The following is a 71,138-nucleotide window of genomic DNA, read 5'->3' on the forward strand; positions in this document are numbered from 1 at the left end:
TGAGAGTTCCCATTGGAGGAGCAGGTATTTGGATTTGCATCTGTCTTTGTGTATTTGCATGTGTCTTTGTAGTACTTGTGTCTCTCTGTAGAGGCCCGTCGGGGCAGACTGCTGAGCGGGCAGTGGCGGCCTGAGTAGGGGGCGGTGCTAGGCTGAGGAGGGGCCTATAATATCGGCCGCCCAGTCAGGCAGCGGCACGGGAGCCAGCAAACAGGGGAGATTGCGTGGGAGAGTTCCCATTGGAGGAGCAGGTATTTGTATTTGCATCTCTGTCTTTGTAGTGCTTGTATCTCTCTGTAGAGGCCCGTCGGGGCAGACGGCTTAGTGGGCAGCGGCGCCCTGAGTAGGGGGCGGAGCTAGGCTTAGGAGGGGCTTATAAAAGCGGCCGCCCAGGCAGGCAGCGGCACAGGAGCCAGCAAACAGTGCTGCGAACAGGGGAGTTTGCGTGGAAGAGTTCCCATAGAAGGAGCAGGTATTTGGATTTGCATCTGTCTTGGTGTATTTGCATCTGTCTTTGTAGTGCTTGTATGTCTTTGTAGAAGCCAGTCGGGGCAGACTGCGGAGCAGGCAGCGGCGCCCTGAGTAGGGGCGGAGCAAGGCTGAGGAGGGACCTATCAAAGCGGCCGCCCAGCCAGGCAGCGGCACAGGAGCCAGCAAACAGTGCTGCGAACAGGGGAGTTTGCGTGGGAGAGTTCCCATTGGAGGAGCAGGTATTTGGATTTGCATCTGTCTTCGTGTATTTGCATCTGTCTTTGTAGTGCTTGTATCATAGAACCATAGAATCTCAGGGTTGGAAGGGACCTCAGGAGGTCATCTAGTCCAACCCCCTGCTCAAAGCAGGACCAAACCCAACTAAATCATCCCAGCCAGGGCTTTGTCAAGCCTGACCTTAAAAACCTCTAAGGAAGGAGATTCCACTACCTCCCTAGGTAACCCATTCCAGTTCTTCACCACCCCACTAGTGAAAAAGTTTTTCCTAATATCCAACCTAAACCTCCCCCTCTGCAACTTGAGACCATTACTCCTTGTTCTGTCATCTTCTACCACTGAGAACAGTCTAGATCCATCCTCTTTGGAACCCCCTTTCAGGTAGTTGAAAGCAGCTATCAAATCCCCCCTCATTCTTCTCTTCTGCAGACTAAACAATCCCAGTTCCCTCAGCCTCTCCTCATAAGTCATGTGCTCCAGCCCCCTAATCATTTTTGTTGCCCTCCGCTGGACTCTCTCCAATTTATCCACATCCTTCTTGTAGTGTGGGGCCCAAAACTGGACACAGTACTCCAAATGAGGCCTCACCAGTGCTGAGTAGAGGGGGATGATCACACCCCTTGATCTGCTGGAAATGACCCTACTTATACAACCCAAAATGCCATTAGCCTTCTTGGCAACAAGGGCACATTGTTGACTCAACAGTATCTCTCTGTAGAGGCCCGTCTGGGAAGACTGCTGAGCGGGCAGCGGCACCCTGAGTAGGGGGCGGAGCTAGGCTGAGGAGGGGCCTATCAAAGCGGCCGCCCAGCCAGGCAGCGGCACAGCTGCGAGCAGCGGCACAGCAGCAAGCAAACAGGGCGGCGAACAGGGAAGTTTGCGTGGGAGAGTTCCCATTGGAGGAGCAGGTATTTGGATTTGCATCTGTCTTTGTGCATTTGCATCTGTCTTTGTAGTGCTTGTATCTCTCTGTAGAGGCCCGTCGGGGCAGACTACAGAGCGGGCAGCGGCGCCATGAGTAGGGAACGGAGCTAGGCTGAGGAGGGGCCTATAATATCGGCCGCCCAGCCAGACAGCGGCACAGGAGCCAGCAACCAGGGGAGTTTGCGTGGGAGAGTTCCCATTGGAGGATCAGGTATTTGTATTTGCATCTCTGTCTTTGTAGTGCTTGTATCTCTCTGTAGAGGCCCGTCGGGGCAGACTGCTGAGCGGGCAGCGGCGCCCTGAGTAGGGGGCGGAGCTTGGCTGAGGAGAGGCCTATAAAAGCGGCCGCCCAGCCAGTCAGCGGCACTGGAGCCAGCGAACAGGGCGGCCAACAGGAGAGTTTGCGTGGGAGAGTTCCTATTGCAGGAGCAGGTATTTGGATTTGTATCTGTCTTTGTGTATTTGCATCTGTGTTTGTAGTGCTTGTATCTCCCTGTAGAGGCCCGTCGGGGCAGACTGCTGAGCGGGCTGCGGCGCCCTGAGTAGGGGGCGGAGCTAGGCTGAGGAGGGGCCTATAAAGGCGGCCGCCCAGCCAGGCAGAGGCACAGGAGCCAGCAAACAGGGGACTTTGCGTGGGAGTGTTCCCATTGGAGGAGCAGGAATTTGGATTTGCATCTCTGTCTTTGTAGTGTTTGTATCTCTCTGTAGAGGCCCGTCAGGGCAGACTGCTGAGCGGGCAGCGGCGCCCTGAGTATGGGGCGGAGCTAGGCTGAGGAGGGGCCTATAAAAGCGGCCACCCAGCAAGACAGTGTCACAGCTGCGAGCATCGGCACAGGAGCCAGCAAACAGGGGAATTTGCGTGGGAGAGTTCCCATTGGAGGAGCAGTTATTTCGATTTGCATCTGTCTTTGTGGATTTGCATCTGTCTTTGTAGTGCTTGTATTTCTGTGTAGAGGCCCGTCTGGGCAGACTGCTGAGCGGGCAGCGGTGTCCTGAGTAGGGGGCGGAGCTTGGCTGAGGAGAGGCCTTTAAAAGCGGCTGCCCAGCCAGGCAGCGACACAGGAGCCAGAAAACTGGGCGGCGAACAGGGGAGTTTGCGTGGGAGAGTTCCCATTGGACGAGCAGGTATTTGGATTTGCATCTGTCTTTGTGGATTTGCATCTGTTTTTGTAGTGCTTGTATCTCTCTGTAGAGGCCCGTCGGGGCATACTGCTGAGCGGGCTGCGGCGCCCTGAGTATGGGGCGGAGCTAGGCTGAGGAGGGGCCTATAAAAGCGGCCGCCCAGCCAGGCAGCGGCACAGGAGGCAGCAAACAGGGCAGTTTGCGTACAGAGTGGCCATTGTAGGAGCAGGTATTTGGAAATGCATCTGTCTTTGTGTATTTGCATCTGTCTTTGTAGTGCTTGTATCTCTCTGTAGAGGCCCGTTGGGGCAGACTGCTGAGCGGGCAGCGGCGCCCTGAGTAGGGGGCGGAGCTAGGCTGAGGAGGGGCCTATAAAAGCGGCCGCCCAGCCAGACAGCGGCATGGGAGCCAGCAAACAGGGCGGCAAACAGGGGAGTTTGCATGGGAGAGTTCCCATTGGAGGAGCAGGTATTTGGATTTGCATCTGTCTTTGTGTATTTGCATCTGTCTTTGTAGTGCTTGTATCTCTTCGTAGAGGCCCGTCGGGGCAGACTGCTGAGCGGGCAGCGATGCCCTGAGTAGGGGGCGGAGCTAGGCTGAGGAGGGGCCTATAAAAGTGGCCGCCCAGCCAGGCAGCAGCACAGGAGCCGGCGAACAGGTGAGTTTGCGTGGGAGAGTTCCCATTGGAGTAGCAGGTATTTGGATTTGCATCTGTCTTTGTGTATTTGCATCTGTCTTTGTGAGTGCTTGTATCTCTCTGTAGAGGCCCGTCGGGGCAGACTGCTGAGAAGGCAGCGGCGCCCTGAGTAGGGGCGGAGCTAGTCTGAGGAGGGGCCTATAAAAGCGGCCCCCCAGCCAGGCAGCGGCACAGGAGCCAGCAAACAGGGCGGCGAACAGGGGAGTTTTCGTGGGAGAGTTCCCATTGGAGGAGCAGGTATTTGGTTTTGCATCTGTCTTTGTAGATTTGCATCTTTCTTTGTAGTGCTTGTATCTCTCTTTAGAGGACCCTCGGGGCAGACTGCTGAGCGGGCAGCGGCGCCATGATTATGGGGCGGAGCTAGGCTGAGGAGGGGCCTATAAAAGCGGGCCGCCCAGCCAGGCAGCGGTACAGCTCTGAACAGGCGGGCGAACAGGGGAGTTTGCGTGGGAGAGTTCCCATTGGAGGAGCAGGTATTTGGATTTGCATCTCTCTTTGTGTATTTGCATGTGTCTTTGTAGTGCTTGTATCTCTCTGTAGAGGCCCGTCGGGGCAGACTGCTGAGCGGGCAGCGGCGCCTTGAGTAGGCGACATAGCTAGTCTGAGGAGGGGCCTAGAAAAAGCGGCCGCCCAGACAGGCAGCGGCACAGGAGGCGGCAAACATTGGAGTTTGCGTGGGAGAGTTCCCATTGGAGGAGCAGGTATTGGATTTGCATCTGTCTTTCTGTATTTGCATCGGTCTTTGTAGTGCTTGTATCTCTCTGTAGAGGCCCGTCGGGTCAGACTGCTGAGCGGGAAGCGGCGCCCTGAGTAGGGGGCGGAGCTAGGCTGAGGACGGGCCTATAAAATCGGCCGCCCAGCCAGGCAGCGGCACAGGAGCCAGCGAGCAGCGGCACAGGAGCCACCAAACAGGGCGGCGAAGTTTGCGTGGGAGAATTCCCATTGGAGGAGCAGGTATTTGGATTTGCATCTGTCTTTGTGGATTTGCATGTGTCTTTGTAGTCATTGTATCTCTCTGTAGAGGACCCTCTGGGCAGACTGCTGAGCGGGCAGCGGCGCCCTGAGTAGGGGGCGGAGCTAAGCTGAGGAGGGCCTATAAAAGCGGCCGCCCAGCAAGGCAGCGGCACAGGAGCCAGCGGACAGGGGAGTTGGCGTGGGAGAGTTCTTATTGGTGGAGAACATAAGAACATAAGAAAGGCCGTACCGGGTCAGACCAAAGGTCCATCTAGCCCAGTATCTGTTTACCGACAGTGGCCAATGCCAGGTGCCCCTGAGGGAGTGAACCTAACAGGCAATGATCAAGTGATCTCTCTCCTGCCATCCATCTCCATCCTCTGACGAACAGAGGCTAGGGACACCATTCTTACCCATCCTGGCTAATAGCCATTTATGGACTTAGCCACCATGAATGTATCCAGTCCCCTTTAAAAATTGTTATAGTCCTAGCCTTCACAACCTCCTCAGCTAAGGAGTTCCACAAGTTGACTGTGTGCTGTGTGAAGAAGAACTTCCTTTTATTAGTTTTAAACCTGCTGCCTATTAATTTCATTTGGTGACCCCTAGTTCTTGTATTATGGGAATAAGTAAATAACTTTTCCTTATCCACTTTCTCAACATCACTCATGATTTTATATACCTCTATCATGTCCCCCCTTAGTCTCCTCTTTTCCAAACTGAAGAGTCCTAGCCTCTTTAATCTTTCCTCATATGGGACCCTCTCTAAACCCCTAATCATTTTAGTTGCTCTTTTCTGAACCTTTTCTAGTGCTAGAATATCTTTTTTGAGGTGAGGAGACCACATCTGTACACAGTATTCGAGATGTGGGCGTACCATGGATTTATATAAGGGCAATAATATATTCTCTGTCTTATTCTCTATCCCCTTTTTAATGATTCCTAACATCCTGTTTGCTTTTTTGACTGCCTCTGCACACTGCGTGGACATCTTCAGAGAACTATCCACGATAACTCCAAGATCTTTTTCCTGACTCGTTGTAGCTAAATTAGCCCCATCATGTTGTATGTATAGTTGGGGTTATTTTTTCCAATGTGCATTACTTTACATTTATCCACATTAAATTTCATTTGCCATTTTGTTGCCCAATCACTTAGTTTTGTGAGATCTTTTTGAAGTTCTTCACAATCTGCTTTGGTCTTAACTATCTTGAGTAGTTTAGTGTCATCTGCAAACTTTGCCACCTCACTGTTTACCCCTTTCTCCAGATCATTTATGAATAAATTGAATAGGATTGGTCCTAGGACTGACCCTTGGGGAACACCACTAGTTACCCCTCTCCAGTCTGAGAATTTACCATTAATTCCTACCCTTTGTTCCCTGTCCTTTAACCAGTTCTCAATCCATGAAAGGACCTTTCCTTTTATCCCATGACAGCTTAATTTACGTAAGAGCCTTTGGTGAGGGACCTTGTCAAAGGCTTAATGGAAATCTAAGTACACTATGTCCACCGGATCCCCCTTGTCCACATGTTTGTTGACCCCTTCAAAGAACTCTAATAGATTAGTAAGACACAATTTCCCTTTACAGAAACCATGTTGACTATTGCTCAAGAGTTTATGTTTTTCTATGTGTCTGACAATTTTATTTTTTACTATTGTTTCAACTAATTTGCCCGGTACCGAAGTTAGACTTACCAGTCTGTAATTTCCGGGATCACCTCTAGAGCCCTTTTTAAATATTGGTGTTCCATTAGCTAACTTCCAGTCATTGGGTACCGAAGCCGATTTAAAGGACAGGTTACAAACCTTGGTTAATAGTTCCGCAACTTCACATTTGAGTTCTTTCAGAACTCTTGGGTGAATGCCATCTGGTCCCGGTGACTTGTTAATGTTGAGTTTATCAATTAATTCCAAAACCTCCTCTAGTGATACTTCAATCTGTGACAGTTCCTCAGATTTGTCACCTACAAAAGCCAGCTCAGGTTTGGGAATCTCCCTAACATCCTCAGCCATGAAGACTGAAGCAAAGAATCCATTTAGTTTCTCCGCAATGACTTTATCATCTTTAAGCGCTCCTTTTGTATTTCGATCATCAAGGGGCCCCACTGGTTGTTTAGCAGGCTTCCTGCTTCTGATGTACTTAAAAACATTTTGTTATTACCTTTGGAGTTTTTGGCTAGCCGTTCTTCAAACTCCTCTTTGGCTTTTCTTATTACACTCTTGCACTTAAGTTGGCAGTGTTTGTGCTCCTTTCTATTTGCCTCACTGGGGTTTGTCTTCCACTTTTTAAAGGAAGTCTTTTTATCTCTCACTGCTTCTTTTACATGGTTGTTAAGCCACGGTGGCTCTTTTTTAGTTCTTTTACTGTTTTTCTTAATTTGGGGTATAAATTGAAGTTGGGCCTCTATTATGGTGTCTTTAAAAAGGGCCCACGCAACTTGCAGGGATTTCACTTTAGTCACTGTACCTTTTAACTTTTGTCTAACTAACCCCCTCATTTTTGTATAGCTCCCCCTTTTGAAATTAAAGGCCACAGTGTTGGGCAGCTGAGATGTTCTTCCCACCACAGGGATGTTGAATGCTATTGTATTATGGTCACTATTTCCAAGCGGTCCTGCTATAGTTACCTCTTGGACCAGCCCCTGCGCTTCACTGAGGATTAAATCTAGAGTCGCCTCTCCCCATGTGGGTTCCCATACCAGCTGCTCCATGAAGCAGTCATTTAAAGTATCGAGAAATTTTATCTCCGCATTTCGTCCTGAAGTGAAATGTTTCCAGTCAATATGGGGATAATTGAAATCCCCCACTATTATTGGGTTCTTAATTTTGATAGCCTCTCTAATTTCCCTTAGCATCTCATCATCACTATTACTGTCCTGGTCAGGTGGTCGATAATAGATCCCTACTGTTATATTTTTACTAGAGCATGACATTTCTATCCATAGAGACTCTATGGAACCTGTGGATTCCCTTAAGATTTTTACGTCATTTGAATCTACACTTTCTTTAACATATAGTGCCACTCCTTCCCCTGGTGGAGCAGGTATTTGGATTTGAATCTGTCTTTGAGTATTTGCATCTGTCTTTGTAGTGCTTGTATCTCTCTGTAGAGTCCCGTCGGGGCAGACTGCTGGGCTGGCAGCAGCGCACTGAGTAGGGGGCGGAGCTAGGCTGAAGAGGGGCCTATAAAAGCGGCCGCCCAGCCAGGCAGCGGCACAGGAGCCAGCAAACAGGGCGGCGAACAGGGGAGTTTGCGTGGGAGAGTTCCCTTTGGAGGAGCAGGTATTTGGATTTGCATCTGTCTTTGTGTATTTGCATCTGTCTTTGTAGTGCTTGTATCTCTCTGTAGAGGCCCGTCGGGGCAGACTGCTGAGCGGGCAGCGGCGCCCTGAGTAGGGGGCGGAGCTAGGCTGAGGAGGGGCCTATAAAAGCGGGCGCCCAGCCAGGCAGGGGCACAACTGCGAGCAGCGGCACAGGAGCCAGCGAACAGGGGAGTTTCCGTGGGGGAGTTCCCACTGCAGGAGCAGGTATTTGGATTTGCATCTGTCTTTGTGTATTTGCATCTGTTTTTGTAGTGTTTGTATCTCTCTGTAGAGGCCCGTCGGGGCAGACTGCTGAGCGAGCAGCGGTGGCCTGAGTAGGGGGCGGAATTAGGCTGAGGAGGGGCCTATAATATCGGCCGCCCAGCCAGGCAGCGGCACGGGAGCCAGCAAACAGGGGAGATTGCGTGGGAGAGTTCCCATTGGAGGAGCAGATATTTGGATTTGCATCTGTCTTTGTGTATTTGCATTTTAGTAGTGCCTGTATCTCTCTGTAGAGGCCCGTCGGGGCAGACTGCTGAGGGGGCAGCGGCGCCCTGAATAGTGGCAGAGCTAGGCTGAGGAGGGGCCTATAAAAGCGGCCGCCCAAGCAGGTAGCGGCACAGGAGCCAGCGAACAGGGGAATTTGCGTGGGAGAGTTCCCATTGGAGGAGCAGGTATTTGGATTTGCATCTGTCTCTGTGTATTTGCATCTTAGTATGCTTGTATCTCTCTGTAGAGGCCCGTCGGGGCAGACTGCTGAGCGGGCAGCGGCGCCCTGAGTAGGGGGCGGACCTAGGCTGAGGAGGGGCCTATAAAAGCGGCCGCCCAGCCAGGCAGTGGCACAGGAGCCAGCGAGAAGCGGCACAGGAGCTAGCGAAGAGGGGTGTTTGCGTCGGAGAGTTCCCATTGGAGGAGCACCTATTTGGATTTGCATCTGTCTTTGTAGTGCTTGTGTCTCTCTGTAGAGGCCGGTCGGGGCAGACTGTTGAGCGGGAAGCGGCGCCCTGAGTAGGGGGCGTAGCTAGGCTGAGGAGGGGCCTGTAAAAGCTGCTGCCCAGCCAGGCAGCGGCACAGGAGCCAGCAAACAGGGCGGCGAACAGGGGAGTTTGCGTGGGAGAATTCCCAGTGGAGGAGCAGGTATTTGGATTTTCATCTCTCTTTGTGGATTTCTTCTGTCTTTGTAGTGCTTGTACATCTCTGTAGAGCCCGTCGGGGCAGACTGCTGAGCGGGCAGCGGCGCCCTGAGTAGGGGGCGGAGCTAGGCTGAGGAAGGGCCTATAAAAGCGGCCGCCCAGCCAGGGAGCGGCACAGGAGCCAGCGAACACGGGAGTTTGTGTGGGAGTGTTCCCATTGAAGGAGCAGGTATTTGGATTTGCACCTCTCTTTGTGGATTTCCATCTGTCTTTGTAGTGCTTGTACATCTCTGTAGGGGCACGCCGGGGCAGACTGCTGAGCGGGCAGCGGCGCCCTGAGTAGGGGGCGGAGCTAGCTGAGGAGGGGCCTATAAAAGCGGCCACCCAGCCAGGCAGCGGCACAGGAGCCAGCGAACAGGGGAGTTTGCATGGGAGAGTTCTCATTTGAGGAGCAGATATTTGGATTTGCATCTGTCTTTGTAGTGCTTTTATGACTCTGTAGAGGCACGTCGGGGCAGACTGCTGAGCGGGCAGCGGCGCCCTGAGTAGGGGGCGGAGCTAGGCTGTCGAGGGGCCTATCAAAGCGGCCGCCCAGCCAGGCAGCGGCACAGGAGCCAGCGAGCAGCTGCACAGGAGCCAGCGAACAGGGGAGTTTGCGTGGGAGAGTTCCCATTGGAGGAGCAGGTATTTGGATTTGCATCTTTCTTTGTAGTGCTTGTATCTCTCTGTAGAGGCCCGTCGGGGCAGACTGCTGAGTGGGCAGCGGCGCCCTGAGTAGGGGGCGGAGCTAGACTGAGGAGGGGCCTATAAAAGCGGCGGCCCAACCAGGCAGCGGCACAGAAGCCAGCAAAGAGGGCGGCGAACAGGGGAGTTTGCGTGGGAGAGTTCCCATTTTAGGAGCAGGTATGTGGATTTGCATCTGTCTTTGTTTATTTGCATGTGTCTTTGTAGTGCTTTTATCTCTCTGTAGAGGCCCGTCGGGTCAGACTGCTGAGCGGGTAGCGGCGCCATGAGTAGGGGGCGGAGCTAGGCTGAGGAGGGGCCTATAAAAGCGGCCGTCCAGGAAGGGAGCGGCACAGGATCCAGCGAGCAGGGGAGTTTGCCTGGGAGAGTTCCCATTGGAGGAGCATCGGTTTTTCTGTATTTGCGTCTGTGTTTGTAGTGCTTGTATCTCTCTGTAGAGGTCCGTCGGCGCAGAGTGCTGAGCGGGCAGCGGGGCCCTGAGTAGGCAGCGGAGCTAGGCTGATGTGGGGCCTATAAAAGCGGCCGCCCTGCCAGGCAGAGGCACAGAAGCCAGCAAAGAGGGCGGCGAACAGGGGAGTTTGCGTGGGAGAGTTCCCATTGGAGGAGCAGGTATTTGTATTTGCATCTGTCTTTGTTTATTTGCATGTGTCTTTGTAGTGCTTTTATCTCTCTGTAGAGGCCCGTCGGGGCAGACTGCTGAGCGGGCAGCGGCGCTCAGAGTAGGGGGCGGAGCTAGGCTGAGGAGGGGCCTATAAAAGCGGCAGCCCAGCCAGGCAGCGGCTCAGGAGCCAGAGAACAGGGCGGCGAACAGGGGAGTTTGCATGGGAGAGTTCCCATTGGAGGAGCAGGTATTTGGATTTGAATCTGTCTTTGTAGATTTGCATCTGTCTTTGTAGTGCTTGTATCTCTCTGTAGAGGCCCGTCGGGGCAGACTGCTGAGCGGGCAGCGGCGCCCTGAGTAGGGGGCGGAGCTAGGCTGAGGAGAGGCCTATAAAAGCGACCGCCCAGCCAGGCAGTGGCACAGGAGCCAGCGAACAGGTGAGTTTGCATGGGAGAATTCCCATTGGAGGAGCAGTTATTTGGATTTGCATGTGTCTTTGTGGATTTGCATATATCTTTGTAGTGCTTGTATCTCGCTGTAGAGGCCCGTCGGGGCAGACTTCTGAGCGGGCAGCGGCGCCCTGAGTTGGGGGCGGAGCTAGGCTGAGGAGGGGCTTATAAAAGCAGCCGCCCAGCAAGGCAGTGGCACAGGAGCCAGCGAACAGGGGAGTTTGCGTGGGAGAGTTCCCATTGGAGGAGCAGATATGTGGATTTGCATCTGTTTTTGTAGTGTTTGTATCTCTCTGTAGAGGCCCGTCGGGCCGACTGACTGCTGGGGGCAGCGGTGCCCTGAACAGTGGCGGAGCTAGGCTGAGGAGTGGCCTATAAAAGCGGCTACCCAGCCAGGCAGCGGCACAGGAGCCAGCAAACAGGGCAGTTTGCGTGGGAGAGTTCCCATTGGAGGAGCAGGTATTTGGATTTGCATCTGTCTTAGTGTATTTGCATCTGTCGTTGTAGTGCTTGTATCTCTCTGTAGAGGCCCGTCGGGGCAGACTGCTGAGCAGGCAGCGGCGCCCTGAGTAGGGGGCGGAGCTAGGCTGAGGAGGGGCCTATAAAAGCGGCTGCCCAGCCGGGGAGCGGCACAGGAGCCAGCGAGTAGCGGCTCAGGAGCCAGCGAACAGGGGAGTTTGCGTGGCAGAGTTCCCATTGGAGGAGCAGGTATTTGGATATGCATCTGTCTTTGTAGTGCTTCTATCTCTCTGTAGAGGCCCTTTGGGGCAGACTGCTGAGCGGGCAGCGGCGCCCTGAGTAGGGGGCGGAGCTAGGCTGAGGAGGGGCCTATAAAAGCGGCCACCCAGCCAGGCAGCGGCACAGGAGCCAGCGAGCAGCGGCACAGGAGCTAGTGAACAGGGCGGCGAAGATGGGAGTTTGCGTGGGAGAGTTCCCATTGGAAGAGCAGGTATTTGGATTTGCATCTGTCTTTATGGATTTGCATCTGTCTTTACAGACAGATACATGCACTACAGAGGCAGGTCGGGGCAGACTGCTGAACGGGCAGCGGCGCCCTGAGTAGGGGGCGGAGCAAGGCTGAGGAGGGGCCTATAAAAGCGGCCGCCCAGCCAGGCAGCGGCACAGGAGCCAGCAAACAGGGCGGCGAACAGGGGAGTTTGCGTGGGAGAGTTCCCATTGGAGGAGCAGGTATTTGGATTTTCATCTGTCTTTATGGATTTGCATCTGTCTTTGTAGTGCTTGTATCTGTCTGTAGAGGCCGGTCGGGGCAGACTGCTGAGCGGGCAGCAACGCCCTGAGTAGAGGGCGGAGCTAGGCTGAGGAGGGGCATATAGAAGCGGCCGCCCAGCCAGGTAGCGGCACAGCTACGAGCAGCGAACAGGGCGGCCAACAGGGGAGTTTGCGTGGGAGAGTTCCCATTGGAGGAGCATCTATTTGGATTGCATCTGTCTTTGTGTATTTGTATCTGTCTTTGTAGTGCTTGTATCTCTCTGTAGAGGCCAGTCGGGGCAGACTGCTGAGCGGGCAGCGGTGCCCTGAGTAGGGTTTTGGAGCTAGGCTGAGGAGGGGCCTATAAAAGCGGCCGCCCAGCTAGGCTGTGGCACCTTAGCCAGCAAACAGGGGAGTTTGCGTGGGAGAGTTCCTATTGGAGGAGCAGGTATTTGGATTGCATCTGTCTTTGTGTATTTGCATCTGTCTTTGTAGTGCTTGTATCTCTCTGTAGAGGCCCGTTCGGGGCAGACTGCTGAGCGGGAAGCGGCGCCCTGAATAGGGGGCGGAGCTAGGCTGAGGAGAGGCCTATAAAAGCGGCCGCCCAGCCAGTCAGCGGCACAGGAGCCAGCGAGCAGCGGCACAGGAGCCAGCAAACAGGGGAGTTTGCGTGGGAGAGTTCCCATTGGAGGAGCATGTATTTGGATTTGCATCTCTCTTCGTAGATTTGCATCTGTCTTTGTAGTGCTTGTATCTCTCTGTAGAGGCCCGTCGGGGCAGACTGCTGAGCGGGAGGCGGCGCCCTGAGTAGTGGTCGGAGCTAGGCTGAGGAGGGGCCTATAAAAGCGGCAGCCCAGCCAGGCTGCGGCACAGGAGCCAGCGAACAGGGGTGTTTGCGTGGGAGAGTTCCCATTGGACGAGCAGGTATTTGGATTTGCATCTGTCTTTGTGGATTTGATTTTTTTTGTAGTGCTTGTATCTCTCTGTAGAGGCCCGTCGGGGCAGACTACTGAGCGGGCAGCGGCGCCCTGAGTAGGGGGCGGAGATAGGCTGAGGAGGGGCCTATAAAAGCGGCCGCCCAGCCAGGCAGCGGCACAGGAGGGAGCGAGCAGCAGCTGCACAGGAGCCAACGAACAGGGGAGTTTGCGTGGGAGAGTTCCCATTGGAGGAGCAGGTATTTGGATTTGCATCTCTCTTTGTGGATTTGCATCTGTCTTTGTAGTGCTTGTATCTCTCTGCAGAGGCCCGTCGGGGCAGACTGCTGAGCAGGAAGCAGCGCCCTGTGTAGGGGGCGGAGCTAGGCTGAGGAGGGGCCTATAAAAGCTGCCGCCCAGCCAGTCAGCGGCACAGGAGCTAGAGAACAGGGCGGCGAACAGGGCAGTTTGCGTGGGAGAGTTCCCATTGGAGGAGCAGGTATTTGGATTTGCATCTGTCTTTGTGGATTTGCATCTGTCTATATAGTGCTTGTATCTCTCTGTAGAGGCCCGTCGGGGCAGACTGCTGAGCGTGCAGCGGCTCCCTGAGAAGGGGGCGGAGCTAGGCTGAGGAGGGGATTATAAAAGCGGCCGCCCAGCAAGGCATAGGCACAGCTGGGAGCAGCGAACAGGGCGGTGAACAGGGGAGTTTGCATGGGAGAGTTCCCATTGGATGAGCAGGTATTTGGATTTGCATCTGTCTTTGTGTATTTGCATATGTATTTGTAGTGCTTGTATGTCTCTGTAGAGGGCCCGTCGGGGCAGACTGCTGAGCGGGCAGCGGCGTCCTGAGTAGGGGGCGGAGCTAGGCTGTGGGGGGGCTTATAAAAGCGGATACCCAGTCAGGCAGCGGCACAGGAGCCAGCAAACAGGGCGGCGAAAAGGGGAGTTTGCGTGGGAGTGTTCCCATTGTTGGAGCAGGTATTTGGATTTGCATCTGTCTTTGAAGTGCTTGTATCTCTCTGTAGAGACCCGTCGGGACAGACTGCTGAGCGGGCAGAGGTACCCTGAGTAGGGGGTGGAGCTAGGCTGAGGAGGGGCCTATAAAAGCGGCCCCCAAGCCAGGCAGCGGCACAGGAGCCTTCAACCATGCCTGCGAACAGGGTATTTTGTGTGAGGGAGTTCCCATTGGAGGAGCATGTATTTGGATTTGCATCTTTCTTTGTGGATTTCCAACTGTCTTTGTAGTGCTTTGTATCTCTATGTAGAGGCCCGTCGGGGCAAACTGCTGAGCGGCAGCGGCGCCCTGAGTAGGGGGCGGAGCTAGGCTGAGGAGGGGCCTATAAAAGCGGCCGCCCAGCCAGGCAGCAGCACAGGAGCCAGCAAACAGGGCGGCGAACAGGGGAGTTTGCGTGGGAGAGTTCCCATTGGAGGAGCAGATATTTGGATTAGCATCTGTCTTTGTGGATTTGCATCTGTCTTTGTATTGCTTGTATCTCTCTGTAGAGGCCCGTCGGGGCTGACTGCTGAGCGTGCAGAGGCTCCCTGAGTAGGGGCGGGGCTAGGCTTAGGAGGGGAATAAAAAAGCGGCCGTCCAACCAGGCAGCGGCACGGGAACCAGCAAACAGGGCGGCGAACAGGGAAGTTTGCGTCGGAGAGTTCCCTTTGGAGGAGCAGGTATTTGGATTTGCATGTGTTTTTGCATCTGTCTTTGTAGTTCTTGTATCTCTCTGTAGAGGCCCGTCGGGGCAGACTGCTGAGCGGGCAGCGGCGCCCTGAGTAGGGGGCGGAGCTAGGCTGAGGAGAGGCCTATAAAAGCGACCGCCCAGCCAGGCAGTGGCACAGGAGCCAGCGAACAGGTGAGTTTGCATGGGAGAATTCCCATTGGAGGAGCAGTTATTTGGATTTGCATGTGTCTTTGTGGATTTGCATATGTCTTTGTAGTGCTTCTATCTCGCTGTAGAGGCCCGTCGGGGCAGACATCTGAGCGGGCAGCGGCGCCCTGAGTTGGGGGCGGAGCTACGCTGAGGAGCGGCCTATAAAAAGCAGCCGCCCAGCCAGGCAGTGGCACAGGAGCCAGCGAACAGGGGAGTTTGCGTGGGAGAGTTCCCATTGGAGGAGCAGATATGTGGCTTTGCATCTGTTTTTGTAGTGTTTGTATTTCTCTGTAGAGGCCCGTCGGGGCAGACTGCTGAGGGGGCAGCGGTGCCCTGAACAGTGGCGGAGCTAGGCTGAGGAGTGGCCTATAAAAGCGGCTACCCAGCCAGGCAGCGGCACAGGAGCCAGCGAACAGGGGAGTTTGCGTGGGAGAGTTCCCATTGGAGGAGCAGGAATTTGGATTTGCATCTGTCTTTGTGTATTTGCATCTGTCTTTGTAGTGCTTGTATCTCTCTGTAGAGGGCCGTCGGGGCAGACTGCTGAGCGAGCAGCGGCGCCCTGAGTAGGCGGCGGAGCTAGGCTGAGGAGGGGCCTATAAAAGTGGCGGCCTGGCCAGGCAGTGGCACTGGAGCCAGCGAGCAGCGGCACAGGAGCCAGCGAACAGGGGAGTTTGCTTGGGAGATTTCCCATTGGAGGAGCAGTTATTTGGATTTGCATCTGTCTTTGTGGATTTGCATCTGTCTTTGTAGTGCTTGTATCTCTCTGTAGAGGCCCGTCCGGGCAGGCTGCTGAGCGGGCAGCGGGGCCCTGAGTAGGGGGCGGAGCTAGGCTGAGGAGGGGCCTATAAAAGCGGCCGACCAGCCAGGCTGCGGCACAGGAGCCAGCAAACAGGGCAGTTTGCGTACAGAGTGCCCATTGGAGGAGCAGGTATTTGGATTTGCATATGTCTTTGTGTATTTGCACCTGTCTTTCTAGTGCTTGTATCTCTCTGAAGAGGCCCGTTGGGGCAGACTGCTTAGCGGGCAGCGGCGCACTGAGTAGGAGGCGGAGCTAGGCTGAGGAGAGGCCTATAAAAGCGGCCGCCCAGCCAGGCAGCGGCACAGGAGCCAACAAACAGGGCAGTTGTCATGGGAGAGTTCCCATTGGAGGAGCAGGTATTTGGATTTGCATCAGTCTTTGTGTATTTGCATCTGTCTTATAGTGCTTATATCTCCTGTAGAGGCCCGTCGGGGCAGACTGCTGAGCGGGTTGCGGCGCCCTGAGTATGGGGCAGAGCTAGGCTGAGGAGGGGCCTATAAAAGCGGCCGCCCAGCCAGGCTGCGGCACAGGAGCCAGCAAACAGCGGCACAGGAGCCAGCGAACAGGGGAGTTTGCGTGGGAGAGTTCCCTTTGGAGGAGCAGGTATTTGGATTTGCATCTGTCTTTGTGTATTTGCATCTGTCTTTGTAGTGCTTGTATCTCTCTGTAGAGGCCCGTCGAAGCAGACTCCTGAGCGGGCAGCGGCGCCCTGATTAGGGGGCGGAGCTAGGCTGAGGAGGGGCCTATCAAAGCGGCCGCCTGGCCAGGCAGCGGCACAGGAGCCAGCAAACAGGGCGGCGAACAGGGGAGTTTGCTTGGCAGTGTTCCAATTGGAGGAGCAGGTATTTGGATTTGCAATCTGTCTTTGTGTATTTGCATCTGTCTTTGTAGGTCTTGTATCTCTCTGTAGAGGCCCCTTGGGGCAGACTGCTGAGCGGGCAGCCGCGCCCTGAGTAGGGGGCGGAGCTAGGCTGGGGAGGGGCCTATAAAAGCTGTCGCCCAGCCAGGCTGCGGCACAGGAGCCAGCGAAAAGGGCGGCGAACAGGGGAGATTGGGTGGCCGAGTTCCCATTGGAGGAGCAGGTATTTGGATTTGCATCTGTCTTTGTGTATTTGCATCTGTCTTATAGTGCTTATATCTTCCTGTAGAGGCCCGTCGGGGCAGACTGCTGAGCGGATTGCGGCGCCCTGATTAGGGGGCGGAGCGAGGCTGAGGAGGGGCCTATAAAAGCGGCCGCCGAGGAAGGCAGCCGCACAGGAGCCAGCAAACAGGGCATTTTGCGTACAGAGTACCCATTGGAGGAGCAAGTATTTGGATTTGCATCTGTCTTTGTGTATTTGCATCTGTCTTTCTAGTGCTTGTATTTCTCTGTACAGGCCCGTTGGGGCAGACTGCTCAGCGGGCAGCGGTGCCCTGAGTAGGGGGCGGAGCTAGGCTGAGGAGGGGCCTATAAAAGCGTCCGCCCAGCCAGGCAGCGGCACAGGAGCCAGCAAACAGGGCGGCAAACAGGGGAGTTTGCATCGGAGAGATCCTATTGGAGGTGCAGGTATATGGATTTGCATCTGTCTTTGCGGATTTGCATCTGTCTTTGTAGTGCTTGTATCTCTCTGTATAGGCCCTTTGGGGCAGACTGCTGAGCGGGAAGCGGCGCCCTGAGTAGGGGCGGAGCTAGGCTGAGGAGGGGCCTATAAAAGCGGCCGCCCAGCCAGGCAGCGGCACAGGAGCCAGCAAACAGGGTGGTGAACAGCGGAGTTTTGCGTGGGAGAGTTCCCATTGGAGGAGCAGGTATTTGGATTTGCATCTGTCTTAGTGTATTTGCATCTGTCGTTGTAGTGCTTGTATCTCTCTGTAGAGGCCCGTCGGGGCAGACTGCTGAGCGGGCAGCGGCGAACTGAGGAGGGGGCGGAGCTAGGCTGAGGAGCTCAATATAAAAGCGGATGCCCAGACAGGCAGGGCCACAGCTGCGACCAGCGTCACAGGAGCCAACAAACAGGCGAGCTTGTGTGGGAGAGTTCCCACTGGAGGAGCAGGTATTTGGATTTGTATCTGGCTTTGTGGATTTGCATTTGTCTTTGTAGTGCTTGTATCTCTCTGTAGAGGCCCGTCGGCGCAGATTGCTGAGCGGGCAGCGGCGCCCTGAGTAGAGGGCGGAATTAGGCTGAGGAGGGGCCTATAAAAGCGGCTGCCCAGCCAGGCAGCGGCACAGGAGCTGGCGAACAGGGGAGTTTGCGTGGGAGAGTTCCCATTGGAGGAGCAGGTATTTGGAAATGCATCTTTCTTTGTGCATTTGCATCTGTCTTTGTAGTGATTGTATCTCTCACTAGAGGCCCGTCGGGGCAGACTGCTGAGCGGGCAGCAGCGCCCTCAGTAGGGGGCGGAGCTAGGCTGAGGAGGGGCCTATAAAAGCGGCCGCCCAGCCAGGCAGCAGCACAGGAGACAGCGGGCAGCGGCACAGGAGCTAGCGAACAGGGGAGTTTCCATGGGAGAGTTCCCATTGGAGGAGCAGGTATTTGGATTTGCATCTGTTTTTATAGTGCTTGTATCTCTCTGTAGAGGCCCGTCGTTGCAGACTGCTGAGCGGGCAGCGTCGCCCTGAGTAGGGGGCGGAGCTAGGCTGAGGAGGGGCCTATCAAAACGGCCTCCCGGCCAGGCAGCGGCACAGGAGCCAGCAAACAGGGCGGCGAACAGGGGAGTTTGCGTTGGAGTGTTCCCATTGCAGGAGCAGGTATTTGGATTTGCATCTGTTTTTATAGTGCTTGTATCTCTCTGTAGAGGCCCGTCGTTGCAGACTGCTGAGCGGGCAGCGTCGCCCTGAGTAGGGGGAGCTAGGCTGAGGAGAGGCCTATAAAAGCGGCCGCCCAGCCAGGCAGTGGCACAGGAGCCAGCGAGCAGCGGCACAAGAGCCAACGAACAGGGAAGTTTGCGTGGGAGAGTTCCCATTGGAGGAGCAGGTATTTGGATTTGCATCTGTCTTTGTGGATTTGCATCTGTCTTTGTAGTGCTTGTATCTCTCTGTAGAGGCCCGTCGGGGCAGGATGCTGAGCGGGCACCGGCGCCCTGAGTAGGGGGCGGAGCTAGGCTGAGGAGGGGCCTATAAAAGCGGCCGCCCAGCCAGGCAGCGGCACAGGAGCCAGCAAACAGGGCAGATTTCGTACAGAGTGCCCATTGGAGGAGCAGGTATTTGGATTTGCATCTTTCTTTGTGTATTTGCATCTGTCTTTCTAGTGCTTGTATCTCTCTGTAGAGGCCCGTTGGGGCAGAATGCTGAGCGGGCAGTAGCGCCCTGAGTAGGGGGCGGAGCTAGGCTGAGGAGGGGCCTATAAAAGCGGCCGCCCAGCCAGGCAGCGGCACAGGAGCCAGCAAACAGGGCAGTTTGCGTGGCAGAGTTCCCATTGGAGGAGCAGGTATTTGGATTTGCATCTGTCTTTGTGTATTTGCATCTCTCTTTGTAGTGCTCGTATCTCTCTGTAGAGGCTCGTTGGGGCAGACTGCTGAGCGGGCAGCCGCGCCCTGAGTAGGGGACGGAGCTAGGCTGAGGAGGGGCCTATAAAAGCGGCTGCCCAGCCAGGCAGCGGTACAGGAGCCAGCAAAGAGGGCGGCGAACAGGGGAGTTTGCGTGGGAGAGTTCCCACTGGAGGAGCAGGTATTTGGATTTGCATCTGTCTTTGTGGATTTGCATCTGTCTTTGTAGTGCTTGTATCTTTCTGTAGAGGCCCGTCGGGGCAGACTGCTGAGCGGGCAGCGGCGCCCTGATTAGGGGGCGGAGCTAGGGTGAGGAGGGGCCTATAAAAGCGGCCGCCCAGCCAGGCAGCGGCACAGCTGTGAGCAGCGGCACAGGAGCCAGCGAACAGGGGAGTTTGCGTGGAAGAGTTCCCATTGGAGGAGCAGTTATTTGGATTTGCATCTGTCTTTGTGTATTTGCCTCTTAGTATGCTTGTATCTCTCTGTAGAGGCCCGTCGGGACAGACTGCTGAGCGGGCAGCGGCGCCCTGTGTAGGGGGCGGAGCTAGGCTGAGGAGGGGCCTGAAAAAGTGGCTGCGCAGCCAGGGTGTGGCACAGCTGCGAGCAAATGCACAGGAGCCAGCGAACAGGGGAGTTTGCGTGGGAGAGTTCCCATTGGAGGAGCAGGTATTTGGATTTGCATTGTTCAGGCATGCAGGTGTGAAATCAGGAAGGCCAAATCACACTTGGAGTTGCAGCTAGCCGGAGATGTTAGGAGTAACAAGAAGGGTTTCTTTAGGTATGTTAGCAACAGGAAGAAAGTCAAGGAAAGTGTGGGCCCCTTGCTGAATGAGGGAGGGAACCTAGTGACAGAGGATGTGGAGAAAGCTAGTGTACTCAATGTTTTTTTGCCTCTGTCTTCACAGACAAGGTCAGCTCCCAGACAGCTGCACTCTGCAGCACGGTATGGGGAGGAGGTGACCAGCTCTCTGTGGAGAAAGAAGTAGTTCGGGGCTATTTAGGAAAGCTAGACGAGCACAAGTCCATGGGGCCGGATGCGCTGCATCCGAGGGTGCTAAAGGAGTTGGCCGATGAGATTGCAGAGCCATTGGCCATTATCTTTGAAAAATCATGGCGATCGGGGGAGGTCCCGGATGACTGGAAAAAAGCTAATGTAGTGCCCATCTTTAAAAAAGGGAAGAAGGAAGATCCAGGGAACTACAGGCCAGTCAGTCTCACCTCAGTCCCTGGAAAAATCATGGAACAGGTCCTCAAGGAATCAATTCTGAACCACTTAAAGGAGGGGAAAGTGATCAGGAACAGTCAGCATGGATTCACCAAGGGCAAGTCATGCCTGACTAACCTAATTGCCTTCTATGACGAGATAACCGGCTCTGTGGATGAGGGGAAAGCAGTGGATGTACTATTTCTGGATTTTAGCAAAGCTTTTGATACAGTCTCCCACAGTATTCTTGCCAGCAAGTTAAAGAAGTCTGGGCTGGATGAATGGACGGTAAGGTGGATAGAAAACTGGCTAGATGGTCGGGCTCAACGGGTAGTGATCAATGGTTCCATGTCTAGATGGCAGCCGGTATCAAGTGGAGTGCCCCAAGGGTCGGTGCTGGGGCCGGTTTTGTTCAATATCTTCATTAACGATCTGGAGGATGGTGTGGACTGCACCCTTAGCAAGTTTGCAGATGACACTAAACTGGGAGGAGTGGTTGATACGCTGGAGGGTAGGGATAGGATACAGAGGGACCTAGACAAGTTAGAGGATTGGGCCAAAAGAAATATGATGAGGTTCAACAAGGACAAGTGCAGAGTCCTGCACTTAGGACGGAAGAATCCCATGCACTGCTACAGACTAGGGACCGAATGGCTGGGTAGCAGTTCTGCAGAAAAGGACCTAGGGGTTACGGTGGACGAAAAGCTGAATATGAGTCAACAGTGTGCCCTTGTTGCCAAGAAGGCTAATGGCATTTTGGGTTGTATAAGTAGGGGCATTTCCAGCAGATCAAGGGATGTGATCATCCCCCTCTACTCAGCACTGGTGAGGCCTCATTTGGAGTACTGTGTCCAGTTTTGGGCCCCACACTACAAGAAGGATGTGGATAAATTGGAGAGAGTCCAGCGGAGGGCAACAAAAATGATTAGGGGGCTGGAGCACATGACTTATGAGGAGAGGCTGAGGGAACTGGGATTGTTTAGTCTGCAGAAGAGAAGAATGAGGGGGGATTTGATAGCTGCTTTCAACTACCTGAAAGGGGGTTCCAAAGAGGATGGATCTAGACTGTTCTCAGTGGTAGAAGATGACAGAACAAGGAGTAATGGTCTCAAGTTGCAGAGGGGGAGGTTTAGGTTGGATATTAGGAAAAACTTTTTCACTAGTAGGATGGTGAAGAACTGGAATGGGTTACCTAGGGAGGTAGTGGAATCTCCTTCCTTAGAGGTTTTTAAGGTCAGGCTTGACAAAGCCCTGGCTGGGATGATTTAGTTGGGTTTGGTCCTGCTTTGAGCAGGCGGTTGGACTAGATGACCTCCTGAGGTCCCTTCCAACCCTGAGATTCTATGATTCTATGATCTGTCTTTGTAGTGCTTGTATCTCTCTGTAGAGGCCCGTCGGGCAGACTGCTGAGCGGGCAGAGGCTCCCTGAGTAGGGGGCGTATCTGGGCTGAGGAGGGGCCTATAAAAGCGGCCGCCCAGCCAGGCAGCGGCACAGGAGCCAGCAAACAGGGTAGCGAACAGGGGAGTTTGCGTGGGAGAGTTCCCATTGGAGGAGCAGGTATGTGGATTTGCATCTGTCTCTGTGGATTTGCATCTGTCTTTGTAGTGATTGTATCTCTCTGTAGAGGCCCGTCGGGGCAGACTGCTGATCGGGCAGCGGCGCCCTGAGTAGGGGGCGGAGCTAGGCTGAGGAGGGGCCTATAAAAGCGGCCGCCCAGCCAGGCAGCGGCACAGGAGCCAGCAAACAGGGTGGTGAAGAGGGGAGTTTGCGTGGGAGAGTTCCCATTGGAGGAGGAGGTATTTGGATTTGCATCTGTCTTAGTGTATTTGCATCTGTCGTTGTAGTGCTTGTATCTCTCTGTAGAGGCCCGTCGGGGCAGACTGCTGAGCGGCCAGAGGCGCCCTGAGTAGGGGGCGGAGCTAGGCTGTCGAGGGGCCTATCAAAGCGGCCGCCCAGCCAGGCAGCGGCACAGGAGCCAGCAAACAGGGCGGCGAACAGGAAGTTTGCGTGGGAGAGTTCCCATTGCAGGAGCAGGTATTTGGATTTGCATCTTTCTTTGTGCATTTGCATCTGTCTTTGTAGTGATTGTATCTCTCTCTAGAGGCCCGTCGGGGCAGACTGCTGAGCGGGCAGCAGCGCCCTCAGTAGGGGGCGGAGCTAGGCTGAGGAGGGGCCTATAAAAGCTGCCGCCCAGCCAGGCAGCAGCACAGGAGCTAGCGAACAGGGGAGTTTCCGTGGGAGAGTTCCCATTGGAGGAGCAGGTATAAGGGCCAGCTGTGGCCTGACTGGGGCATGGCCCAGCTGTGGCTGCTTCCCCAATCAGCCTAGCCTAAGGCTCCCCGCCCCAGCAAGGACATTCAATGGAGCTGCACCAGCAGGGACTTGGTTTAACCCTTGGGACATAGTGCTGGCCGCTTCCTGGAGTGGTGTGGGAGCAGTGGCGTGGGGGTGGCAATCCTGCGGGCTGGATCTAAAACCCTGAGCGGCCAGATTAGACCCATGGTGGAGCAGGGTTAGGGTTAGGAACCCTAACCCTAGGGCTGGAAGCCCTATCCATAGGAATCCTAACCCTAGGGCAGGAAGCCCTACCTATAGGAACCCAAACCCTAGCTCCAAGTGCCCTACCCATAGGAACCCTAACCCTAGCTCCAGGTGCACTACATATAGGAACCCTAACCCTAGGGCGGGAAGCCCTACCCATAGAAACCCTAACCCTAGCTCCAAGTGCCCTACCCATTGGAAACCTAACCCTAGGGCGGGAAGCCCTACCCATAGGAACCCTAACCCTAGCTCCAAGTGACCTACACATAGGAACCCTAACCCTAGGGCGGGAAGCCCTACCCATAGGAACCCTAACCCTAGCTCCAAGTGCCCTACCCCTAGGAACCCTAACCCTAGGGCGGGAAGCCCTACCCATAGGAACACTAACCCTAGCTCCAGTTGCCCTACACATAGGAACCCTAACCGTAGGGCGGGAAGCCCTACCCATAGGAACCCTAACCTTAGCTCCAAGTGCCCTACCGATAGGAACCCTAACCCTAGGGCGGGAAGCCCTACCCATAGGAACCCTAACCCTCGCTCCAAGTGCCTTACCCATAGGAACCCTAACCCTCGCTCCAAGTGCCCTACCCATAAGAACCCTAACCCTAGCTCCAAGTGCCCTACCCATAGGAACCCTAACCCTAGCTCCAAGTGCCCTACCCATAGGAACCCTAACCCTAGATCCAAGTGCCCTACACATAGGAACCCTAACCCTAGGGCGGGAAGCCCTACCCATAGGAACCCTAACCCTAGGGCGGGAAGCCCTACCCATAGGAACCCTAACCCTAGCTCCAAGTACCCTACCCATAGGAACCCTAACCCTAGCTCCAAGTGCCCTACACATAGGAACCCTAAACCTAGGGCGGGAAGCCCTACCCATAGGAACCCTAACCCTAGCTCCAAGTGCCCTACACATAGGAACCCTATCCCTAGGGCGGGAAGCCCTACCCATAGGAACCCTAACCCTAGGGCGGGAAGCCCTACCCATAGGATCTCTAACCCTAGCTCCAAGTGCCCTACTCATAGGAACCCAAACCCTAGGGCGGGAAGCCCTACCCATAGAAACCCTAACCCTAACTCCCAGTGCCCTACCCATAGGAACCCTAACCCTAGGGCGGGAAGCCCTACCTATAGGAACCCAAACCCTAGCTCCAAGTGCCCTACCCATAGGAACCCTAACCCTAGCTCCAGGTTCACTACACATAGGAACCCTAACCCTAGGGCGGGAAGCCCTACCCATAGGAACCCTAACCCTAGGGCGGGAAGCCCTACCCATAGGAACCCTAACCCTAGCTCCAAGTGCCCTACACATAGGAACCCTAACCCTAGGGCGGGAAGCCCTACCCATAGGAACCCTAACCCTAGCTCCAAGTGCCCTACCCATAGGAACCCTAACCCTAGCTCCAAGTGCCCTACCCATAGGAACCCTAACCCTAGCTCCAAGTGCCCTACCCATAGGAACCCTAACCCTAGCTCCAAGTGCCGTACCCATAGGAACCCTAACCCTAGCTCCAAGTGCCTTACCCATAGAAACCCTAACCCTAGCTCCAGGTGCCCTACACATAGGAACCCTAACCCTAGGGCTGGAAGCCCTATCCATAGGAACCCTAACCCTAGCTCCAAGTGCCCTACACATAGGAACCATAACCCTAGGGCGGGAAGTCTTACCCATAGGAACCCTAACCCTAGGGCGGGAAGCTCTACCCATAGGAATCCTAAACCTAGGGCGGGAAGCCCTACCCATAGGAACCCTAATCCTAGCTCCAAGTGCCCTACACATAGGAACCCTAACCCTAGGGCTGGAAGCCCTATCCATAGGAACCCTAGCCCTAGCTCCAAGTGCCCTACACATAGGAAACCTAACCCTAGGGCGGGAAGCCCTACCCATAGGAACCCTAACCCTAGCTCCAAGTGCCCTACCCATAGGAACCCTAACCCTAGGACGGGAAGCCCTACCCATAGGAACCCTAACCCTAGGGCGGGAAGCCCGACCCATAGGAACCGTAACCCTAGCTCCAAGTGCCCTACCCATAGGAACCCTAACCCTAGCTCCAAGTGCCGTACCCATAGGAACCCTAACCCTAGCTCCAAGTGCCCTACCCATAAGAACCCTAACCCTAGGGCGGAAAGCCCTACACATAGGAAGCCAAACTCTAGGTCCAAGTGCCCTACCCATAGGAACCCTAACCCTAGCTCCAAGTGCCCTACCCATAGGAACCCTAACCCTAGCTCCAAGTGCCCTTCCCATAGGAACCCTAACCCTAGCTCCAAGTGCCCTACCCATAGGAACCCTAACCCTAGTTCCAAGTGCCCTACCCATAGGAACCCTAACCCTAGCTCCAAGTGCCCTACCCATAGGAACCCTAACCCTAGGGCGGGAAGCCCTACCCATAGGAACCCTAACCCTAGCTCCAAGTGCCCTACACATAGGAACCCTAACCCTAGGGCGGGAAGCCCTACCCATTGGAACCCTGACCCTAGCTCCAAGTGCCCTACACATAGGAACCCTAACCCTAGGGCGGGAAGCCCTACCCATAGGAACCCTAACCCTAGGGCGGGAAGCCCTACCCATAGGATCCCTAACCCTAGCTCCAAGTGCCCTACCCATAGGAACCCTAACCCTAGGGCGGGAAGCCCTACCCATAGGAACCCTAACCCTAGCTCCAGGTGCCCTACCCATAGGAACCCTAACCCTAGGGCGGGAAGCCCTACCCATAGGAACCCTAACCCTAGCTCCAAGTGCCCTACCCATAGGAACCCTAACCCTAGCTCCAAGTGCCCTACCCATAGGAACCCTAACCCTAGTTCCAAGCGCCCTACCCATAGGAACCCTAACCCTAGCTCCAAGTGCCCTACCCATAGGAACCCTAACCCTAGGGCGGGAAGCCCTACCCATAGGAACCCTAACCCTAGCTCCAAGTGCCCTACAGATAGGAACCCTAACCCTAGGGCGGGAAGCCCTACCCATTGGAACCCTAACCCTAGCTCCAAGTGCCCTACCCATAGGAACCCTAACCCTAGGGCGGGAAGCCCTACCCATAGGAACCCTAACCCTAGGGCGGGAAGCCCTACCCGTAGGATCCCTAACCCTAGCTCCAAGTGTCCTACTCATAGGAACCCTAAACCTAGGGCGGGAAGCCCTACCCATAGGAACCCTAACCCTAGCTCCAGATGCACTACACATAGGAACCCTAACCCTAGGGTGGGAAGCCCTACCCATAGGAACCCTAACCCTAGGGCGGGAAGCCCTACCCATAGGAACCCTAACCCTAGGGTGGGAAGCCCTACCCATAGGAACCCTAACCCTAGCTCCAAGTGCCCTACACATAGGAACCCTAACCCTAGGGCGGGAAGCCCTACCCTTAGGAACCCTAACCCTAGCTCCAAGTGCCCTACACATAGAAACCCTAACCCTAGCTCCAAGTGACCTACCCATAGGAACCCTAACCCTAGGGCGGGAAGCCCTACCCATAGGAACCCTAACCCTAGCTCCAAGTGCCCTACCCATAGGAACCCTAACCCTAGGGCGGGAAGCCCTACCCATAGGAACCCTAACCCTAGCTCCAAGTGCCCTACACATAGGAACCCTAACCCTAGGGCGGGAAGCCCTACCCATAGGAACCCTAAACCTAGCTCCAAGTGCCCTACCTATAGGAACCCTAACCCTAGCTCCAAGTGCCCTACCCATAGGAACCCTAACCCTAGCTCCAAGTGCCCTACCCATAGGAACCCTAACCCTAGCTCCAAGTGCCCTACCCATAGGAACCCTAACCCTAGCTCCAAGTGCCCTACACATAGGAACCCTAACCCTAGGGCTGGAAGCCCTACCCATAGGAACCCTAACCCTAGCTCCAAGTGCCCTACCCATAGGAACCCTAACCCTAGCTCCAGGTGCCCTACACAAGGGAACCCTAACCCTAGGGCGGGAAGCCCTACCCATAGGAACCCTAACCCTAGGGCGGGAAGCCCTACCCATAGGAACCCTAACCCTAGCTCCAAGTGCCCTACACATAGGAACCCTAACCCTAGGGCGGGAAGCCCTACCCATAGGAACCCTAACCCTAGCCCCAAGTACCCTAAACATAGGAACCCTAACGCTAGGGCGGGAAGCCCTACCCATAGGAACCCTAACCCTAGGGCGGGAAGCCCTACCCATAGGAACCCTAACCCTAGCTCCAAGTGCCCTACCCATAGTAACCCTAACCCTAGCTCCAACTGCCCTACACATAGGAACCCTAACCCTAGGGCGGGAAGCCCTACCCATAGGAACCCTAACCCTAGGGCGGGAAGCCCTACCCATAGGAACCCTAACCCTAGCTCCAAGTGCCCTACCCATAGGAACCCTAACCATAGCTCCAAGTGCCCTACCCATAGGAACCCTAACCCTAGGGCGGGAAGCCCTACCCATAGGAACCCTAACCCTAGCTCCAAGTGCCCTACCCATAGGAACCCTAACCCTAGGGCGGGAAGCCCTACCCATAGGAACCCTAACCCTAGCTCCAAGTGCCCTACACATAGGAACCCTAACCCTATGGCGGGAAGCCCTACCCATAGGAACCCTAACCCTAGCTCCAAGTGCCCTACCCATAGGAACCCTAACCCTAGGGCGGGAAGCCCTACCCATAGGAACCCTAACCCTAGCTCCAAGTGCGATACAGATAGGAACCCTAACCCTAGCTCCAAGTGCCCTACCCATAGGAACCCTAACCCTAGCTCCAAGTGCCCTACCCATAGGAACCCTAACCCTAGGGCGGGAAGCCCTACCCATAGGAACCCTAACCCTAGCTCCAAGTGCGCTACAGATAGGAACCCTAACCCTAGCTCCAGGTGCCCTACCCATAGGAACCCTAACCCTAGGCAGGGAAGCCCTACCCATAGGAACCCTAACCCTAGCTCCAAGTGCCCTACACATAGGAACCCTAACCCTAGCTCCAAGTGCCGTACACATAGAAACCCTAACCCTAGGGCGGGAAGCCCTACCCATAGGAACCCTAACCCTAGCTCCAAGTGCCCTACTTATAGGAACCCTAACCCTAGGGCGGGAAGCCCTACCCATAGGAACCCTAAACCTAGCTCCAAGTGCCCTACACATAGGAACCCTAACCGTAGGGCGAGAAGCCCTACCCATAGGAACCCTAACCCTAGCTCCAAGTGCCCTACCCATAGGAACCCTAACCCTAGCTCCAAGTGCCCTACACATAGGAACCCTAACCCTAGCTCCAAGTGCCGTAAACATAGGAACCCTAACCCTAGGGCGGGAAGCCCTACCCATAGGAACCCTAACCCTAGCTCCAAGTGCCCTACTTATAGGAACCCTAACCCTAGGGCGGGAAGCCCTACCCATAGGAACCCTAACCCTAACTCCAAGTGCCCTACCCATAGGAACCCTAACCCTAGGGCGGGAAGCCCTACCCATCGGAACCCTAACCCTAGCTCCAAGTGCCCTACCCATAGGAACCCTAACCCAAGGACGGGAAGCCGTACATATAGGAACCCTAACCCTAGCTCCAAGTGCCCTACCCATAGGAACCCTAACCCTAGCTCCACGTGCCCTACCCATAGGAACCCTAACCCTAGGGCGGGAAGCCCTACCCATCGGAACCCTAACCCTAGCTCCAAGTGCCCTAACCATAGGAACCCTAACCCAAGGACGGGAACCCGTACATATAGGAACCCTAACCCTAGCTCCAAGTGCCCTACCCATAGGAACCCTAACCCTAGCTCCAAGTGCCCTACCGATAGGAACCATAACCCTAGCTCCAAGTGCCCTACACATAGGAACTCTAATCCTAGGGCGGGAAGCCCTACCCATAGGAACCCTAACCCTAGCTCCAAGTGCCCTACCAATAGGAACCCTAACCCTAGCTCCAAGTGCCCTACACATAGGAACCCTAATCCTAGGGCGGGAAGCCCTATCCATAGGAACCCTAACCCTAGGGCGGGAAGCCCTACCTATAGGAACCCTAACCCTAGCTCCAAGTGCCCTACTTATAGGAACCCTAACCCTAGGGCGGGAAGCCCTACCCATAGGAACCCTAACCCTAGCTCCAAGTGCCCTACACATAGGAACCCTAACCGTAGGGCGAGAAGCCCTACCCATAGGAACCCTAACCCTAGCTCCAAGTGCCCTACCCATAGGAACCCTAACCCTAGCTCCAATGCCCTACACATAGGAACCCTAACCCTAGGGCGGGAAGCCCTACCCATAGGAACCCTAACCCTAGCTCCAAGTGCCCTACTTATAGGAACCCTAACCCTTGGGCGGGAAGCCCTACCCATAGGTACCCTAACCCTAACTCCAAGTGCCCTACCCATAGGAACCCTAACCCTAGGGCGGGAAGCCCTACCCATCGGAACCCTAACCCTAGCTCCAAGTGCCCTACCCATAGGAACCCTAACCCAAGGACGGGAAGCCGTACATATAGGAACCCTAACCCTAGGGCGGGAAGCCCTACCCATAGGAACCCTAACCCTAGCTCCAAGTGCCCTACACATAGGAACCCTAACCCTAGGGCGGGAATCCCTACCCATAGGAACCCTAACCCTAGCTCCAAGTGCCCTACCCATAGGAACCCTAACCCTAGGGCGGGAAGCCCTACCCATCGGAACCCTAACCCTAGCTCCAAGTGCCCTAACCATAGGAACCCTAACCCAAGGACGGGAACCCGTACATATAGGAACCCTAACCCTAGGGAGGGAAGCCCTACCCATAGGAACCCTAACCCTAGCTCCAAGTGCCCTACCGATAGGAACCCTAACCCTAGCTCCAAGTGCCCTACACATAGGAACTCTAATCCTAGGGCGGGAAGCCCTACCCATAGGAACCCTAACCCTAGGGCGGGAAGCCCTACCCATAGGAACCCTAACCCTAGCTCCAAGTGCCCTACCAATAGGAACCCTAACCCTATCTCCAAGTGCCCTACACATAGGAACCCTAATCCTAGGGCGGGAAGCCCTATCCATAGGAACCCTAACCCTAGGGCGGGAAGCCCTACCTATAGGAACCCTAACCCTAGCTCCAAGTGCCCTACACATAGGTACCCTAACCCTAGCTCCAAGTGCCGTACACATAGAAACCCTAACCCTAGGGCGGGAAGCCCTACCCATAGGAACCCTAACCCTAGCTCCAAGTGCCCTACTTATAGGAACCCTAACCCTAGGGCGGGAAGCCCTACCCATAGGAACCCTAACCCTAGCTCCAAGTGCCCTACACATAGGAACCCTAACCGTAGGGCGAGAAGCCCTACCCATAGGAACCCTAACCCTAGCTCCAAGTGCCCTACTTATAGGAACCCTAACCCTAGGGCGGGAAGCCCTACCCATAGGAACCCTAACCCTAGCTCCAAGTGCCCTACACATAGGAACCCTAACCGTAGGGCGGGAAGCCCTACCCATAGGAACCCTAACCCTAGGTCGGGAAGCCCTACCCGCAACACCGCGGTCCTGCTCTCCGGCAGGAGCCCTGCAGGCCCGCGGTCCCACTCTCCCGCCCAAGCGCAGCAACCCCGCAGCCGCACTCTCTTCACTCACAGCCCCGCAACCCTGCAGCCCCACTCGCTGGACCGGAGCCCCGCAAAATCGCGATCCCGCCGGCAACCCCACACCCCCGCTCTTCTGGCAGGAGCCCGCAACCATGGAGCCACGGTCCCCCGGCAGGAGCCCTGAGACTCCTGCTACCCAGCCAAGAGCCCAGCAACCCGGTGTCCCGCTCCCCCACCCAAGTGCAGAAGCCCCGCAGCCCCACTCTCTTGGCCTGGAGCCTGCAACCCTGTGTGATGGAGTAGGGGCTGTCTGTGTGGGGTTGGGAGAGCCGGGGAGGACTTTAGGTGAGGGACAGGTATTCAGCCTGTAACCTGAGCTAGGCAGGGGGGAGGGGAGGTCAACACCTTTGCCAGGGGAGCTAGACAAAGAAAAAGAGCCGAGTGGAGAGGGGGAGTCAGTTTCGGATTGGGGCTGGATGGTGGGAGTTCAGGGAATCCTAGACTGGGATCCAAGCACCGTGAACCCCAGAAAGGCAAGATTGAGAGGTCCTGGCTCTGAACACTAGCTCTGCTGTAGCCTGTGCTCCTGTTTTTCAATAAACCTTCTGTTTTACAGGCTGGCTGAGAGTCCCTGTGAGTCCGAGGAAGAGGGGTGCAGGGCCGGACTCCCCCACACTCCGTGACAGTCTCCAACACCTTCAGTTGGCACCTTTGCAGAGGAGGGGCCCAGGCCATCAGTTGCAAGGAGACAGAGTGTCAGGCATTTAGGTGCACTGGTCTCTTGCTTTGCTAGATACTTAAGAACTGCATAGGGGACACTGAGGCACCAACACAGCATTCACAGACCCCCAGTAAGAACAGTCCCCCTTCGTCACATCTCTCCCCCCTTCGAGACCGAACTGAGTGGGGTCACTTCAGCCAGTGACCTGGGGAAGTTCGAACCCACCTACATTCCCATGGATGCCCCAGGATCCCCCCAGTTATGGGGGAAGAGTTACCCCAGGCCATTCCAGTTTCCTGCCCCCCTTTAGGTCGGGGGGACTCAAGGGCACTCGCAGTTGGCAGGTGGAAAGGCTTATGCAGCCCAGGGCTTTTTGTCACTCCAATACCCCTGGGGTTCAAGCTGGGCTGGGGTCTTCTCAACGCGTTCCAGTCTGGGGGGGCTGTGATTTGGGCTCTCTTGGTTCAGAGCCCTTTCGTAAAGCAGAGTTGCACTGTTAAGCCCTTTGTTAGAGCTCCTTCCGTGAAAATAGCAAAACATGACCCTTTTCGCTGCGAGCGAGGAACGTCTAATGGAATCGTCCTCCTTCTGCAATTCTGATACACTGCTGAGTAATTGGCAGTTCTACGTTGTGAAAACAGTGAAACATGAGAAATTCACTGCAGATTATTGGGAAGCACGAATTCCTCCTGCTCCCATCCTAAAATTGCTATTCGGATGCACAGCTAGCAACTTGACCGAGCTACGCTGTGAAAACAGCTATACCTGAGCAATTCATTCGAAATCACTCGTAGGCATGAATTTCTTCTGGAAACACGCTAAAAATGCTATTCGGTTCCACTGCTGGCTATTTGGAAGAGCTCCGTTTGTGAAAATTCCTAAAAAGGAGACGTTCAGTGCAAACCACTGCTAGGCAACACTTTCTCCTAGACCCATCTTACAAATGCTATTCCGATGCATTGCTGGCAATTTGGCAGAGATCCGTTTGGGAAAACAGCGAAATGTGAGAAATTCATTGCGGATTATTAGTAGTCATGAATTTCTCCTGGTACCATCCTAAAATTGATATCAAACTGCACTGCTGTCAATTTGACAGAGGTACGATTTCAAAGAAGGTTTCAAAGCAGCTAAACATGAGAAAGGATTCCACATCATTGGTAAGCACGACTTCCTCCTGTTCCCATCCTAAATTTGCTATTCGGATGCACAGCAACAACATGACCGAGATACGCTGTGAAAACAGCTACACATGAGCAATTCATTCCAAATCACTCGTAGGCACGAATTGCTCCTGGAACCACCCTACAAATGTTATTCGATTACACTCCTGCCCATTTGGCAGAGATCCGTTTGTGAAAATAGCTAAACCTCAGAAATTCAGTCAAAATGTAAGCTAGGCACATGAAAAGAGCTAATGAAGAATTATTAAACCCACATCAGTGCTAGACACGACTTTCCCCTTGAACCAACCTCCAATTGCTATTCGAAAGCACTGGTGGCTATTTGGCAGAGTTCCTTTCGTGAAAATTGCTAAAAAGGAGACGTTCAGTGCAAAGCACTGCTAGGCAAACACTTTCTCCTGGAACCATTTTACAAATGCTATTCGGTTGCATTGCTGGCCATAAGACTAATCTGCGTGTGTGAAAATGGAAAATATGAGAAATTCGAATCATAGTGCAGCTACAGACAAGAGCAATGTCTAGCTACAAGGGGATCCAGTCCATTTGAAATGTACGCTGTTTCAGAAAAGGAAAATAGGAGAATATGAGAAATTATGAGAAATTCGTTCAGGATCACTGCTAGGCACCGATTTATCTGAGAATCGTCTTTCACAAGCCAATAGCATCCCCTGCTGGACATTTGGTAAAGATTCCTTTCGTGAACCTTGCTAAACATGAGCCAGTCATTGCAGCTCACTGATAGGTACGAATTTCTCTTTGAAATAGCCACAAAATAGCATTCGGTTGCACTGTTAAGCCCTTTGTTAGAGCTCCTTCCGTGAATATAGCAAAACATGACCCTTTCGAGCCTTATCTCTGCGAGCGAGGAAAGTCTAATGGAATCGTCCTCCTTCTGCAATTCTGATGCACTGCTGAGTATTTGGCAGTGCTACATAACTAATAGATTTTTCTCTCCTAATAATCGTCTGCCTTTTTGAGTTCCCACTTCCTAGCAGAAAATTACGGCTTTCAGGTACTCTCTATACTTGAATTCTTTAAAAATAACCTAATCTGCTAATGTTTACTCTTCAGGGACGTAATCTCAGTCGAGTCAGAAGTCTTTGATATAGGTGAGCAAATCTGCTGTGGAAATAAACTGGTAGTCGGCCATTGATTTTAAAGACGCTCGAATCATAGTGCAGCTACAGACAAGAGCAATGTCTAGCTACAAGGGGACCCAGTCCATTTGAAATGTACGCTGTTTCAGAAAAGGAACTAGAAATGGGTTCAAAGCCTACAGCTACCCACAGCTCACAGGTATTTGACTCATGGGGTTGGTTTTGGGCCGCTCTAGAGACAGCGATTAGCCAACTATCTAAAGTTTAGGGTGTTCAGATGCACGGATCTATCTATCTATCTATCTATCTATCTATCTATCTATCTATCACGAACACTAATAAGCATCTTTAATTTTTCTTGTTTAAGCAATGCCATTGGAACTGCGGCAGTTTTACTGACAACATTACTGAAAAGTTCTACAGTTACCTTATCTATCTACAGATCTAGCTATCCATAAACACTAATGAGCATCTTTAATTTTTCTGGCTTAAGAATTTCCATTTGAACTCCTCCTGGTCTACTTACAACTTTTCTCCACATTGATCTATCTAGCGATCTAGCTAGCTGTCTAGCGACCTAGACAGCTATCTAATCACTAAAACTAATGAGCTTTTATTTTTCTTGTTTACGCATTTCCAGCGGAACTTCCCCTGTTTCACTGACAAGTATCAGAGGGGTAGCTGTGTAAGTCTTAGGTTATATTTAATAATGTCTTATGTATTCAGGTGCCTGTCTGATCCGATAGCTAGCTAGCTAGATTGCTAGATCGAGTAACTGAATAACGCTTGAGTAAAGCTATCAGGGAAACAGGGACTCTTACAAAGAGAAAAAGTAAAGCTTCTTATCACTGTTCGTGATTAGTTAGCTCCATCGATCGAGCTAGAGCGAGAGACAGACAGTGTAACTGTATAAATCTTGAGAAATGCTGTCAGTGAAACAGGGGAAGTTCCATTTGTAATTGTAAACGGTACACAAGAAAAATAAAAGGTGCTCATTAGTGTTTGTGATTAGATAGATAATTAGATCGCTAGACAGCTAGCTAGATCGCTACGTTGTTAAAAGTGAATAAAGTTGTAAGTAGAACAGAGGGAGCTCAAATGGAAACGCTTAAACAAGAAAAATTAAAGATGCTTATTAGTGTTCGTGATTAGATAGATAGATAGCTATTGCATCTGCACACACTAAACTTTAGGTAGTTGCAGAGGAGCTCTGTCTCCAGAACGGCAAAAACCAAAACCCTGCGCCAATACCTGTGGCTGATGGTATCTGCAGGCTTTGAAACCATTTCTAGGTCCTTTTCTGAAAGAGCGTACATTTCAAATGGTCCCCCGCGTACCTGGACATTGCTCTAGTCTGCAGCTGCCCTATGTTTCGAGCGTGGGTGTCTTTCAAATCACTGGCCGACTAACTCTTCATTTCTACAGCAGATTTGCTCAAAGACTCCTGTCCCGACTGAGATTCCATACCTCAAGTTGTTTTTAAAGAATTCGAGAAACAGAAAGAATGTAATAAGCCGTATTTTGAAACTAGGAAGGGTGAACTCAAAAAGACAGACGACTTTTCCAATAAAGGCATTAAAAAGTCAGGCACGAGAATGAGCCTAGGAAACTTCATTCCAGAGACTAATTCTTTCCAAAGCTCCAAGGGCCTGTATAGAGAGGCTAATATTACAAGCAGCAGCTTAGCCATAGCTAGATTAAAATGGCTCTATAGCTGTGTAGGCATACACATAGATTGCTGTTACAGCTCAAACTCAGACACCTAGGTAGTGGAGACTAAGTGAAATCCTGACTGTAAACCCAGTAAACTATACAATTTGGAACTGTATGAAGTAAAATTGGAATGCATGTTCCTCTAAACCTGGGCTAGACAACCTATGGCACGTGTGCCGAAGGCTGCACAGAAGCTGATTTTCAGTGGCACTCACACTGCCCGGTCCTCGCCACCAATTCGAGGCAGAGGATTATGGGGAGGGTGGCGCTGTCCATTTTAATTTCAATATAGATGAAGCGTCTTCATCATTTAAGAAACCTTATTTACTATACATACAAACAAAGTTTAGTGTCAGAGGGGTAGCCGTGTTAGTCTGGTTCTGTAAAAGCAGCAAAGAATCCTGTGGCACCTTATAGACTAACAGACGTTTTGCAGCATGAGCTTTCGTGGGTGAACACCCACTTCTTCGGATGCAATTAGTTTAGTTATACATTTTAGACATAAAGAAAGAGACCTTCTGAAAACCTTGATATGTATTTCGGTTACGCGAAACCTCAAAAATGAGTGACTAAATGAAGACTGGGCACAGCTCTTCTGAAACGGTGCCGAGCCCTGCTGTAGCCAGTCTTATTGCACGACAGAGAGAGTTTTTCCTAGAAACCAGCAGAGGGTGCTGTTGCCTTGTCAAGGCTCTTTCCTTGAGGCTTTTGAAAAAGCTCCGGTGAAGTAGTTTATTTTTCAAGAGCGCTATGCTAAATGGACTAGAAAAATGCCACGAAATGAGCTGCCCGGGGAGCGGGCGCGTACGGACGGTCGCGCGCCGGCCGGAGGAGCGTGGATCCCGCTCCCTCGGTGGGTCCGCGGGGTCCAGAACATAGAAAAGACTTTACAAAAGAGGTGATCCATTCTAATTCTCTCCGAAGTAACAGAGCAGGCTATAAACACTACTATAGCGACTCATTGAAATAGTCACTGCCAGACATGGACTTCTTGTCCTCAGGCGCTCTCTGAACTCTTCCCGGCTACGTTCTCAGCCATACTCTATTTTGGTGACAAAACCCTCTTAGTTGTCTCTCTTCAGAACCACAACTATTTCATGCATCTCCACAATAAATGTCGCAGAGACCCTCTTCTCGGGCTGTCCCACATTAGTAAGACTTCACCATAGGCGACAGGTACAGTATTGTCTCGCTCTCCGGGACCAAGCTCCGCAACCCCTTTCTCCCTCTCCTCCGGCTGTAGCTCCACATCCCCGCGGCCCTCTCCCCCGGCCAGAACCTCGCAACTTCAGAGCTCCCAGCCGGAGCCCCACAACCCCGCGGTCCCGCTACCCCCCCCAAGTACAGAAACCCCGCAGCCACACTCTCTTGTCCCGGAGCCCCGCAACCCTCCACCCCCAGTCGCCGGACCGGAGCCGGCAACCCTGCAGCCCCGTTCTCTCGGTCAGAGGCTCGCAACTCCGCACTCTGGCCGGAACCCCGTAACCCGGCAGCCCCGCTCTCCCAGCAGGAGGCCCGCAACCTAGCAGACCCGTGCTCCCGGCCGGAGCCCCCAACCCCTTGGTTCCGCATCCCCGGCCGGACCTCCGCATCCCCGCGATCCCGTTGTCCCGGCCAAGCGCGGCAAGTCCTGCGGCTCCGTTTCCGCGACCGGAGCACGGCCACCCCTTCGTCCCGCTCCCACCGGCCAGAGCTCCGCGTCCCCGCCAGAACCTCGCAACCCCAGAGCTCCCGGTCAGAGGCTCACAACCCCGCAGCCCCCCTCTCTGGCCGGAACCCCGTAACCCCGCAGCCCCGCTCTCCCGACCAGAGCCCCGCAACACCGCGTCCCGCTACCCAGGCTGGAGCCCCGCCACCCAGCAGACCCGTTCTCCCGGCCGGATCTCCGCAACCCCTTGGTCCCGCATCTCCGGCCGGACCTCCGCATCCCCGCGATCCCGCTGTCCCGGCCGAGCGCGGCAAGTCCCGCGGCTCCATTTCCCCGACCGGAGCACGGCAACCCCGCAGCCCCGCTCTCCCGGCCAGAGCCCTGCCACCCCATAGTCCCGCTCACCCGGCTGGAGTCCGCAACTCCCCAGACCTACTCTCACCGCCGGAGCCCCGGGCACCGACACGCTGGACAGAGCCCCGCCAACCCGGACAGAGCCCGGCTAACGCAGACCGAGCCCCGCAACACTGAGTCCTGCTCTCCCGGCAGGAGCCCTGCAACCCCGCGGTCCCACTCCCCAGACCAAGTGCAGCAACCACTCTCTCCACTCAGAGCCCCACAACCCTGCAGCCCCACTCGCCGGACCGGAGCCCCACAAAACCGCGATCCCCCGGCAACCCCGCACCCCCGCTCTTCTGGCAGGAGCCCGCAACCATGGAGCCCCGCTCTCCTGGCAGCAGCCCCGCAACTCCTTGGTCCCGCTCCCCCGGCCGGAGCTCCGCATGCCAGCGATCCGGCTGTCCCAGCTGAGCGCAGCAAGTCCCGTGGATCCGCTCCCACGGCCAGAACCCCGCAAGCCCGCGGTCCCGCTCCCCCGCCAGAACCACGCAACTCCGCAGGCCCACTCTCCTCGCTGGAGCCCCAGGGCCCCGACACCCCAGCCAGATCCCGTCACCCTGTGGTCCCGCTCTCCCGAGAGGAGCCCCACAACTCCGGCGCCCCGGTGCCCGGACACCCCGGAGAGAGCCCCGCTACCCCGGACAGAGCCCCCCCAACCCCGCGGTCCTGCTCTCCCGGTATCACCCCTGCTAGGGCTCCGCAACCCTTGTGACAAAGGTGGACTGTTCCTACTGGGGTCTGTGAATGCTGTGTTGGTGCCTCAGTGTCCCCTATGCAGTTCTTAAGTATCTAGCAAAGCAAGAGGCCACTGCACCTAAATGCCCGACACTCTGTCTCCTAGCAACTGCTGGCCTGGGCCCCTCCTCTGCAAAGGTGCCAACTGAAGGTGTTGGAGACAAAGAGATCAGGTGACCTCCTGGCCGGGGAAAGGGGCTGAGCAGAGAGGAGGGACTGGAGGGAGTTGGGGAGACTGGAGCTGGCTCGGGGAGGAAGGGGAGGACAGACAGGGCTCTGATCTCGCAATGGGGCTGTGGGGCTCCTGGGGCCCCAAGATGGGCCTAACAGCGGGGATCTGGTTCTCTGTGCCTGCAAGACCTGTGTTGCACTGTGTTCCTGGCATCTGAATAAACCACCTGCTTTACTGGCTGTGCCCGTGTCCCAGTACCCAGTGACCTTCCTCACATCTACGTCCAGGGGAACAAGGCACTCTATCCAGAGGGGCAGCCCCGTGCCCATCCTGTAAACCCAAACTTCGGAGCCTGGAGCATCCAGCCCCCCAAGAGGAACTGACCTGGGGCCCTCCTCCCTCCTTCCCAGGTGGAACGCTGCCAGCCCCCCTTTCCTGGGAATGTTGCCCCTCATCTGACTGGGTCTTTACCCAGTCAAACCTCTGCGGGTTGGGTCTGCTCGGTCTGCCTCTGAGAGTCCTGGTGAATCGCAGGAAGCTGGGGGTGCAGGACGCTGACTCCCCCACACTCCGTGACAGCTGGTGGCAGGGGCGGAATGTACTGCACCCCGTGGACGGCGCTTCCTGCAGTAAGTGACTAGGGAGCAGTAAAACGAAGGGGCGATTTCAGGAGGCAATTAACCCCGGGAGCGTGTGACCAGCGCAAAGGACTTTGCAGTAACAGGGTCCCCGGGGGGATTGCAGGAGCAGTCTCAGGGGCGGAGGAATCTGCAGCACGACCCTGGCCGAGAGGGAGTGACCTGAAGAAGGGCTGGTGCACGAGGGGTCTCCCTGGAACCGGTGGGAAGCTGAGAGCACACGCCGGCGAGTGGCCAGCAGGAAGATATATGCTAAGCACCTTAAGAAAGACCTGGTGGAGCTGTGCAGGCAGAGGGGGCTGCGCATTGGGAGGTCCACCAAAGACCAGCTAATTGCCCAGCTGGAGGAGAAGGATCGCTTGGGTGAACCGAGCCCTGTCCCAGAGGGAAGCCGCCCAACAGATACAGTGTGGGCCGCGGGGCCTGACATGGCTGGGAGGGGCCAGACTGCTGCCGAGGACACCCCGAGACCCTGCCCACCTATACCTATGGGAGGGGTTGGGGGAAGCCCAGTGAATACTGAGGGCACCCTGAGTCCGGCGGCCAGCAGGGGATCGTCCCGGCAGAGCTCCCCGTCCCTGGAACAGATGCGGTTGGAATATGACAGAGGAGTTGAGGAGGCAAGAACTGAAGGAGCGGGAGAACCAGCATAAACACGAGGAGAACCAGCGCCAGCATGAGCTGGAACTGGCCCGGCTGAGGAGCAGCGGGGCCCCGGCTACGGTGAGCGAGGTGGGACCCAAGCCTACAAAAATCTTTGCTAAAGGCTTCCTGGCCCGGCGTAAGGAGCGGAAGGACATAGATACCTTCCTGACGGCCTTTGAGAATACCTGCGAGCTGCACAGGGTTGACCCTGCAGACAGGATCCCGTTTCTAACCCCCTTATTGGACTCCACAGCCGTGGAGGTGTACAGCCGAATGAAAGGGGCGGAGTCAGGGGACTATGAACTGTTCAAACAGGCCCTGCTCCACGAGTTTGGGCTGACTCCTGCGATGTACAGGAAGAGGTTCCGGAACAACATAAAACCCGTGAGGTCCCATACCTACAACTGGTCAACCGGGCGAAGGGGTATGCCCACAAGTGAACAGCTGGGGCCCAAACTAAAGAGGACATGCTTGACCTATACATACTGGAGCACCTGTATGAGCAGTGCCCGTCTGACCTGAGGCTGTGGTTGATGGACCAGGAGCCTGAGAACCCGCAGCACGCAGGCCAGCTGGTCGACCAATTTGTGGACAGTCAGGCAGGGAATAGCAGGGAGAAGTCTCGAAGGAGCAGGCCTGCCTCAACGCAGCGAGAAAGTCACCATGGGACCTCCCAGCAGGGGCCTATGGAGAACCCCCACCAAAGGGGAACATCCAGCGTCAGGTCCATCCGACCCACTCGAGGGGACCCACGAGACATGGGCTGCTATCAATGTGGCCAACGAGGCCACATATGGGCCCAATGCCCCAAGCTCAGGGACAGACCGAGCAGACTCAACCCACAGAGGGTTGACTGGGTAAAGACCCAGTCGGATGAGAGGCAACATTCCCAGGAAAGGGGGGCTGGCAGCGTTCCACCTGGGAAGGAGGGAGGAGGGCCCCAGGTCAGCTCCTCTGGGGGGCTGGATGCTCCAGGCTCCGAGTTTTGGGTTTACAGGGTGGGCACAAGGCTGCCCCTCCGGAGAGAGTGCCTTCTTCCCCTGGAGGTAGATGGGATGAAGGTCACTGGGTACTGGGACACGGGCGCAGAGGTGACGCTGGCCCGGCCTGGGGTGGTGGCCCCAGATTGGATGGTGCCCAACACCTACCTGCCCCTGAGGGGTGTGAGCGGGACACCATTCAAGGTGCCCGTGGTGAGGGTACACCTGAAGTGGGGGGCCAAGGAGGGCCCCAAGGAGGTGGGGGTACACCCACATTTGCCCACAGAGGAGTTAATGGGGGGGACCTCGAGGACTGGCCAAGTAACAACCATAGGAACCCAAACCCTAGGGCGGGAAGCCCTACCCATAGGAACCCTAACCCTAGCTCCAAGTGCCCTACCATAGGAACCCTAACCCTAGCTCCAAGTGCCCTACACATAGGAACCCTAACCCTAGGGCGGGAAGCCCTACCCATAGGAACCCTAACCCTAGCACCAAGTGCCCTACACATAGGAACCCTAACCCTAGGGCGGGAAGCCCTACCCATAGGAAACCTAATCCTAGCTCCAAGTGCCCTACCCATAGGAACCCTAACCCTAGCTCCAAGTGCCCTACCCATAGGAACCCTAACCCTAGCTCCAAGTGCCCTACCAATAGGAACCCTAACCCTAGCTACAAGTGCCCTGCCGTCGGGGCAGACTGCTGAGCGGGCAGCGGCGCCCTGAGTAGGGGGTGGAGCTGGGCTGAGGAGGGGCCTATAAAAGCGGCCGCCCAGCCAGGCAGCGGCACAGGAGCCAGCAAACAGGGTGGCGAACAGGGGAGTTTGCGTGGGAGAGTTCCCATTGGAGGAGCAGGTATTTGGATTTGCATCTGTCTTTGTGTATTTGCATCTGTCATTGTAGTGCTTGTATCTCTCTGTACAGGCCCGTCGGGGCAGACTTTGGAGCGGGCAGCGATGCCCTGAGTAGAGGGCGGAGCTAGGCTGAGGAGGGGCCTATAAAAGTGGCCGCCCAGCCAGGCAGCAGCACAGGAGCCGGCGAACAGGTGAGTTTGCATGTGAGAGTTCCCATTGGAGGAGCAGGTATTTGGATTTGCATCTGTCTTTGTGTATTTGCGTCTGTCTTTGTAGTGCTTGTATCTCTCTGTAGAGGCCCGTCGGGGCACACTGTTGAGCGGGCAGCGGCGCCCTGAGTAGGGGCGGAGCTAGGCTGAGGAGGGGCCTTAAAAGAGGTCGCCCAGCCAGGCAGCGGCACAGCTGCGAGCAATCGGACAGGAGCCAGCAAACAGGGGAGATTGCGTGGAAGAGTTCCCATTGGAGGAGCAGGTATTAGGATTTGCATCTGTCTTTGTAGTGCTTGTATCTCTCTGTAGAGGCCCGTCGGGGCACACTGCTGAGCGGGCAGCGGCGCCCTCAGTAGGGGGCGGAGCTAGGCTGAAGAGGGGCCTATAAAAGCGGCCGCCCAGCCAGGCAGGGGCACACCTGCGAGCGGCGAACAGGGGAGTTTGCGTGAGTGAGTTCCCATTGGAGGAGCAGGTATTTCGATTTGCATCTGTTTTTGTAGTGCTTGTATCTCTCCGTAGAGGCCCGTGGGGCAGACTGCTGAGCGGACAGCGTCGCCCTGAGTAGGGGGCGGAGATAGGCTAGGAGGGGCCTATAAAAGCGGCCGCCCAGCCAGGCAGCGGCACAGGAGCCAGGGAGCAGCAGCACAGGAGCCAGCGAACAGGGGAGTTTGCGTGGGAGAGTTCCCATTGGAGGAGCAGGTATTTAGATTTGCATCTGTCTTTGTGTATTTGCATCTGTCTTTGTAGTGCTTGTATCTCTCTGTAGAGTCCCGTCGGGGCAGACTGCTGAGGGGGCAGCGGCGCCCTGAATAGTGGCAGAGCTAGGCTGAGGAGGGGCCTATAAAAGCGGCCGCCCAGGCAGGTAGCGGCACAGGAGCCAGCGAGCAGCGGCACAGGAGCCAGCGAACAGGGGAATTTGCGTGGGAGAGTTCCCATTGGAGGAGCAGATATTTGGATTTGCATCTGTCTTTGTGTATTTGCATTTTAGTAGTGCTTGTATCTCTCTGTAGAGGCCCGTCGGAGCAGACTGCTGAGGGGGCAGCGGCGCCCTGAATAGTGGCAGAGCTAGGCTGAGGAGGGGCCTATAAAAGTGGCCGCCCAGCCAGGCAGCAGCACAGGAACCGGCGAGCAGGGGAGTTTGCGTGGGAGAGTTCCCATTGGAGGAGCAGGTATTTGGATTTGCATCTGTCTTTGTGTATTTGCGTCTGTCTTTGTAGTGCTTGTATCTCTCTGTAGAGGCCCGTCGGGGCACACTGTTGAGCGGGCAGCGGCGGCCTGAGTAGGGGGCGGAATTAGGCTGAGGAGGGGCCTATAAAAGCGGCCGCCCAGCCAGGCAGCGGCACAGCTGCGAGCAGCGGCACAGGAGCCGCCGAACAGGGGAGTTTGCGTCGGAGAGTTCTCATTGGAGGAGCAGATATTTGGATTTGCATCTGTCTTTGTGTATTTGCATTTTAGTAGTGCTTGTATCTCTCTGTAGAGGCCCGTCGGGGCAGACTGCTGAGGGGGCAGCGGCGCCCTGAATAGTGGCAGAGCTAGGCTGAGGAGGGGCCTATAAAAGCGGCCGCCCAGGCAGGTAGCGGCACAGGAGCCAGCGAGCAGCGGCACAGGAGCCAGCGAACAGGGGAATTTGCGTGGGAGAGTTCCCATTGGAGGAGCAGGTATTTGGATTTGCATCTGTCTTTGTGTATTTGCATGTGTCTTTGTAGTACTTGTGTCTCTCTGTAGAGGCACGTCGGGGCAGACTGCTGAGCGGGCAGTGGCGGCCTGAGTATGGGGCGGAGCTAGGCTGAGGAGGGGCCTATAAAAGCGGACGCCCAGCCAGGCAGCGGCACAGGAGCCAGCAAACAGGGCAGCGAACAGGGGAGTTTGCGTAGGAGAGTTACCACTGCAGGAGCAGGTATTTGGATTTTCATCTTTCTTTGTTTATTTGCATGTCTCTTAGTAGTGCTTTTATCTCTCTGTAGAGGCCCGTCGGGGCAGACTGCTGAGCGGGCAGCGGCGGCCTGAGTAGGGGGCGGTGCTAGGCTGAGGAGGGGCCTATAATATCGGCCGCCCAGTCAGGCAGCGGCACGGGAACCAGCAAACAGGGGAGATTGCGTGGGAGAGTTCCCATTGGAGGAGCAGGTATTTGTATTTGCATCTCTGTCTTTGTAGTGCTTGTATCTCTCTGTAGAGGCCCGTCGGGGCAGACGGCTGAGTGGGCAGCGGCGCCCTGAGTAGGGGGCGGAGCTAGGCTTAGGAGGGGCTTATAAAAGCGGCCGCCCAGGCAGGCAGCGGCACAGGAGCAAGCAAACAGTGCTGCGAACAGGGGAGTTTGCGTGGAAGAGTTCCCATAGAAGGAGCAGGTATTTGGATTTGCATCTGTCTTGGTGTATTTGCATCTGTCTTTGTAGTGCTTGTATGTCTTTGTAGAAGCCAGTCGGGGCAGACTGCGGAGCAGGCAGCGGCGCCCTGAGTAGGGGCGGAGCAAGGCTGAGGAGGGACCTATCAAAGCGGCCGCCCAGCCAGGCAGCGGCACAGGAGCCAGCAAACAGTGCTGCGAACAGGGGAGTTTGCGTGGGAGAGTTCCCATTGGAGGAGCAGGTATTTGGATTTGCATCTGTCTTCGTGTATTTGCATCTGTCTTTGTAGTGCTTGTATCATAGAACCATAGAATCTCAGGGTTGGAAGGGACCTCAGGAGGTCATCTAGTCCAACCCCCTGCTCAAAGCAGGACCAAACCCAACTAAATCATCCCAGCCAGGGCTTTGTCAAGCCTGACCTTAAAAACCTCTAAGGAAGGAGATTCCACTACCTCCCTAGGTAACCCATTCCAGTTCTTCACCACCCCACTAGTGAAAAAGTTTTTCCTAATATCCAACCTAAACCTCCCCCTCTGCAACTTGAGACCATTACTCCTTGTTCTGTCATCTTCTACCACTGAGAACAGTCTAGATCCATCCTCTTTGGAACCCCCTTTCAGGTAGTTGAAAGCAGCTATCAAATCCCCCCTCATTCTTCTCTTCTGCAGACTAAACAATCCCAGTTCCCTCAGCCTCTCCTCATAAGTCATGTGCTCCAGCCCCCTAATCATTTTTGTTGCCCTCCGCTGGACTCTCTCCAATTTATCCACATCCTTCTTGTAGTGTGGGGCCCAAAACTGGACACAGTACTCCAAATGAGGCCTCACCAGTGCTGAGTAGAGGGGGATGATCACACCCCTTGATCTGCTGGAAATGACCCTACTTATACAACCCAAAATGCCATTAGCCTTCTTGGCAACAAGGGCACATTGTTGACTCAACAGTATCTCTCTGTAGAGGCCCGTCTGGGAAGACTGCTGAGCGGGCAGCGGCACCCTGAGTAGGGGGCGGAGCTAGGCTGAGGAGGGGCCTATCAAAGCGGCCGCCCAGCCAGGCAGCGGCACAGCTGCGAGCAGCGGCACAGCAGCAAGCAAACAGGGCGGCGAACAGGGAAGTTTGCGTGGGAGAGTTCCCATTGGAGGAGCAGGTATTTGGATTTGCATCTGTCTTTGTGCATTTGCATCTGTCTTTGTAGTGCTTGTATCTCTCTGTAGAGGCCCGTCGGGGCAGACTACAGAGCGGGCAGCGGCGCCATGAGTAGGGAACGGAGCTAGGCTGAGGAGGGGCCTATAATATCGGCCGCCCAGCCAGACAGCGGCACAGGAGCCAGCAACCAGGGGAGTTTGCGTGGGAGAGTTCCCATTGGAGGATCAGGTATTTGTATTTGCATCTCTGTCTTTGTAGTGCTTGTATCTCTCTGTAGAGGCCCGTCGGGGCAGACTGCTGAGCGTGCAGCGGCGCAGTGAGTAGGGGGCGGAGCTAGGCTGAGGAGGGGCCTATAAAAGCGGCTGCCCAGCCAGGCAGCGGTACAGGAGCCAGCAAAGAGGGCGGCGAACAGGGGAGTTTGCGTGGGAGAGTTCCCAATGGAGGAGCAGGTATTTGGATTTGCATCTGTCTTTGTGTATTTGCATCTGTCTTTGTAGTGCTTGTATCTTTCTGTAGAGGCCCGTCGGGGCAGACTGCTGAGCGGGCAGCGGCGCCCTGATTAGGGGGCGGAGCTAGGGTGAGGAGGGGCCTATAAAAGCGGCCGCCCAGCCAGGCAGCGGCACAGCTGTGAGCAGCGGCACAGGAGCTGGTGAACAGGGGAGTTTGCGTGGAAGAGTTCCCATTGGAGGAGCAGTTATTTGGATTTGCATCTGTCTTTGTGTATTTGCATCTTAGTATGCTTGTATCTCTCTGTAGAGGCCCGTCGGGACAGACTGCTGAGCGGGCAGCGGCGCCCTGTGTAGGGGGCGGAGCTAGGCTGAGGAGGGGCCTGTAAAAGTGGCTGCGCAGCCAGGGTGTGGCACAGCTGCGAGCAAATGCACAGGAGCCAGCGAACAGGGGAGTTTGCGTGGGAGAGTTCCCATTGGAGGAGCAGGTATTTGGATTTGCATTGTTCAGGCATGCAGGTGTGAAATCAGGAAGGCCAAATCACACTTGGAGTTGCAGCTAGCCGGAGATGTTAGGAGTAACAAGAAGGGTTTCTTTAGGTATGTTAGCAACAGGAAGAAAGTCAAGGAAAGTGTGGGCCCCTTGCTGAATGAGGGAGGGAACCTAGTGACAGAGGATGTGGAGTAAGCTAGTGTACTCAATGTTTTTTTGCCTCTGTCTTCACAGACAAGGTCAGCTCCCAGACAGCTGCACTCTGCAGCACGGTATGGGGAGGAGGTGACCAGCTCTCTGTGGAGAAAGAAGTAGTTCGGGGCTATTTAGGAAAGCTAGACGAGCACAAGTCCATGGGGCCGGATGCGCTGCATCCGAGGGTGCTAAAGGAGTTGGCCGATGAGATTGCAGAGCCATTGGCCATTATCTTTGAAAAATCATGGCGATCGGGGGAGGTCCCGGATGACTGGAAAAAAGCTAATGTAGTGCCCATCTTTAAAAAAGGGAAGAAGGAAGATCCAGGGAACTACAGGCCAGTCAGTCTCACCTCAGTCCCTGGAAAAATCATGGAACAGCTCCTCAAGGAATCAATTCTGAACCACTTAAAGGAGGGGAAAGTGATCAGGAACAGTCAGCATGGATTCACCAAGGGCAAGTCATGCCTGACTAACCTAATTGCCTTCTATGACGAGATAACCGGCTCTGTGGATGAGGGGAAAGCAGTGGATGTACTATTTCTGGATTTTAGCAAAGCTTTTGATACAGTCTCCCACAGTATTCTTGCCAGCAAGTTAAAGAAGTCTGGGCTGGATGAATGGATGGTAAGGTGGATAGAAAACTGGCTAGATGGTCGGGCTCAACGGGTAGTGATCAATGGTTCCATGTCTAGATGGCAGCCGGTATCAAGTGGAGTGCCCCAAGGGTCGGTGCTGGGGCCGGTTTTGTTCAATATCTTCATTAACGATCTGGAGGATGGTGTGGACTGCACCCTTAGCAAGTTTGCAGATGACACTAAACTGGGAGGAGTGGTTGATACGCTGGAGGGTAGGGATAGGATACAGAGGGACCTAGACAAATTAGAGGATTGGGCCAAAAGAAATATGATGAGGTTCAACAAGGACAAGTGCAGAGTCCTGCACTTAGGACGGAAGAATCCCATGCACTGCTACAGACTAGGGACCGAATGGCTGGGTAGCAGTTCTGCAGAAAAGGACCTAGGGGTTACGGTGGACGGAAAGCTGAATATGAGTCAACAGTGTGCCCTTGTTGCCAAGAAGGCTAATGGCATTTTGGGTTGTATAAGTAGGGGCATTTCCAGCAGATCAAGGGATGTGATCATCCCCCTCTACTCAGCACTGGTGAGGCCTCATTTGGAGTACTGTGTCCAGTTTTGGGCCCCACACTACAAGAAGGATGTGGATAAATTGGAGAGAGTCCAGCGGAGGGCAACAAAAATGATTAGGGGGCTGGAGCACATGACTTATGAGGAGAGGCTGAGGGAACTGGGATTGTTTAGTCTGCAGAAGAGAAGAATGAGGGGGGATTTGATAGCTGCTTTCAACTACCTGAAAGGGGGTTCCAAAGAGGATGGATCTAGACTGTTCTCAGTGGTAGAAGATGACAGAACAAGGAGTAATGGTCTCAAGTTGCAGAGGGGGAGGTTTAGGTTGGATATTAGGAAAAACTTTTTCACTAGTAGGATGGTGAAGAACTGGAATGGGTTACCTAGGGAGGTAGTGGAATCTCCTTCCTTAGAGGTTTTTAAGGTCAGGCTTGACAAAGCCCTGGCTGGGATGATTTAGTTGGGTTTGGTCCTGCTTTGAGCAGGCGGTTGGACTAGATGACCTCCTGAGGTCCCTTCCAACCCTGAGATTCTATGATTCTATGATCTGTCTTTGTAGTGCTTGTATCTCTCTGTAGAGGCCCGTCGGGCAGACTGCTGAGCGGGCAGAGGCTCCCTGAGTAGGGGGCGGATCTGGGCTGAGGAGGGGCCTATAAAAGCGGCCGCCCAGCCAGGCAGCGGCACAGGAGCCAGCAAACAGGGTAGCGAACAGGGGAGTTTGCGTGGGAGAGTTCCCATTGGAGGAGCAGGTATGTGGATTTGCATCTGTCTCTGTGGATTTGCATCTGTCTTTGTAGTGATTGTATCTCTCTGTAGAGGCCCGTCGGGGCAGACTGCTGATCGGGCAGCGGCGCCCTGAGTAGGGGGCGGAGCTAGGCTGAGGAGGGGCCTATAAAAGCGGCCGCCCAGCCAGGCAGCGGCACAGGAGCCAGCAAACAGGGTGGTGAAGAGGGGAGTTTGCGTGGGAGAGTTCCCATTGGAGGAGGAGGTATTTGGATTTGCATCTGTCTTAGTGTATTTGCATCTGTCGTTGTAGTGCTTGTATCTCTCTGTAGAGGCCCGTCGGGGCAGACTGCTGAGCGGCCAGAGGCGCCCTGAGTAGGGGGCGGAGCTAGGCTGTCGAGGGGCCTATCAAAGCGGCCGCCCAGCCAGGCAGCGGCACAGGAGCCAGCAAACAGGGCGGCGAACAGGGAAGTTTGCGTGGGAGAGTTCCCATTGCAGGAGCAGGTATTTGGATTTGCATCTTTCTTTGTGCATTTGCATCTGTCTTTGTAGTGATTGTATCTCTCTCTAGAGGCCCGTCGGGGCAGACTGCTGAGCGGGCAGCAGCGCCCTCAGTAGGGGGCGGAGCTAGGCTGAGGAGGGGCCTATAAAAGCTGCCGCCCAGCCAGGCAGCAGCACAGGAGCTAGCGAACAGGGGAGTTTCCGTGGGAGAGTTCCCATTGGAGGAGCAGGTATAAGGGCCAGCTGTGGCCTGACTGGGGCATGGCCCAGCTGTGGCTGCTTCCCCAATCAGCCTAGCCTAAGGCTCCCCGCCCCAGCAAGGACATTCAATGGAGCTGCACCAGCAGGGACTTGGTTTAACCCTTGGGACATAGTGCTGGCCGCTTCCTGGAGTGGTGTGGGAGCAGTGGCGTGGGGGTGGCAATCCTGCGGGCTGGATCTAAAACCCTGAGCGGCCAGATTAGGCCCATGGTGGAGCAGGGTTAGGGTTAGGAACCCTAACCCTAGGGCTGGAAGCCCTATCCATAGGAATCCTAACCCTAGGGCGGGAAGCCCTACCTATAGGAACCCAAACCCTAGCTCCAAGTGCCCTACCCATAGGAACCCTAACCCTAGCTCCAGGTGCACTACATATAGGAACCCTAACCCTAGGGGGGGAAGCCCTACCCATAGAAACCCTAACCCTAGCTCCAAGTGCCCTACCCATAGGAAACCTAACCCTAGGGCGGGAAGCCCTACCCATAGGAACCCTAACCCTAGCTCCAAGTGACCTACACATAGGAACCCTAACCCTAGGGCTGGAAGCCCTACCCATAGGAACCCTAACCCTAGCTCCAAGTGCCCTACCCCTAGGAACCCTAACCCTAGGGCGGGAAGCCCTACCCATAGGAACACTAACCCTAGCTCCAGGTGCCCTACACATAGGAACCCTAACCCTAGGGCGGGAAGCCCTACCCATAGGAACCCTAACTCTAGCTCCAAGTGCCCTACACATAGGAACCCTAACCGTAGGGCGGGAAGCCCTACCCATAGGAACCCTAACCTTAGCTCCAAGTGCCCTACCGATAGGAACCCTAACCCTAGGGCGGGAAGCCCTACCCATAGGAACCCTAAGCCTAGCTCCAAGTGCCCTACCCATAGGAACCCTAACCCTCGCTCCAAATGCCCTACCCATAGGAACCCTAACCCTAGCTCCAAGTGCCCTACCCATAGGAACCCTAACCCTAGCTCCAAGTGCCCTACCCATAGGAACCCTAACCCTAGATCCAAGTGCCCTACCCATAGGAACCCTAACCCTAGGGCGGGAAGCCCTACCCATAGGAACCCTAACCCTAGGGCGGGAAGCCCTACCCATAGGAACCCTAACCCTAGCTCCAAGTACCCTACCCATAGGAACCCTAACCCTAGCTCCAAGTGCCCTACAGATAGGAACCCTAAACCTAGGGCGGGAAGCCCTACCCATAGGAACCCTAACCCTAGCTCCAAGTGCCCTACACATAGGAACCCTATCCCTAGGGCGGGAAGCCCTACCCATAGGAACCCTAACCCTAGGGCGGGAAGCCCTACCCATAGGATCTCTAACCCTAGCTCCAAGTGCCCTACTCATAGGAACCCTAACCCTAGGGCGGGAAGCCCTACCCATAGAAACCCTAACCCTAACTCCCAGTGCCCTACCCATAGGAACCCTAACCCTAGGGCGGGAAGCCCTACCTATAGGAACCCAAACCCTAGCTCCAAGTGCCCTACCCATAGGAACCCTAACCCTAGCTCCAGGTTCACTACACATAGGAACCCTAACCCTAGGGCGGGAAGCCCTACCCATAGGAACCCTAACCCTAGGGCGGGAAGCCCTACCCATAGGAACCCTAACCCTAGCTCCAAGTGCCCTACACATAGGAACCCTAACCCTAGGGCGGGAAGCCCTACCCATAGGAACCCTAACCCTAGCTCCAAGTGCCCTACCCATAGGAACCCTAACCCTAGCTCCAAGTGCCCTACCCATAGGAACCCTAACCCTAGGTCCAAGTGCCGTACCCATAGGAACCCTAACCCTAGCTCCAAGTGCCCTACCCATAGGAACCCTAACCCTAGCTCCAGGTGCCCTACACATAGGAACCATAACCCTAGGGCGGGAAGTCTTACCCATAGGAACCCTAACCCTAGGGCGGGAAGCTCTACCCATAGGAATCCTAAACCTAGGGCGGGAAGCCCTACCCATAGGAACCCTAATCCTAGCTCCAAGTGCCCTACACATAGGAACCCTAACCTTAGGGCTGGAAGCCCTATCCATAGGAACCCTAACCCTAGCTCCAAGTGCCCTACACATAGGAAACCTAACCCTAGGGCGGGAAGCCCTACCCATAGGAACCCTAACCCTAGCTCCAAGTGCCCTACCCATAGGAACCCTAACCCTAGGGCGGGAAGCCCTACCCATAGGAACCCTAACCCTAGGGCGGGAAGCCCGACCCATAGGAACCGTAACCCTAGCTCCAAGTGCCCTACCCATAGGAACCCTAACCCTAGCTCCAAGTGCCGTACCCATAGGAACCCTAACCCTAGCTCCAAGTGCCCTACCCATAAGAACCCTAACCCTAGGGCGGAAAGCCCTACACATAGGAAGCCAAACACTAGGTCCAAGTGCCCTACCCATAGGAACCCTAACCCTAGCTCCAAGTGCCCTACCCATAGGAACCCTAACCCTAGGGCGGGAAGCCCTACCCATAGGAACCCTAACCCTAGCTCCAAGTGCCCTTCCCATAGGAACCCTAACCCTAGCTCCAAGTGCCCTACCCATAGGAACCCTAACCCTAGTTCCAAGTGCCCTACCCATAGGAACCCTAACCCTAGCTCCAAGTGCCCTACCCATAGGAACCCTAACCCTAGGGCGGGAAGCCCTACCCATAGGAACCCTAACCCTAGCTCCAAGTGCCCTACACATAGGAACCCTAACCCTAGGGCGGGAAGCCCTACCCATTGGAACCCTAACCCTAGCTCCAAGTGCCCTACACATAGGAACCCTAACCCTAGGGCGGGAAGCCCTACTCATAGGAACCCTAACCCTAGGGCGGGAAGCCCTACCCATAGGATCCCTAACCCTAGCTCCAAGTGCCCTACCCATAGGAACCCTAACCCTAGGGCGGGAAGCCCTACCCATAGGAACCCTAACCCTAGGGCGGGAAGCCCTACCCATAGGAACCCTAACCCTAGCTCCAAGTGCCCTACCCATAGGAACCCTAACCCTAGCTCCAAGTGCCCTACCCATAGGAACCCTAACCCTAGTTCCAAGTGCCCTACCCATAGGAACCCTAACCCTAGCTCCAAGTGCCCTACCCATAGGAACCCTAACCCTAGGGCGGGAAGCCCTACCCATAGGAACCCTAACCCTAGCTCCAAGTGCCCTACAGATAGGAACCCTAACCCTAGGGCGGGAAGCCCTACCCATTGGAACCCTAACCCTAGCTCCAAGTGCCCTACCCATAGGAACCCTAACCCTAGGGCGGGAAGCCCTACCCATAGGAACCCTAACCCTAGGGCGGGAAGCCCTACCCATAGGATCCCTAACCCTAGCTCCAAGTGCCCTACTCATAGGAACCCTAACCCTAGGGCGGGAAGCCCTACCCATAGGAACCCTAACCCTAGCTCCAAGTGCCCTACCCATAGGAACCCTAACCCTAGCTCCAGGTGCACTACACATAGGAACCCTAACCCTAGGGCGGGAAGCCCTACCCATAGGAACCCTAACACTAGCTCCAAGTGCCCTACACATAGGAACCCTAACCCTAGGGCGGGAAGCCCTACCCATAGGATCCCTAACCCTAGCTCCAAGTGCCCTACACATAGGAACCCTAACCCTAGCTCCAAGTGCCCTACCCATAGGAACCCTAACCCTAGGGCGGGAAGCCCTACCCATAGGAACCCTAACCCTAGCTCCAAGTGCCCTACCCATTTGAACCCTAACCCTAGGGCGGGAAGCCCTACCCATAGGAACCCTAACCCTAGCTCCAAGTGGCCTACACATAGGAACCCTAACCCTAGGGCGGGAAGCCCTACCCATAGGAACCCTAACCCTAGCTCCAAGTGCCCTACCCTTAGGAACCCTAAACCTAGCTCCAAGTGCCCTACCCATAGGAACCCTAACCCTAGCTCCAAGTGCCCTACACATAGGAACCCTAACCCTAGGGCGGGAAGCCCTACCCATAGGAACCCTAACCCTAGCTCCAAGTGCCCTACTCCTAGGAACGCTAACCCTAGGGCGGGAAGCCCTACCCATAGGAACCCTACCCCTAGCTCCAGGTGCCCTACCCATAGGAACCCTAACCCTAGGGCGGGAAGCCCTACCCATAGGAACCCTAACCCTAGCTCCAAGTGCCCTACACATAGGAACCCTAACCCTAGCTCCAAGTGCCCTACCGATAGGAACCCTAACCCTAGCTCCAAGTGCCCTACCGATAGGAACCCTAACCGTAGGGCGGGAAGCCCTACCCATAGGAACCCTAACCCTAGCTCCAAGTGCCCTACCCATAGGAACCCTAACCCTAGCTCCAAGTGCCCTACCCATAGGAACCCTAACCCTAGCTCCAAGTGCCCTACCCATAGGAACCCTAACCCTAGCTCCAAGTGCCCGACCCATAGGAACCCTAACCCTAGATCCAAGTGCCCTACACATAGGAACCCTAACCCTAGGGCGGGAAGCCCTACCCATAGGAACCCTAACCCTAGGGCGGGAAGCCCTACCCATAGGAACCCTAACCCTAGCTCCAAGTGCCCTACCCATAGGAACCCTAACCCCAGCTCCAAGTGCCCTACCCATAGGAACCCTAACCCTAGCTCCAAGTGCCCTACACATAGGAACCCTAACCCTAGCTCCAAGTGCCCTACCAATAGGAATCCTAACCCTAGATCCAAGTGCCCTACACATAGGAACCCTAACTCTATGGCGGGAAGCCCTACCCATAGGAACCATAACCCTAGCTCTAAGTGCCCTACACATAGGAACCCTAACCCTAGGGCGGGAAGCAATACCCATAGGCATCCTAACCCAAGGGCTGGAAGCCCTACCCATAGGAACCCTAACCCTAGCTCCAGGTGCCCTACCCATAGGAACCCTAACCCTAGGGCGGGAAGCTCTACCCATAGGAACCCTAACCCTAGGGCGAGAAGCCCTACCCATAGGAACCCTAACCCTAGCTCCAAGTGCCCTACAAATAGGAACCCTAACCCTAGGTCGGGAAGCCCTACCCATAGGAACCCTAACCCTAGTTCCAAGTGCCCTACACATAGGAACCCTAAACCCTAGCTCCCAGTGCCCTACCCCTAGGAACCCTAACCCTAGGGCGGGAAGCCCTACCATAGGAACCCTAACCCTAGGTCCAAGTGCCCTACCCATAGGAACCCTAACCCTAGGGCGGGAAGCCCTACCCATAGGAACCCTAACCCTAGCTCCAAGTGCCCTACACATAGGAACCCTAACCCTAGGGCGGGAAGCCCTACCCATAGGAACCCTAACCCTAGCTCCAAGTGCCCAACCCATAGGAACCCTAACCCTAGCTCCAAGTGCCCTACCCATAGGAACCCTAACCCTAGCTCCAAGTGCCCTACCCATAGGAACCCTAACCCTAGGGCGGGAAGCCCTACCCATAGGAACCCTAACCCTAGCTCCAAGTGCCCTACCAATAGGAACCCTAACCCTAGGGCGGGAAGCCCTTCCCATAGGAACCCTAACCCTAGCTCCAAGTGCCCTACCCATAGGAACCCTAACCCTAGCTCCAAGTGCCGTCCCCATAGGAACCCTAACCCTAGCTCCAAGTGCCCTACCCATAGGAACCCTAACCCAAGCTCCAGGTGCCCTACACATAGGAACCATAACCCTAGGGCGGGAAGCCCTACCCATAGGAACCCTAACCCTAGGGCGGGAGGCCCTACCCATAGGAACCCTAACCCTAGGGCGGGAAGCTGTACCCATAGGAACCCTAACCCTAGCTCCAAGTGCCCTACACATAGGAACCCTAACCCTAGGGCTGGAAGCCCTACCCATAGGAACCCTAACCCTAGCTCCAAGTGCCCTACACATAGGAAAACTAACCCTAGGGTGGGAAGCCCTACCAATAGGAACCCTAACCCTAGGGCGGGAAGCCCTACCCATAGGAACCCTTACCCTAGCTCCAAGTGCCCTACCCATAGGAACCCTAACCCTAGGGCGGGAAGCCCTACCCATAGGAACCCTAACCCTAGCTCCAAGTGCCCTATCCATAGGAACCCTAACCCTAGCTCCAAGTGCCCTACCCATAAGAAACCTAACCTTAGGGCGGGAAGCCCTACCCATAGGAACCCTAACCCTAGCTCCAAGTGCCCTACCCATAGGAACCCTAACCCTAGCTCCAAGTGCCCTACCCATAGGAACCCTAACCCTAGTTCCAAGCTCCCTACCCATAGGAACCCTAACCCTAGCTACAAGTGCCCTACCCATAGGAACCCTAACCCTAGGGCGGGAAGCCCTACCCATAGGAACCCTAACCCTAGCTCCAAGTGCCCTACACATAGGAACCCTAACCCTAGGGCGGGAAGCCCTACCCATAGGAACCCTAACCCTAGCTCCAAGTGCCCTACACATAGGAACCCTAACCCTAGGGGGGGAAGCCCTACCCATAGGAACCCTAACCCTAGGGCGGGAATCCCTACCCATAGCATCCCTAACCCTAGCTCCAAGTGCCCTACCGATAGGAACCCTAACCGTAGGGCGGGAAGCCCTACCCATAGGAACCCTAACCCTAGCTCCAAGTGCCCTACCCATAGGAACCCTAACCCTAGCTCCAAGTGCCCTACCCATAGGAACCCTAACCCTAGCTCCAAGTGCCCTACCCATAGGAACCCTAACCCTAGCTCCAAGTGCCCGACCCATAGGAACCCTAACCCTAGATCCAAGTGCCCTACACATAGGAACCCTAACCCTAGGGCGGGAAGCCCTACCCATAGGAACCCTAACCCTAGGGCGGGAAGCCCTACCCATAGGAACCCTAACCCTAGCTCCAAGTGCCCTACCCATAGGAACCCTAACCCCAGCTCCAAGTGCCCTACCCATAGGAACCCTAACCCTAGCTCCAAGTGCCCTACACATAGGAACCCTAACCCTAGCTCCAAGTGCCCTACCAATAGGAATCCTAACCCTAGATCCAAGTGCCCTACACATAGGAACCCTAACTCTATGGCGGGAAGCCCTACCCATAGGAACCATAACCCTAGCTCTAAGTGCCCTACACATAGGAACCCTAACCCTAGGGCGGGAAGCAATACCCATAGGCATCCTAACCCAAGGGCTGGAAGCCCTACCCATAGGAACCCTAACCCTAGCTCCAGGTGCCCTACCCATAGGAACCCTAACCCTAGGGCGGGAAGCTCTACCCATAGGAACCCTAACCCTAGGGAGAGAAACCCTACCCATAGGAACCCTAACCCTAGCTCCAAGTGCCCTACAAATAGGAACCCTAACCCTAGGTCGGGAAGCCCTACCCATAGGAACCCTAACCCTAGTTCCAAGTGCCCTACACATAGGAACCCTAACCCTAGCTCCAAGTGCCCTACCCATAGGAACCCTAACCCTAGGGCGGGAAGCCCTTCCATAGGAACCCTAACCCTAGGTCCAAGTGCCCTACCCATAGGAACCCTAACCCTAGGGCGGGAAGCCCTACCCATAGGAACCCTAACCCTAGCTCCAAGTGCCCTACACATAGGAACCCTAACCCTAGGGCGGGAAGCCCTACCCATAGGAACCCTAACCCTAGCTCCAAGTGCCCAACCCATAGGAACCCTAACCCTAGCTCCAAGTGCCCTACCCATAGGAACCCTAACCCTAGCTCCAAGTGCCCTACCCATAGGAACCCTAACCCTAGGGCGGGAAGCCCTACCCATAGGAACCCTAACCCTAGCTCCAAGTGCCCTACCAATAGGAACCCTAACCCTAGGGCGGGAAGCCCTTCCCATAGGAACCCTAACCCTAGCTCCAAGTGCCCTACCCATAGGAACCCTAACCCTAGCTCCAAGTGCCGTCCCCATAGGAACCCTAACCCTAGCTCCAAGTGCCCTACCCATAGGAACCCTAACCCAAGCTCCAGGTGCCCTACACATTGGAACCATAACCCTAGGGCGGGAAGCCCTACCCATAGGAACCCTAACCCTAGGGCGGGAGGCCCTACCCATAGGAACCCTAACCCTAGGGCGGGAAGCTGTACCCATAGGAACCCTAACCCTAGCTCCAAGTGCCCTACACATAGGAACCCTAACCCTAGGGCTGGAAGCCCTACCCATAGGAACCCGAACCCTAGCTCCAAGTGCCCTACACATAGGAAAACTAACCCTAGGGTGGGAAGCCCTACCCATAGGAACCCTAACCCTAGGGCGGGAAGCCCTACCCATAGGAACCCTAACCCTAGCTCCAAGTGCCCTACCCATAGGAACCCTAACCCTAGGGCGGGAAGCCCTACCCATAGGAACCCTAACCCTAGCTCCAAGTGCCCTATCCATAGGAACCCTAACCCTAGCTCCAAGTGCCCTACCCATAAGAAACCTAACCCTAGGGCGGGAAGCCCTACCCTTAGGAACCCTAACCCTAGCTCCAAGTGCCCTACCCATAGGAACCCTAACCCTAGCTCCAAGTGCCCTACCCATAGGAACCCTAACCCTAGTTCCAAGCTCCCTACCCATAGGAACCCTAACCCTAGCTACAAGTGCCCTACCCATAGGAACCCTAACCCTAGGGCGGGAAGCCCTACCCATAGGAACCCTAACCCTAGCTCCAAGTGCCCTACACATAGGAACCCTAACCCTAGGGCGGGAAGCCCTACCCATAGGAACCCTAACCCTAGCTCCAAGTGCCCTACACATAGGAACCCTAACCCTAGGGGGGGAAGCCCTACCCATAGGAACCCTAACCCTAGGGCGGGAATCCCTACCCATAGCATCCCTAACCCTAGCTCCAAGTGCCCTACTCATAGGAACCCTAAACCTAGGGCGGGAAGCCCTACCCATAGGAACCCTAACCCTAGCTCCAAGTGCCCTACCCATAGGAATCCTAACCCTAGCTCCAGGTGCACTACACATAGGAACCCTAACCCTAGGGCGGGAAGCCCTACCCATAGGAACCCTAACCCTAGGGTGGGAAGCCCTACCCATAGGAACCCTAACCCTAGCTCCAGGTGCCCTACACATAGGAACCCTAACCCTAGGGCGGGAAGCCCTACCCTTAGGAACCCTAACCCTAGCTCCAAGTGCCCTACACATAGAAACCCTAACCCTAGCTCCAAGTGCCCTACCCATAGGAACCCTAACCCTAGGGCGGGAAGCCCTACCCATAGGAACCCTAACCCTAGCTCCAAGTGCCCTACCCATAGGAACCCTAACCCTAGGGCGGGAAGCCCTACCCATAGGAACCCTAACCCTAGCTCCAAGTGCCCTACACATAGGAACCCTAACCCTAGGGCGGGAAGCCCTACCCATAGGAACCCTAACCCTAGCTCCAAGTGCCCTACCCATAGGAACCCTAACCCTAGCTCCAAGTGCCCTACCCATAGGAACCCTAACCCTAGCTCCAAGTGCCCTACCCATAGGAACCCTAACCCTAGCTCCAAGTGCCCTACACATAGGAACCCTAACCCTAGGGCTGGAAGCCCTACCCATAGGAACCCTAACCCTAGCTCCAAGTGCCCTACCCTAGGAACCCTAACCCTAGGGCGGGAAGCCCTACCCATAGGAACCCTAACCCTAGCTCCAGGTGCCCTACACATAGGAACCCTAACCCTAGGGCGGGAAGCCCTACCCATAGGAACCCTAACCCTAGGGCGGGAAGCCCTACCCATAGGAACCCTAACCCTAGCTCCAAGTGCCCTACCCATAGGAACCCTAACCCTAGCTCCAAGTGCCCTACCCATAGGAACCCTAACCCTAGCTCCAAGTGCCCAACCCATAGGAACCCTAACCCTAGCTCCAAGTGCCCTACCCATAGGAACCCTAACCCTAGGTCCAAGTGCCCTACCCATAGGAACCCTAACCCTAGCTCCAGGTGCCCTACCCATAGGAACCCTAACCCTAGGGCGGGAAGCCCTACCCATAGGAACCCTCACCCTAGCTCCAAGTGCCCTACCCATAGGAACCCTTACCCTAGCTCCAAGTGCCCTACCCATAGGAACCCTAACCCTAGTTCCAAGTGCCCTACCCATAGGAACCCTAACCCTAGCTCCAAGTGCCCTACCCATAGGAACCCTAACCCTAGGGCGGGAAGCCCTACCCGTAGGAACCCTAACCCTAGCTCCAAGTGCCCTACCCATAGGAACCCTAACCCTAGCTCCAGGTGCACTACACATAGGAACCCTAACCCTAGGGCGGGAAGCCCTACCCATAGGAACCCTAACCCTAGCTCCAAGTGCCCTACACATAGGAACCCTAACCCTAGGGCGGGAAGCCCTACCCATAGGATCCCTAACCCTAGCTCCAAGTGCCCTACACATAGGAACCCTAACCCTAGCTCCAAGTGCCCTACCCATAGGAACCCTAACCCTAGGGCGGGAATCCCTACCCATAGGAACCCTAACCCTAGCTCCAAGTGCCCTACCCATAGGAACCCTAACCCTAGGGCAGGAAGCCCTACCCATAGGAACCCTAACCCTAGCTCCAAGTGCCCTACACATAGGAACCCTAACCCTAGGGCGGGAAGCCCTACCCATAGGAACCCTAACCCTAGCTCCAAGTGCCCTACCCATAGGAACCCTAAACCTAGCTCCAAGTGTCCTACCCATAGGAACCCTAACCCTAGCTCCAAGTGCCCTACACATAGGAACCCTAACCCTAGGGCGGGAAGCCCTACCCATAGGAACCCTAACCCTAGCTCCAAGTGCCCTACTCCTAGGAACCCTAGCCCTAGGGCGGGAAGCCCTACCCATATGAACCCTACCCCTAGCTCCAGGTGCCCTACACATAGGAACCCTAACCCTAGGGCGGGAAGCCCTACCCATAGGAACCCTAACCCTAGCTCCAAGTGCCCTACACATAGGAACCCTAACCCTAGCTCCAAGTGCCCTACCAATAGGAACCCTAACCCTAGCTCCACGTGCCCTACACATAGGAACCCTAACCGTAGGGCGGGAAGCCCTACCCATAGGAACCCTAACCCTAGGGCGGGAAGCCCCACCGATAGGAACCCTAACCCTAGCTCCAAGTGCCCTACCGATAGGAACCCTAACCCTAGGGCTGGAAGCCCTACCCATAGGAACCCTAACCCTAGCTCCAAGTGCCCTACCCATAGGAACCCTAACCCTAGCTCCAAGTGCCCTACCCATAGGAACCCTAACTCTAGCTCCAAGTGCCCTACCCATAGGAACCCTAACCCTAGCTCCAAGTGCCCTACCCATAGGAACCCTAACCCTAGGGCGGGAAGCCCTACCCATAGGAACCCTAACCCTAGGGCGGGAAGCCCTACCCATAGGAACCCTAACCCTAGCTCCAAGTGCCCTACCCATAGGAACCCTAACCCCAGCTACAAGTGCCCTACCCATAGGAACCCTAACCCTAGCTCCAACTGCCCTACACATAGGAACCCTAACCCTAGCTCCAAGTGCCCTACCAATAGGAATCCTAACCCTAGATCCAAGTGCCCTACACATAGGAACCCTAACTCTATGGCGGGAAGCCCTACCCATAGGAATCCTAACCCTAGCTCTAAGTGCCCTACCCATAGGAACCCTAACCCTAGCTCCAGGTGCACTACACATAGGAACCCTAACCCTAGGGCGGGAAGCCCTACCCATAGGAACCCTAACCCTAGGGCGGGAAGCCCTACCCATAGGAACCCTTACCCTAGCTCCAAGTGCCCTACAAATAGGAACCCTAACCCTAGGGCGGGAAGCCCTACCCATAGGAACCCTAACCCTAGCTCCAAGTGCCCTACACATAGGAACCCTAACCCTAGCTCCAAGTGCCGTACACATAGAAACCCTAACCCTAGGGCGGGAAGCCCTACCCATAGGAACCCTAACCCTAGCTCCAAGTGCCCTACCAATAGGAACCCTAACCCTAGGGCAGGAAGCCCTACCCATAGGAACCCTAACCCTAGCTCCAAGTGCCCTACACATAAGAACCCTAACCGTAGGGCGAGAAGCCCTACCCATAGGAACCCTAACCCTAGCTCCAAGTGCCCTACCCATAGGAACCCGCACCCTAGCTCCAAGTGCCCTACCCATAGGAACCCTAAGCCTAGGGCGGGAAGCCCTACCCATCGGAACCCTAACCCTAGCTCCAAGTGCCCTACCCATAGGAACCCTAACCCTAGGGCGGGAAGCCCTACATATAGGAACCCTAACTCTAGGGAGGGAAGCCCTACCCACAGGAACCCTAACCCTAGCTCCAAGTGTCCTACACATAGGAACCCTAACCCTAGGACGGGAAGCCCTACCCATAGGAACCCTAACCCTAGCTCCAAGTGCCCTACCCATAGGAACCCTAACCCTAGGGAGGGAAGCACTACCCATAGGAACCCTAACCCTAACTCCAAGTGCCCTACCCATAGGAACCCTAACCCTAGGGCGGGAAGCCCTACCCATCGGAACCCTAACCCTAGCTCCAAGTGCCCTACCCATAGGAACCCTAACCCAAGGACGGGAAGCCGTACATATAGGAACCCTTACCCTAGGGCGGGAAGCCCTACCCATAGGAACCCTAACCCTAGCTCCAAGTGCCCTACACATAGGAACCCTAACCCTAGGGCGGGAAGCCCTACCCATAGGAGCCCTAACCCTAGCTCCAAGTGCCCTACCCATAGGAACCCTAACCCTAGGGCGGGATGCCCTACCCATCGGAACCCTAACCCTAGCTCCAAGTGCCCTAACCATAGGAACCCTAACCCAAGGACGGGAAGCCGTACATATAGGAACCCTAACCCTAGGGAGGGAAGCCCTACCCATAGGAACCCTAACCCTAGCTCCAAGTGTCCTACCGATAGGAACCCTAACCCTAGCTCCAAGTGCCCTACACATAGGAACTCTAATCCTAGGGCGGGAAGCCCTACCCATAGGAACCCTAACCCTAGGGCGGGAAGCCCTACCCATAAAACCCTAACCCTAGCTCCAAGTGCCCTACCCATAGGAACCCTAACCCTAGCTCCAAGTGCCCTACACATAGGAACCCTAATCCTAGGGCGGGAAGCCCTATCCGTAGGAACCCTAACCCTAGGGCGGGAAGCCCTACCTATAGGAACCCTAACCCTACCTCCAAGTGCCCTACACATAGGTACCCTAACCCTAGCTCCAAGTGCCCTACACATAGGAACCCTAACCCTAGGGCGGGAAGCCCTACCCGCAACACCGCGGTCCTGCTCTCCGGCAGGAGCCCTGCAGGCCCGCGGGGTCCCACTCTCCCGCCCAAGCGCAGCAACCCCGCAGCCGCACTCTCTTCACTCACAGCCCCGCAACCCTGCAGCCCCACTCGCTGGACCGGAGCCCCGCAAAATTGCGATCCCGCCAGCAACCCCACACCCCCGCTCTTCTGGCAGGAGCCCGCAACCATGGAGCCACGGTCCCCCGGCAGGAGCCCTGAGACTCCTGCTACCCAGCCAAGAGCCCAGCAACCCGGTGTCCCGCTCCCCCACCCAAGTGCAGAAGCCCCGCAGCCCCACTCTCTTGGCCTGGAGCCTGCAACCCTGTGTGATGGAGTAGGGGCTGTCTGTGTGGGGTTGGGAGAGCCGGGGAGGACTTTAGGTGAGGGACAGGTATTCAGCCTGTAACCTGAGCTAGGCAGGGGGGAGGGGAGGTCAACACCTTTGCCAGGGGAGCTAGACAAAGAAAAAGAGCCGAGTGGAGAGGGGGAGTCAGTTTCGGATTGGGGCTGGATGGTGGGAGTTCAGGGAATCCTAGGCTGGGATCCAAGCACCGTGAACCCCAGAAAGGCAAGATTGAGAGGTCCTGGCTCTGAACACTAGCTCTGCTGTAGCCTGTGCTCCTGTTTTTCAATAAACCTTCTGTTTTACAGGCTGGCTGAGAGTCCCTGTGAGTCCGAGGAAGAGGGGTGCAGGGCCGGACTCCCCCACACTCCGTGACAGTCTCCAACACCTTCAGTTGGCACCTTTGCAGAGGAGGGGCCCAGGCCATCAGTTGCAAGGAGACAGAGTGTCAGGCATTTAGGTGCACTGGTCTCTGGTTTGCTAGATACTTAAGAACTGCATAGGGGACACTGAGGCACCAACACAGCATTCACAGACCCCCAGTAAGAACAGTCCCCCTTCGTCACATCTCTCCCCCCTTCGAGACCGAACTGAGTGGGGTCACTTCAGCCAGTGACCTGGGGAAGTTCGAACCCACCTACATTCCCATGGATGCCCCAGGATCCCCCCAGTTATGGGGGAAGAGTTACCCCAGGCCATTCCAGTTTCCTGACCCCCTTTAGGTCGGGGGGACTCAAGGGCACTCGCAGTTGGCAGGTGGAAAGGCTTATGCAGCCCAGGGCTTTTTGTCACTCCAATACCCCTGGGGTTCAAGCTGGGCTGGGGTCTTCTCAACGCGTTCCAGTCTGGGGGGGCTGTGATTTGGGCTCTCTTGGTTCAGAGCCCTTTCGTAAAGCAGAGTTGCACTGTTAAGCCCTTTGTTAGAGCTCCTTCCGTGAAAATAGCAAAACATGACCCTTTTCGCTGCGAGCGAGGAACGTCTAATGGAATCGTCCTCCTTCTGCAATTCTGATACACTGCTGAGTAATTGGCAGTTCTACGTTGTGAAAACAGCGAAACATGAGAAATTCACTGCAGATTATTGGGAAGCACGAATTCCTCCTGCTCCCATCCTAAAATTGCTATTCGGATGCACAGCTAGCAACTTGACCGAGCTACGCTGTGAAAACAGCTATACCTGAGCAATTCATTCGAAATCACTCGTAGGCATGAATTTCTTCTGGAAACACGCTAAAAATGCTATTCGGTTCCACTGCTGGCTATTTGGAAGAGCTCCGTTTGTGAAAATTCCTAAAAAGGAGACGTTCAGTGCAAACCACTGCTAGGCAACACTTTCTCCTAGACCCATCTTACCAATGCTATTCCGATGCATTGCTGGCAATTTGGCAGAGATCCGTTTGGGAAAACAGCGAAATGTGAGAAATTCATTGCGGATTATTAGTAGTCATGAATTTCTCCTGGTACCATCCTAAAATTGATATCAAACTGCACTGCTGTCAATTTGACAGAGGTACGATTTCAAAGAAGGTTTCAAAGCAGCTAAACATGAGAAAGGATTCCACATCATTGGTAAGCACGACTTCCTCCTGTTCCCATCCTAAATTTGCTATTCGGATGCACAGCAACAACATGACCGAGATACGCTGTGAAAACAGCTACACATGAGCAATTCATTCCAAATCACTCGTAGGCACGAATTGCTCCTGGAACCACCCTACAAATGTTATTCGATTACACTCCTGCCCATTTGGCAGAGATCCGTTTGTGAAAATAGCTAAACCTCAGAAATTCAGTCAAAATGTAAGCTAGGCACATGAAAAGAGCTAATGAAGAATTATTAAACCCACATCAGTGCTAGACACGACTTTCCCCTTGAACCAACCTCCAATTGCTATTCGAAAGCACTGGTGGCTATTTGGCAGAGTTCCTTTCGTGAAAATTGCTAAAAAGGAGACGTTCAGTGCAAAGCACTGCTAGGCAACACTTTCTCCTGGAACCATTTTACAAATGCTATTCGGTTGCATTGCTGGCCATAAGACTAATCTGCGTGTGTGAAAATGGAAAATATGAGAAATTCGAATCATAGTGCAGCTACAGACAAGAGCAATGTCTAGCTACAAGGGGATCCAGTCCATTTGAAATGTACGCTGTTTCAGAAAAGGAAAATAGGAGAATATGAGAAATTATGAGAAATTCGTTCAGGATCACTGCTAGGCACCGATTTATCTGAGAATCGTCTTTCACAAGCCAATAGCATCCCCTGCTGGACATTTGGTAAAGATTCCTTTCGTGAACCTTGCTAAACATGAGCCAGTCATTGCAGCTCACTGATAGGTACGAATTTCTCTTTGAAATAGCCACAAAATAGCATTCGGTTGCACTGTTAAGCCCTTTGTTAGAGCTCCTTCCGTGAATATAGCAAAACATGACCCTTTCGAGCCTTATCTCTGCGAGCGAGGAAAGTCTAATGGAATCGTCCTCCTTCTGCAATTCTGATGCACTGCTGAGTATTTGGCAGTGCTACATAACTAATAGATTTTTCTCTCCTAATAATCGTCTGCCTTTTTGAGTTCCCACTTCCTAGCAGAAAATTACGGCTTTCAGGTACTCTCTATACTTGAATTCTTTAAAAATAACCTAATCTGCTAATGTTTACTCTTCAGGGACGTAATCTCAGTCGAGTCAGAAGTCTTTGATATAGGTGAGCAAATCTGCTGTGGAAATAAACTGGTAGTCGGCCATTGATTTTAAAGACGCTCGAATCATAGTGCAGCTACAGACAAGAGCAATGTCTAGCTACAAGGGGACCCAGTCCATTTGAAATGTACGCTGTTTCAGAAAAGGAACTAGAAATGGGTTCAAAGCCTACAGCTACCCACAGCTCACAGGTATTTGACTCAGGGGGTTGGTTTTGGGCCGCTCTAGAGACAGCGATTAGCCAACTATCTAAAGTTTAGGGTGTTCAGATGCACGGATCTATCTATCTATCTATCTATCTATCTATCTATCTATCTATCACGAACACTAATAAGCATCTTTAATTTTTCTTGTTTAAGCAATGCCATTGGAACTGCGGCAGTTTTACTGACAACATTACTGAAAAGTTCTACAGTTACCTTATCTATCTACAGATCTAGCTATCCATAAACACTAATGAGCATCTTTAATTTTTCTGGCTTAAGAATTTCCAATTGAACTCCTCCTGGTCTACTTACAACTTTTCTCCACATTGATCTATCTAGCGATCTAGCTAGCTGTCTAGCGACCTAGACAGCTATCTAATCACTAAAACTAATGAGCTTTTATTTTTCTTGTTTACGCATTTCCAGCGGAACTTCCCCTGTTTCACTGACAAGTATCAGAGGGGTAGCTGTGTAAGTCTTAGGTTATATTTAATAATGTCTTATGTATTCAGGTGCCTGTCTGATCCGATAGCTAGCTAGCTAGATTACTAGATCGAGTAACTGAATAACGCTTGAGTAAAGCTATCAGGAAAACAGGGACTCTTACAAAGAGAAAAAGTAAAGCTTCTTATCACTGTTCGTGATTAGTTAGCTCCATCGATCGAGCTAGAGCGAGAGACAGACAGTGTAACTGTATAAATCTTGAGAAATGCTGTCAGTGAAACAGGGGAAGTTCCATTTGTAATTGTAAACCGTACACAAGAAAAATAAAAGGTGCTCATTAGTGTTTGTGATTAGATAGATAATTAGATCGCTAGACAGCTAGCTAGATCGCTACGTTGTTAAAAGTGAATAAAGTTGTAAGTAGAACAGAGGGAGCTCAAATGGAAACGCTTAAACAAGAAAAATTAAAGATGCTTATTAGTGTTCGTGATTAGATAGATAGATAGCTATTGCATCTGCACACACTAAACTTTAGGTAGTTGCAGAGGAGCTCTGTCTCCAGAACGGCAAAAACCAAAACCCTGCGCCAATACCTGTGGCTGATGGTATCTGCAGGCTTTGAAACCATTTCTAGGTCCTTTTCTGAAAGAGCGTACATTTCAAATGGTCCCCCGCGTACCTGGACATTGCTCTAGTCTGCAGCTGCCCTATGATTCGAGCGTGGGTGTCTTTCAAATCACTGGCCGACTAACTCTTCATTTCTACAGCAGATTTGCTCAAAGACTCCTGTCCCGACTGAGATTCCATACCTCAAGTTGTTTTTAAAGAATTCGAGAAACAGAAAGAATGTAATAAGCCGTATTTTGAAACTAGGAAGGGTGAACTCAAAAAGACAGACGACTTTTCCAATAAAGGCATTAAAAAGTCAGGCACGAGAATGAGCCTAGGAAACTTCATTCCAGAGACTAATTCTTTCCAAAGCTCCAAGGGCCTGTATAGAGAGGCTAATATTACAAGCAGCAGCTTAGCCATAGCTAGATTAAAATGGCTCTATAGCTGTGTAGGCATACACATAGATTGCTGTTACAGCTCAAACTCAGACACCTAGGTAGTGGAGACTAAGTGAAATCCTGACTGTAAACCCAGTAAACTATACAATTTGGAACTGTATGAAGTAAAATTGGAATGCATGTTCCTCTAAACCTGGGCTAGACAACCTATGGCACGTGTGCCGAAGGCTGCACAGAAGCTGATTTTCAGTGGCACTCACACTGCCCGGTCCTCGCCACCAATTCGAGGCAGAGGATTATGGGGAGGGTGGCGCTGTCCATTTTAATTTCAATATAGATGAAGCGTCTTCATCATTTAAGAAACCTTATTTACTATACATACAAACAAAGTTTAGTGTCAGAGGGGTAGCCGTGTTAGTCTGGTTCTGTAAAAGCAGCAAAGAATCCTGTGGCACCTTATAGACTAACAGACGTTTTGCAGCATGAGCTTTCGTGGGTGAACACCCACTTCTTCGGATGCAATTAGTTTAGTTATACATTTTAGACATAAAGAAAGAGACCTTCTGAAAACCTTGATATGTATTTCGGTTACGCGAAACCTCAAAAATGAGTGACTAAATGAAGACTGGGCACAGCTCTTCTGAAACGGTGCCGAGCCCTGCTGTAGCCAGTCTTATTGCACGACAGAGAGAGTTTTTCCTAGAAACCAGCAGAGGGTGCTGTTGCCTTGTCAAGGCTCTTTCCTTGAGGCTTTTGAAAAAGCTCCGGTGAAGTAGTTTATTTTTCAAGAGCGCTATGCTAAATGGACTAGAAAAATGCCACGAAATGAGCTGCCCGGGGAGCGGGCGCGTACGGACGGTCGCGCGCCGGCCGGAGGAGCGTGGATCCCGCTCCCTCGGTGGGTCCGCGGGGTCCAGAACATAGAAAAGACTTTACAAAAGAGGTGATCCATTCTAATTCTCTCCGAAGTAACAGAGCAGGCTATAAACACTACTATAGCGACTCATTGAAATAGTCACTGCCAGACATGGACTTCTTGTCCTCAGGCGCTCTCTGAACTCTTCCCGGCTACGTTCTCAGCCATACTCTATTTTGGTGACAAAACCCTCTTAGTTGTCTCTCTTCAGAACCACAACTATTTCGTGCATCTCCACAATAAATGTCGCAGAGACCCTCTTCTCGGGCTGTCCCACATTAGTAAGACTTCACCATAGGCGACAGGTACAGTATTGTCTCGCTCTCCGGGACCAAGCTCCGCAACCCCTTTCTCCCTCTCCTCCGGCTGTAGCTCCACATCCCCGCGGCCCTCTCCCCCGGCCAGAACCTCGCAACTTCAGAGCTCCCAGCCGGAGCCCCACAACCCCGCGGTCCCGCTCCCCCGCCCAAGTACAGAAACCCTGCAGCCACACTCTCTTGTCCCGGAGCCCCGCAACCCTCCACCCCCAGTCGCCGGACCGGAGCCGGCAACCCTGCAGCCCCGTTCTCTCGGTCAGAGGCTCGCAACTCCGCACTCTGGCCGGAACCCCGGAACCCGGCAGCCCCGCTCTCCCGGCAGGAGGCCCGCAACCTAGCAGACCCGTGCTCCCGGCCGGAGCCCCCAACCCCTTGGTTCCGCATCCCCGGCCGGACCTCCGCATCCCCGCGATCCCGTTGTCCCGGCCAAGCACGGCAAGTCCTGCGGCTCCGTTTCCCCGACCGGAGCACGGCCACCCCTTCGTCCCGCTCCCACCGGCCGGAGCTCCGCGTCCCCGCCAGAACCTCGCAACCCCAGAGCTCCCGGTCAGAGGCTCACAACCCCGCAGCCCCCCTCTCTGGCCGGAACCCCGTAACCCCGCAGCCCCGCTCTCCCGACCAGAGCCCCGCAACACCGCGTCCCGCTACCCAGGCTGGAGCCCCGCCACCCAGCAGACCCGTTCTCCCGGCCGGATCTCCGCAACCCCTTGGTCCCGCATCTCCGGCCGGACCTCCGCATCCCCGCGATCCCGCTGTCCCGGCCGAGCGCGGCAAGTCCCGCGGCTCCATTTCCCCGACCGGAGCACGGCAACCCCGCAGCCCCGCTCTCCCGGCCAGAGCCCTGCCACCCCATAGTCTCGCTCACCCGGCTGGAGTCCGCAACTCCCCAGACCTACTCTCACCGCCGGAGCCCCGGGGCACCGACACGCTGGACAGAGCCCCGCCAACCCGGACAGAGCCCGGCTAACGCAGACCGAGCCCCGCAACACTGAGTCCTGCTCTCCCGACAGGAGCCCTGCAACCCCGCGGTCCCACTCCCCAGACCAAGTGCAGCAACCACTCTCTCCACTCAGAGCCCCACAACCCTGCAGCCCCACTCGCCGGACCGGAGCCCCGCAAAACCGCGATCGCCCGGCAACCCCGCACCCCCGCTCTTCTGGCAGGAGCCCGCAACCATGGAGCCCCGCTCTCCTGGCAGCAGCCCCGCAACTCCTTGGTCCCGCTCCCCCGGCCGGAGCTCCGCATGCCAGCGATCCGGCTGTCCCAGCTGAGCGCAGCAAGTCCCGCGGATCCGCTCCCACGGCCAGAACCCCGCAAGCCCGCGGTCTCGCTCCCCCGCCAGAACCACGCAACTCCGCAGGCCCACTCTCCTCGCTGGAGCCCCAGGGCCCCGACACCCCAGCCAGATCCCGTCACCCTGTGGTCCCGCTCTCCCGGCAGGAGCCCCACAACTCCGGCGCCCCGGTGCCCGGACACCCCGGAGAGAGCCCCGCTACCCCGGACAGAGCCCCCCCAACCCCGCGGTCCTGCTCTCCCGGCATCACCCCTGCTAGGGCTCCGCAACCCTTGTGACAAAGGTGGACTGTTCCTACTGGGGTCTGTGAATGCTGTGTTGGTGCCTCAGTGTCCCCTATGCAGTTCTTAAGTATCTAGCAAAGCAAGAGGCCAGTGCACCTAAATGCCCGACACTCTGTCTCCTAGCAACTGCTGGCCTGGGCCCCTCCTCTGCAAAGGTGCCAACTGAAGGTGTTGGAGACAAAGAGATCAGGTGACCTCCTGGCCGGGGAAAGGGGCTGAGCAGAGAGGAGGGACTGGAGGGAGTTGGGGAGACTGGAGCTGGCTCGGGGAGGAAGGGGAGGACAGACAGGGCTCTGATCTCACAATGGGGCTGTGGGGCTCCTGGGGCCCCAAGATGGGCCTAACAGCGGGGATCTGGTTCTCTGTGCCTGCAAGACCTGTGTTGCACTGTGTTCCTGGCATCTGAATAAACCACCTGCTTTACTGGCTGTGCCCGTGTCCCAGTACCCAGTGACCTTCCTCACATCTACGTCCAGGGGAACAAGGCACTCTATCCAGAGGGGCAGCCCCGTGCCCATCCTGTAAACCCAAACTTCAGAGCCTGGAGCATCCAGCCCCCCAAGAGGAACTGACCTGGGGCCCTCCTCCCTCCTTCCCAGGTGGAACGCTGCCAGCCCCCCTTTCCTGGGAATGTTGCCCCTCATCTGACTGGGTCTTTACCCAGTCAAACCTCTGCGGGTTGGGTCTGCTCGGTCTGCCTCTGAGAGTCCTGGTGAATCGCAGGAAGCTGGGGGTGCAGGACGCTGACTCCCCCACACTCCGTGACAGCTGGTGGCAGGGGCGGAATGTACTGCACCCCGTGGACGGCGCTTCCTGCAGTAAGTGACTAGGGAGCAGTAAAACGAAGGGGCGAATTAACCCCGGGAGCGTGTGACCAGCGCAAAGGACTTTGCAGTAACAGGGTCCCCGGGGGGATTGCAGGAGCAGTCTCAGGGGCGGAGGAATCTGCAGCACGACCCTGGCCGAGAGGGAGTGACCTGAAGAAGGGCTGGTGCACGAGGGGTCTCCCTGGAACCGGTGGGAAGCTGAGAGCACACGCCGGCGAGTGGCCAGCAGGAAGATATATGCTAAGCACCTTAAGAAAGACCTGGTGGAGCTGTGCAGGCAGAGGGGGCTGCGCATTGGGAGGTCCACCAAAGACCAGCTAATTGCCCAGCTGGAGGAGAAGGATCGCTTGGGTGAACCGAGCCCTGTCCCAGAGGGAAGCCGCCCAACAGATACAGTGTGGGCCGCGGGGCCTGACATGGCTGGGAGGGGCCAGACTGCTGCCGAGGACACCCCGAGACCCTGCCCACCTATACCTATGGGAGGGGTTGGGGGAAGCCCAGTGAATACTGAGGGCACCCTGAGCCCGGCGGCCAGCAGGGGATCGTCCCGGCAGAGCTCCCCGTCCCTGGAACAGATGTGGTTGGAATATGACAGAGGAGTTGAGGAGGCAAGAACTGAAGGAGCGGGAGAACCAGCATAAACACGAGGAGAACCAGCGCCAGCATGAGCTGGAACTGGCCCGGCTGAGGAGCAGCGGGGCCCCGGCTACGGTGAGCGAGGTGGGACCCAAGCCTACAAAAATCTTTGCTAAAGGCTTCCTGGCCCGGCGTAAGGAGCGGAAGGACATAGATACCTTCCTGACGGCCTTTGAGAATACCTGCGAGCTGCACAGGGTTGACCCTGCAGACAGGATCCCGTTTCTAACCCCCTTATTGGACTCCACAGCCGTGGAGGTGTACAGCCGAATGAAAGGGGCGGAGTCAGGGGACTATGAACTGTTCAAACAGGCCCTGCTCCACGAGTTTGGGCTGACTCCTGCGATGTACAGGAAGAGGTTCCGGAACAACATAAAACCCGTGAGGTCCCATACCTACAACTGGTCAACCGGGCGAAGGGGTATGCCCACAAGTGAACAGCTGGGGCCCAAACTAAAGAGGACATGCTTGACCTATACATACTGGAGCACCTGTATGAGCAGTGCCCGTCTGACCTGAGGCTGTGGTTGATGGACCAGGAGCCTGAGAACCCGCAGCACGCAGGCCAGCTGGTCGACCAATTTGTGGACAGTCGGGCAGGGAATAGCAGGGAGAAGTCTCGAAGGAGCAGGCCTGCCTCAACGCAGCGAGAAAGTCACCATGGGACCTCCCAGCAGGGGCCTATGGAGAACCCCCACC

Source organism: Mauremys mutica, chromosome 2, assembly GCF_020497125.1.
Source record: "Mauremys mutica isolate MM-2020 ecotype Southern chromosome 2, ASM2049712v1, whole genome shotgun sequence".
NCBI lineage: Eukaryota > Metazoa > Chordata > Testudines > Geoemydidae > Mauremys > Mauremys mutica.